Source organism: Platichthys flesus, chromosome 9, assembly GCF_949316205.1.
Source record: "Platichthys flesus chromosome 9, fPlaFle2.1, whole genome shotgun sequence".
Taxonomy (NCBI): domain Eukaryota; kingdom Metazoa; phylum Chordata; class Actinopteri; order Pleuronectiformes; family Pleuronectidae; genus Platichthys; species Platichthys flesus.
The window spans coordinates 5810996-5881829 of NC_084953.1; the positions used below are offsets into that span (position 1 = coordinate 5810996).

At 43.3% G+C, this 70834-nt stretch overlaps 5 protein-coding genes across 5 annotated transcripts in view; 4 read left to right on the forward strand and 1 right to left on the reverse strand.

Annotated features, from left to right (window-relative positions):
- Nucleotides 1-4395: 4395 nt before the first annotated feature.
- Nucleotides 4396-19848, forward strand: alg6 (ALG6 alpha-1,3-glucosyltransferase). Its single transcript, XM_062395804.1, has 14 exons — nt 4396-4564; nt 4761-4845; nt 5033-5122; nt 5302-5390; nt 5533-5615; nt 6056-6120; nt 6843-7028; nt 8330-8465; nt 11473-11558; nt 13111-13195; nt 13538-13608; nt 14672-14740; nt 16059-16251; nt 18787-19848. The coding sequence occupies exons 1-14, from the start codon at nt 4483-4485 to the stop codon at nt 18982-18984; spliced, it is 1518 nt and encodes a 505-aa protein (XP_062251788.1). The 5' UTR covers nt 4396-4482; the 3' UTR covers nt 18985-19848.
- A 2355-nt stretch (nt 19849-22203) lies between these two features.
- Nucleotides 22204-28947, reverse strand: itgb3bp (integrin subunit beta 3 binding protein). Its single transcript, XM_062395882.1, has 8 exons — nt 28857-28947; nt 28236-28272; nt 27982-28054; nt 27676-27730; nt 26663-26741; nt 26280-26367; nt 25999-26046; nt 22204-22287 (listed from the first exon to the last, which is right to left on the reverse strand). The coding sequence occupies exons 1-8, from the start codon at nt 28859-28861 to the stop codon at nt 22235-22237; spliced, it is 438 nt and encodes a 145-aa protein (XP_062251866.1). The 5' UTR covers nt 28862-28947; the 3' UTR covers nt 22204-22234.
- A 230-nt stretch (nt 28948-29177) lies between these two features.
- Nucleotides 29178-40057, forward strand: efcab7 (EF-hand calcium binding domain 7). The gene is made up of 13 exons (XM_062396409.1): nt 29178-29502; nt 30215-30426; nt 30686-30772; nt 31126-31327; nt 33132-33253; nt 35531-35672; nt 36548-36654; nt 36750-36913; nt 37122-37255; nt 37353-37501; nt 37589-37798; nt 38475-38582; nt 38729-40057. The coding sequence occupies exons 1-13, from the start codon at nt 29379-29381 to the stop codon at nt 38807-38809; spliced, it is 1842 nt and encodes a 613-aa protein (XP_062252393.1). The 5' UTR covers nt 29178-29378; the 3' UTR covers nt 38810-40057.
- Nucleotides 40058-41007: 950 nt separating this feature from the next.
- pgm1 (phosphoglucomutase 1) lies at nt 41008-49665 on the forward strand. The gene is made up of 11 exons (XM_062395522.1): nt 41008-41321; nt 43349-43511; nt 43617-43760; nt 44010-44135; nt 45175-45365; nt 45707-45861; nt 45982-46097; nt 46197-46332; nt 46959-47142; nt 47402-47536; nt 49174-49665. The coding sequence occupies exons 1-11, from the start codon at nt 41076-41078 to the stop codon at nt 49261-49263; spliced, it is 1686 nt and encodes a 561-aa protein (XP_062251506.1). The 5' UTR covers nt 41008-41075; the 3' UTR covers nt 49264-49665.
- A 5885-nt stretch (nt 49666-55550) lies between these two features.
- Nucleotides 55551-70834, forward strand: part of ror1 (receptor tyrosine kinase-like orphan receptor 1) — a 113639-nt gene continuing 98355 nt past the window's right edge. Inside the window, exon 1 of the mRNA XM_062394671.1 lies at nt 55551-55855. Coding sequence (XP_062250655.1) covers nt 55750-55855 — 106 coding nt within the window. The 5' untranslated portion in view covers nt 55551-55749. The remainder of the gene's footprint in view (nt 55856-70834) is intronic.

Genomic DNA, 70834 nt, shown 5'->3' on the forward strand with positions numbered 1-70834 from the left:
CTTACAGGATATTCTGCGGCTTGGCCACTATAAAGGTAACAGTTTCGCAGTTGTGTCTGGCTAATCACTTTTACACAAACAGCAAATGGTGTGTGTGAGTGTGTGCGCGGGGGGTGGCGGGTGTGTGGGTCTGTGTGTGTGTGTTATAGGCGCTATATTTATCTGATCCCCATGGGAAAGAAAAAGGGAAAGGAGCTCTCTCTCTCTCTCTCTCTCTCCCCCCCTCTCTCTCCCTCTCTCTGCCTCAATACTTCCAGACACCGAAGAAGGTGCTGATGATGCAAAAGGCTTCTCCAATGTCACCCTGATATTTCTACTGAACACATGTATTATAATAATAATAACGATGATTATTAATATAAAGCCATGATTGACATCATTATTACTAGTGGTCTATTGGTTCTGGAAGATTTTTGTTGTGTAAAATTGTTATCACAGCAATATCAAACCTTAAATAATAAGAAATACAAAATTAACGTAGATATAACAGTAAATAGGCCTAAATAATTTCTGTAATCATTGTTTTTAAGAATTACAATTTTCCAATAAATGTAATAGCCACACACTCACTCTGACAGACAGCTTAAATTGGGCACTGGATGGTATACACCAAGAGGTCAGTTTCAGGGGACATGTTTGGAAAATGTAAATGTTGTCAAATATTGTCCAGAGGGGTAAATAAATAAATTCCAATAGTCATAGTAACAATAAGCTAAACAGAACAATCGTATCTGTGGTTTCGATCTCAGATATTTTGAGTGTATATATGTGTGAGGCATGTTGCAAGTCCAGGATCAGCCTCCACAAATCAGACAAACTCTCAGTCATGTCTCACGGTGTCTCAGAGTGTGTTTGTGTTTGTGTGTTTGTGTGTGAGTGTGTGTGTGTGTCAGTCCGACTCTCACCTCGGAAGGGGAGACGAGACTCAAGCCGCTAGGGGGCGTTCAATGACACCTCTTGCTCTTCATTATAGAGAATCAAAAAACGAAATAAATATTTAGAATGACCTGAATTGATTGATGACAAACCATCTCATTAATGAACAGATAAGTCCTTTGCACATTGATCACACGTTCAGGCTGAATACATCCTTATAGTTAATATAAGTGGAGGTGCAGATTTAATTTAAAGAAGACGATGACACTGGAAATAAAGCGATTAACCATTGTACATTTCCATTCACAGCAGGAAACGTTTGAGTGGGAGGCTGCTGGTTATTTTCATCCACATATTCTGAATACAGAAAAATGTGGATGAAATGTGGTTTACATGTGGTGGGGTGTAGGCCTCATGTTAATCTATGAGAAGGTGGATATTGCTGATGTTGAGGTTTAAATTTGCGATTTCAGTGACAGATGGTGGGAAAATACAAAACTCTTATTAGACTGTTTCAAAAGCAAATACACTTCAAAATGTTAGAAAGAGGTGATAACGTCATTATAAAAATAAGTGCAGGCCTTATTAAATTTGTTGACACCTATAAATATGTATATTGATAATAATAATAATAACGAAAATGATATGAATAATTTCCTCATGATATCGCAGTATAAGATTATAATTTGTTCAATCTAATACAATATCGACCCTTTTACGTTATTATGACGTCAAATTGCTCAATGGACGCAGAAGAGAGACCCCCCCCCCCTCTCTCTCTCGCGCGCTCCAATAATGACCCTTACGCAGCTGCACGTGCTTGTGCACAGGTGGAGAAAAGGCTGCACTGGTTCCCACAGCTCCACCACACGCAGTCTGTATTAGTCACAAGAGACATTCTTCATAAAGTCTGAGTTTGACTGTTGATTTAGAACTACCATATATTAATATACCAGCATAGAAATTACAAGTTTATTCTTCAAATTGAGTCAGTTGAGCTTTTTAACAGGATATAAGAAAAATAATACGATTCTTTTATATGGAATTATTTGGGTGTTTACACCTCACCTATGAATGGGCCAGGAGTACAGACTCTATAAAAAACGATCGCCTTAGGTAGGTTTTTTTGTAATTTTGCCCATCAGTTCAATTGTATATATTCATTATTGACAACATATTTAATGTACCTGCCTTCAAATACATTTAAGGTAAATACGGCCAACGTTGTAGCTGAAAACACACAAGTTTTTACAAGTTCCATTGATTGTGGCAGTGCTGTGTTTTCAGAGAAAGTATACCAGGAGACAGGAAATCCAGGAGATAAAACATTTGTTTTAAAGAATACCATAAAAGAGCTACAAAACTTAGAGGATACGATTGATTACAATAGATGCGAAGGAGACAAATACAACATCACACAGGTTATCAGCGATACCCAAATAACTGCATTTGGGTATCGCTTCATAATTTTGTCTCACATCATCAAAACTCCACATCTAATGGGACACGCCATGAAGATGGATTCACTTGCTTTCACGCAGCAGTACTTCCTACTTCCCAAGCATGCAGGGTTTTAAACATCTGGCTAATAACATTTGTATTAAAGGGAAGGAATGCATGTACGACCTATGACCTTTAAATCAATGAGGCCATGTGTAGCGTCACAAAAAAAAAGCCTGTTTCTGAACCACATTCTGTTTTGATGAAAAACAAATGGCCCTAATGTTAAATATTAGTCATCGCATCCTTAAAATTTCGAAAGACAAAGCTTTTTATTATAAGTTTAACTTTATTTCCCCTTATTTTGACAGACATGTGATAGAATAGTAGAAAAGATCAACTTGGACTTGTTGGAGCCGACTCAACCGGAACTATGATAGACAACAATGACATTGGCAAGCAAGGCCCAGGCCTCCATAATAACTAGGTCATCCTCCACCACCAGCTATAGCCTTCATCTGGGCGGAGATCACAGACTGTAAATGTAGGTACAGCAGTTACTGAATATTTAAAAAGGCATAGAGATGAAGCAATAAATGACAGAGTAAAGCTGCTGTGGCCGGGCATTAATAACTAATGGGTACCAGTGAGTTATAGGCTACTGCCGTTGTAATGAAAGTGTCATTGCAAATCAGCAGTTGTCCGAGGTTATTATTATTTATGCATAATTGATGCCGGAACCACAAGGAACACGTCTCACCCAACAAATCCCAACACCTTGGGAACAAAGACGACGGTGTCAACAGAGGAAAAGGTCACAGAGGAGAAAATGCCCCTGGGCTGAGATTTACAATGTGAGGGGAGGGCGAAGCTGTTATAACCACACATACAGAAGGTTACGACACACTAGTTACACAACTGAGTCTCTGCAGGGGATGGTTGCTCCACCAGGGTTAGCGGCTGCAAAATGGACGACACGTGTAGTTGCACTTGCTACTGTGAGATCCTCATCTGTTTCCATAACTTGGGAAATATGAGATATGGGATAGATTTTCTTTTGCAGGATTCACAAGTGTCGTTAATTCAGTGATCTTCGTTTCTTTACTGGCCAGAGTTCCATGTGTACAAGTTATACTATCTGTCATTCAGTTACTCATTCATTCGTTTCCCTTAATACTAAGTGTGCCATATTAGTAGCCCCTAATTTCCAGAATAAGACAAGTTTTGGAACCCACACATTTTTTCTGGTCATTGGAAAATAATCCTGTCTTTGTTTTCTAAAATATTTCATTCATATTTACATTTATAACCATTTCTATAACTTATTTTTCATTTGTAGGTGTTTAAAAAGTAACCTGTGTACTGGAATCAAAGATAATGATGATGCACATTTCAGTTAATTTCAATGTTATTCTGTTTGTGTAGCGCCAAATCATAACATACATTATCTCAAAGCACATTCCGCACACATATGCCAACTTCATGATACAAATATTATAACTTAGTGTACATGAAAACAGATACATTTTCCTGCAGGCAAGAAAGAACAACGGAGATAAAGAAAGACATTATCCTGCAATCGAGTCATGTGTTCATTCAGTTTGTGGCTGTGTTGTGTTGTAAGTGAATTGTTGTAATGATATTATCAGCAATGGTTATGTTGTGACTAAGTGAGAAGCTTATTCATTTCACAATAAAACGCGATAACACTGATGAAATGTATCTTTGGTGCATGATATCCATCAACTTGCCATAAATCATTACAACAAATGATGCATTCACTGTACTTAGGGAATTTAGACTTTCCATATCCGAGTTGTACCTATGAATATAGAAAATGTACATTGAATTTCGGAAATTGAAGTCAGACTAACAGTACATCTAGTTATATCTACTATAGATCCATCAAACGATTTAGTGACGTTATTTTCGCGTCCGCAATGAAGCGTCTGCTGGACGAAGAGGAAATAACAATTTCCCCCTAGTGTTCGCAAACGCCTCCTAAGGCTCAGCACCTACGTCAACCTCCAGTGTCCAATGAGAGCGTGAAACGAAGCCTTGGCGGATGACGTATACAGGAAGTGTCAACTGTCTCAATGGGCAGATGAGTTTGTTTTCATCGTTTCTTTTCCTCCTCGATAAAACCGCTTCTGCCTCGTTTACGTGATGCCGACGTGGAGCCTTGTGTCCATCTGTGTTCTGCTCGGTGTGGCGGCGAGATGGGGAGTCTCGTTAAATCCGTACTCAGGTAGGAAGTCAGTGTTGTTTCACGTGAGCACGAGAGAATCACAACAAGTCCTCTTCTGTAGTTCAGCTGGACTCTCAGCAGGGTGCTACACGTTAGCATGTAGCCTACAGCCTGCAGTAGCTGTTGTTGTTTTGTGTTTTGTGTTGTATTCACCTGTGTGTGATCTCTGTCTCTCTCGTGCTTTCTCTCTCTACAGGGGCGGGGAAACCTCCCATGTTTGGAGACTACGAGGCTCAAAGGCACTGGCAGGAGGTGACCCACAACCTCCCAGTGCAGGAATGGTCAGTGTGAAGCTCTGAGGAGAAAGTTCAGGGGATACGGACTCATGTGCCTCATTTGGGGTTCGAGGGGCTGTGGTGATTTTCATAACATTGTGTAATGACTGGGCTGAACACACTGGTTTGCAGTGTAGAAGGGACACTTGTCTAATTTTCAGAATAAACATGTACAACATGTGTTGTCTCACAGGTACTTCAACACCACAGACAATGACTTGAACTACTGGGGTCTGGACTATCCTCCTCTTACTGCCTATCACAGCTGGATCTGTGCTTATATGTAAGTTTTATTAGATAACAGTTTATTAACTGTGAATTATATTCTGCATGGTGGGCACAGGTATTGCAGTTGCAGTACACCACACATCTGTGTTTCAGGATGTCCTTCAGACATTCGATGAACCAACAGCAATGTTAAAATGAAAATTCAAAATCTAACTCGTCCGTGGTTTCCTGCAGAGCCAAGATGATAAATCCCGAATGGGTGGAGCTCCACAAATCCAGAGGTTATGAAAGTCCAGCGCACAAGTTATTCATGAGAGCAACAGGTACAAGAATCACAGTAAATTAAATTAAAAAACCTACAACGATTCATGTCCACTCCAACCTTAAAATACCGATAATCGTTTTGGAGGATACCATGGTTTGGATTGAAAATTGAGTAAAATGTATGATTTCTTTCTGTTCCAGTCCTGGTGGCAGATTTGTTGATATACATCCCCGCTGTGGTTTTGTACTGTTTCTATCTGACGGATGGATCCTCTAGGAAAAAGGTAACGCTTGCATTTAGGAGTGTTTTTTAATCTTAAAGTATCTCTCTATTACCTAATAGTAATGATCCACATTTTTTTGTCTGGAAAACCACCCGTATTAAAGCAAACTACAGCACCAAATCTGAGAATTACGAGGTCATCAATATAATATTTTAATAGGATGTAATTACATTACATGTGCATGTTTTTACAGTATTTTACATGATCGCCAGTTGAAAAAGACTCTTACAATCTTTTTCTGCAAAAAAGGCAGAACTTGAACAGATTATCCCAGCATGCATTGCAGCACAGACTGCTGGTACCTAACTATCAATAAGGAAATACCGTCTAGGATTGACTTAATGAAAAAAGAAAACAGCTCAGTTATCAAACCGATAATCTGTCACTGCAAACTAACTAAATTCTGTCAGCTTGTAAATGTTTTCTTTCTGTGTCGCCAGGTCTCCACTCTGTTCTGCTTCTTGCTGTATCCAGGACTCATTCTCATTGACTACGGACATTTCCAGTATCCTTTATTTTTTTAATATTTGTAATCAATCAATCAATCAAACTTTATTTCTATAGGTTTATGCAGTTCTAAGTCACAAAAGACAGATGAGCCAAAACTAAGAAAAAAAAATGCAGTTAATGAAATAGTGTAAAAAGCAATTATTTTAAAAGCTATTACAAAAAATAGATTAAATAAATGGAGAGAGCCTACGTTTAAATATGTATTGATTTATTAAATATTACATATGTATTGTCAAATTTTACTATTGTGAAGTAAGAATTTAAAATAGTTTTACATCTAAAAACCTGACTCTGCTCAGTTGTTTAACACAGCATTCCTATGTTTTGAACCCAAACCCTGCAGCATGATTATTTAATGATGATGGTTATGAGTCTTTGTTCCACGTGGTAATGATCACTTACTTGAGATTAAATGAAAAGAAACAATAGCCAACTTCAGACATACTGTGGTTGTCTTGTTTCAGCCATTAACACTATCTTCTCACTCCGTCACATGATAAGTAAATGAAAGATCTGCAGAACAAACAGAGCAATAAAAAATGGAAAGTGACATAAGCCATGAAATTGATGGTTCTTCATATCTGTGTTTTAAGCCCTTGTTATTTAGTCACTAAAGAAATACAACAATGACATAGTTCAACACATCTGGACTGAACTGACCCTGGACCAGCTTCTGTGAATACACTTATATTCCAGTAATGACCTTAACGTTATCAGGTACAATGGAGTGAGCCAAGGCTTCGCTCTGTGGGGGGTTCTGGCCCTCGGTCTGGGCTGGGATGCTTTCGGCTCCATGGCCTTCTCCCTGGCTCTCAACTACAAACAGATGGAGCTGTACCACGCTCTGCCCTTCTTCTGCTACCTGCTGGGGAAGTGTGTCAAGTTGGGTCTGATGGGGAGAGGGTGAGTCTCTTGATTTATTTGCCTATTGTGTCCCTCTTGTAAATCATCTCTCACATTCTCTCTCTTTGTCTTTGGCAAATTAGCTGTGAGTCACCAACTTACTCCATATTGTCACCGTTTAAACTAGAGCTCAGTGGTGCATTTACCTCCACCTCCAACAGTTAATATAATAAAGCAACACCAAATTGCACAAACTCATAGACATCTGTCTAGTGAGCATGAAGAGATTTGATTTATCTAGGTTCATAAATCTCTGGGAAATTGGTGAGAACGTCCACAACTCTCTCTCAATTAAGTGGGTAAAAAAAATCCTGCGTAAAAATCTTAATGCGCTCTTGCCTTACCAATCATTCCACCAAACTTCCTGATAATCCATCGGGTAGTTTTTGTGTAATGCTACTAACTAAACACTCACTCAACCAAATGTCACTGAAAACACAACAATCCTTTGGTGGAGGCAACTTTTTTCAGCCCCAGTTCCTAGATGACCCACTTCTGAAACCACAGAAAGAGAAGAACCAGACCAGTTGATTTGTTTTCCTCCGTCTTTTAAATTACTTATTCTTTTTTATTTTGTATTCCTTCAATCAGTGATGATTTCAGCTCATGTCTACATAAAGCAAAGGTTGGTAAATAGTTCTTTAAAACCTCAGCAACCACAAACAAACCATAAAAAAAGATCGAGAACATAACTTTAAGATCCTTCAGTTCATTCGCTGGTGATGTCGTTTTGCTGGCTGCATCTCACAGCGTCAACTGAGCGCTGAAAGCAGATATGTAATGTCAGTCTATCAGAGAGCGTTGTCCTCAGGAGATGCCGCAGAATGACTGAGGTAATCACATTGGATGTTGTTACTAGTGTGTCCAGTGTCTGTTTGTCTAGTAACAATGTACCAAGGGCATTTAGTAGCAAATGGAAAGCTGGATTAGAAGAGCCAGGAGCAGGGGGGGGGGGGGGGGTGGTGATATGTCCAGATGACACTCTCGCCATGCCCAAACTCCTCAGCTATGTCTGTGTGTGCAACTTAACCAGCAGCTTGACGGTTACAGCTGACAAGATATCCTGACCTACACTAAAGACTTTCAGCTGATGCATGGCTTTCACTGCATTCCTCAACACGGGGGTCAAAGTCCAAATTTAGGACCTGCAGACAGTGTGTACTAATTGTTTGAAGAACACCAGCAGACATAGACGGAACCAAATGCTTAACGTCAACATGTGTATTTTTGGAAACTAAAGCGAGACCAGAACACCCTAATATTGTGGCCCTTGTCTCCGTGTGACCCTTTTTTCTATGCAGGCTTATGTTGTTGGTGAGAATTGCTGTCACCGTGCTGGTGAGTTTTGCCCTCTGCTGGCTGCCCTTCCTGTCTGACCCCGGCCAGGCCCTACAGGTGGCGAGGAGGATCTTTCCCGTGGCTCGCGGTCTGTTTGAGGTACAGTGGACTCTCTTGAATCAACACTCAACACTGAAAACCACAACTGAGAAGCCCTGTCTTCCAATGAGGCCAAGTCAGTAGTTGTACTTGGGAATCAATGAATAGCTGCTCTCTTCTCACAATCCCAATATGCCATTTAAAGAAAGGAGTGGGAGAATATACTATCTCCTGACAGATCATGAATATAAAAGGATAAATAGTGTTAGACCAGGATGGACTGGAGATCAGAGGAACTGGTCACATGTAGGTCTCCTGTTCCCGCTGAAGCCTGAGGGGAGGCAGAAGGATTTTAGTTGCAGGGTCAGTCGGAGGATTATATTCTGTTATCTGTTTTATACGACCCCTTCTTCAACATGTATCACCAGTTATTTCCCCAAAAATTTTAACGAATGAATTTGACCCCAATAACAAAAATCTAATATCCTGAGAATTCTGATATTATCAGTAGCATAAAATGAGAACGGAGAGATTTTGAACAAATATGGCAAAGGTATTTTTGTGTGGTTTTCAAGATGAAATATCCTTAATGCCATGTTTTGTTTAAGATAACAGACATTCCACTTTATCAGTTACTTCAAATCTTTTTTAATGGTTTTCTGACTTCAAGCTGGAAAATTTTATGAATAAAAAAGTGGTCCAAGAAGTCAGCATTTAACTCATCTGTCAAAGTTAAGATCTTTTAAAATATTGTAAAATATTAGTCTGAATTGAAAAGGGTAATTAAATTTCCCTTAAATTGAGATGTTCCACACTCTGAGCGTGCTCCACATGCTTCCCCCCCAAGTGCCGCGTAGCTCAGGACATGGATACCCCGCAGCATCAAAGAAAACAGTGGAATAAAATGGTGAAAGGTCAAGAGATCAATTTCACTCTAACTCGCAGGAGTTGGGGTTCAGGATGTACAGGAGGAGGAGGGTAAAGATAAATCGTACTAATTTATGGGCTGGGTATTTTCAGCACTTCTTAGTCAGTCATGTTTTAGCCATATGGACCAACGAGTGCGGCAAACTCTGCACTTGAAGGCGTATCAGAGCAGATCCGACAACTGTTGCCTGCTGCTGACTGCGTCTTTGGAAAGTGTATTAGTATTTTGGACTCTTCTAAAGCACGCACACACACACACACCCACACACACACACACAGATTTGTATGTTGTCGTCACTCTCATAACCTGAGAGGGATAACTAGGGACAGGAATCTGACATTAATTAAAAAGAAGGGTGGTAGTCGACAGGGAGAGAGAGAGAGACCTGAAAAAGCTCCAGTCGGCAGCGTTAAAAGCTGTCATGGGAGAAGCGGAGGTAAAGTAACTGTGTGGGACTGACAGCTCAGATGCCAAGGTTTGCAGTTCTCATTTCGGAAACCCTCTAACACCCCTCTTGTCCTAGTCCCCGAGGTGGCACCCACCACAAGGTGTCATAGATGTGAGAAGTAATTGAAAATTCTACCGGGGGAGCGGATGGCTGCGTGTCCCGCGGCAGTATTTGTTCAATGAAATGATGCAAACATAATACACAGGGTGTGAGAGACACTATCCTCCCCTGTGACGGCAGCATGAGAGGCTGCCCGGGCGGGTCGTCCTGAACTAATTGTGAAATCGTGCACGTAAGCAAAAGCTTACAGGAGGGGGGGGGGACATGGGGACCAAAGTGAGGAGGGGTGGTGGGGGGGGGGGGGGGGGGGGGCGAGGGCTGACGGGTGGTGGTCCTGGCGACTTCTGGGAGGGAGCAGTTGTAAGTTTACCCACTGAGCTGCATTCTGACGTCTCACGTTGCCGCCTGCTCACAAAAATGGCACCAAATGCTTCCCCCTGTGAAATTCCATGCTAGCTCATAGGTGAAGGAGCCGCGCCGCCCCTCCGCCCCCCTCGCACTTACATTTGCCAATTGGGCCCCCCCCCCCCCCCCCCCCCTCTCCATCGCTCATGTGTTGCCTTGAGGCGGTGTCCAGGAAAATTCCCATGGTGGTTATTTGGAGCGAGGAGGCAAAGAGGAGAGTGAGAGGGACGGGGGCTGAGACAACACAACGCTGGATGACCCAGTGCTGCTGACTGGGCTGCCACTAAGATCCACACAGCTGTGGCGCGAGCAGCTGTAGCACAGAGGGGAGAGAGAGGAGGACAGAAATAGATTCTCTAGACAGGGCCACGCTGAGAAACCACCTGCAGTGGCATCTTAAAGCTGATCTAGGCACCCCGTCTCTACGTTATGGGATGTCAGCTTCGATATCATCTGATTCCTGCACAACTGCTTTAGCCCTAAAATCAGCTGAAGGTCTCCCTCATCTGATCGCACAGCTTTTCTATCAGTCACAGTTTAACAGTGTGATTTTTGTGAACTCACACTTTCTTAACACGAGAGAAAAGTTGTGGGTCAATCAACAAAAAGTGTATCTTTTACATTACATTACATTACATTACATATCTAAGTTTTAATAACAGACTGATTGATTGTCATTTCAAATCAAGCGGAATATTCCGAAAATTTATTTCCCCCAAAAAGTTAGAAGTTGCTGCTTTTCTTTGAAATTGAATCGATTTGTGCTCCGTGATAAATACATTTTTCCGATATTTTGACATTTTATAAACAAACCGTTTATAGATTAATCCAGAAAATATTCATTTAATTATGATATTTTAATAAAAAAATTAAATTGTATTGCAGCCCTATTCATTCCTGGAATCAAAATTTCAAATTCAAAAACTGAATACATTTGAATATATATTGAAAGTGGGTGGTTAGCGGCGCTGCTCTGTGGTTGGTCTGACCCTTGACCTTGTGTCTCCAAGTTTACAAATAAGTCCCATGTTTTCTCTGACAAGGGAGTTACACACAAATGCCCCAAGGAATTTTTATTGAACTCTCACTGGGGGAATAACTACTCAAAGCAATGCCACTTAGATTCTTTCCCTTTGCAGAATAGAATTCGTTGAGTCTTGTAAAATGTTGTGTTTTCACCTGAGATCATTTCTTAATTAAGTGTGTGTGTGTGTGTGTGTGTAAAGGATAAGGTGGCCAACACGTGGTGCAGCCTGAACACCTTCATAAAGATCAGATCCATTCTGTCCACAGACTCTCAGCTCTACCTCAGGTAATCCCTTTATATTGCGTTTCTATCGCTCTTCTCCCTCCTCTAGCTTCCATCGTTCCTTTCTTTTGTTTTTACTCCTTTGTCATTGTTATTCTTCCCTCAACTCTTTTGCTCCCGTGTCCTGTTCTCACTCCTTTCATTTCCTGGGAAAGCAGAGTTTGCCCGAGGGAATAAAAACTGTGATCCAGCAGAGTGGAAATAAGATCATCCCTGAAGGAAACGTCTTGTGAGGACCTTCTGAATATAAAGTCACAACTGTTTCTGGAAATGTGGTGACAACTGCCCAAGGAACCACTGAAGCATGTGTCCTGCACAGATAGAGGCAGAGTTCTTTTCAAAATATTATGATGGATTGTGGGCGAGAGAAAGAGGAGGACAAATAATGGGTGCTATCAGTGGAGAACACGTAGTAAACTCATGTTATTTAACGTTCAGTGTCTCCGCCCGCTTGCCCACAGTTTATTCCATGAAGGCTTAAGATACATGTTATTTGGACCAAAAGCTGAAGACCTGGGTCACAGCGGAGGAAATAGTCAACACAGCAGTCGTGTCATGGTGGAGCCTGCTTAAATAACCCCACTCGCTAAATTTAGGAGTCCTGTGTTCGACGCATGGACACGTCCCTGCCAGACGGCTAAGTCCAGGGATCAAGTTGGACTTATTTGACCGTTGTGCATTTCAAACAAACGAAAAACACTCCTGTCTTTTTGGCACCGGCAAATGGGCTGTTAACTGCTCCAGTGTGGGTGTGCTGTGTACACAGAAAGAATCAGCTGTGAAAAGGGATCCGTGTCCTTCCGGACCGCAGAACCCCGCCCCACAGATAACGCACATACAACACACACACACTCATACTCACTGAACCCCCACTGAGTGCTCTTTTGTTCATTTGAATTGCCACTCGTTCTCTTTATTTGGCTATTTATACACATCGCTGTTCTCATAATGCGCTGGTATCACTTCTACAACTGGGAGAACAAACACATTGTTGCCCTCACACTTTGCACTGACTCGCTGCGGAGCCCATCAGCACGTTTGTTCACGTTTACACTGACACGTAGTCGGTGCCTCTGGCCCCCAGCAGGTGACAATTGAAGGGTTAAACCAATGCCTGCTTACCCTAACACGGGCCCAGTACTCGGTCCTTTCCCACACAGCCTGGGTCTTAACCAGAGCAGGATGAGTTCGACTCCAACATCAAAATCAGATCATTTAGAGCGACTGACATTAAATGTATCTGGCTTTGTCGTTTGTTAGCATTTGGTCGTACATGAAAAATGTTTTGACTTTTATTATCAATATTAGTTTTCACATGAATCCGTGTCAACACAGCAGAGAGACAGGCTTGAAAGCCTGGGATTATGTGCAAATACATTTAATTATATTCCTCCTAATTGATTTTCTGCTCCTCAACTCGTCCACCCCCCCACCCCTCCCTCTTTTTTTGTCATGCTCCATTGGATTTTCTGCTGCACAATCACTTCCTCTGTTGTTGACGGGGCTGATGTGCGATCATATGAACGTACTGAATGTGTCTGTTCTGTTTTCCCAGCTTTGCCTGCACCCTCCTGGCGGCCCTGCCCTCCTCCATCAGACTGCTGACCAGGCCCACCTTCTGGCAGTTTAAACTGGCCTTGGTGAGTGGTTTTGGGATTTCCCCTACACCTCTAATGTAACCAACACATCTGCAGCTGGAAACTATGAAGTGTGATTGTCTCCGTGAACGGTAAAAACTTTATGGACGATGGCACGAGCGAGAGGGGAGGAGATTGAAACTGTTGTGATCTACAGATATATTTATATATTTAATTTTAATTTCTCAAACACAGCATGATACATAGGTATATGATTTAGTAATGCCTGTGTTTATATATGTTTCTGTCTTTCATCGTATTTATTGAAAAGTATTCTATCAAGTATTTTTGTCCCACACCGGTAGTAGCTGTTATATTGATTATCTCATTGCCTTTTCTTTTTAGGCAAATTCCTCTTTGGCATTTTTCCTCTTCTCCTATCAAGTCCACGAGAAGTCCATCCTCTTGGCTGCCTTGTAAGTACACAGAAGAAAACTTTTTTGAGGTTTTTACTAAACACAGGATAACATGTAACATAAGGGACATCTCAAATATTCATGACCGCAGATTTAATTTCTACTCTCACGGGAGCTTTGTCTCCATCGTTCATCTTAAATGATGTTTTGCGGTTTGATATTAAGTTGAATACATGTGCACTTTGTTTGAGTGACGTCATTCCCCTGCCACAGCTGCTCTCAATTAAAGAACAGCCTTTGCAAACTGAACGGTTATTCACCTCGGTCATCACACCCTGTGCACTAACTACATCTCTTGCACACGTGGGTGGAGGATGTGTTCGTCGGCGGCTCATTACCATTCACCTCCATATGTGTAGAGCTGTGTTGCGGCTGTAGGTGGAGAGTGATGCCTGGGATAGATTCGGCAGCGAGGGATTTGGTTCCTAGATCTGGGCTCATCTATTAATCTAGATTAGGGTAGATTGTTGCTTTATTAACTATTGAGTTATATCTCCCACCTGTCCCCCGGAATCAATCAGTAATGCATGTCCAGGGATTAGGAAAGAATGGCAGGCGGCAGCTTGGGGCATTGTTTGCGCAGGATCAATTATTGGACTGTAACAGGATCGCCAAAGAGCACTGGCTGTAATTATGGTCTCAGGGACCGGTGGAAAGTGTCGGCTGCGGAGCCGGGGGTGCACAGAGCACCGAGCACCGACACAGACAAAGTTCAGTTAGCAACAGTCCTGCACCACAGACCCACAGCATTTGGTAACACATTCATCACAGCGAACAACTGCAAATATGCATACAGTGCAATTACAGTAATGAGGCGAACACTGACATAAAATAATGTGGAACAACAAACGCTGACTGCCTTGTGAGCAGCTGACAATAATCGATCACTCTGGAAGTCCCATTAGGTCAGTCGCTTTTTTTATTACACTCGCATGACAGCGATTCATATCCAGCTTCCACCTAACGTGACCTCACTTCCTGTCTCACTGTGAAAGTGATATTTAATGGTACTTTCCGCAGAGTGTGTTCAACAGTGACTATATCCAGTTTTGATCTTTTCTAGGCCGGTGTGTCTTCTGCTGAACGACCTGCCCCTGGTGGCTATCTGGTTCCTACAGGCCTCAACATTCAGGTAAGACTGTGAATATGGATGGTCGGTGAATCAAAGGTGGAGTTTATGTTTTCATCAGGGTTTATTTCTTAGCAGGATTATGCAAAAACTACTGAACTGATTCATATTAAATTTGGTGGAGAGGTGACACATGACCCAAAGAAGAACCTACTAAATTATTGGGTGGATCCGGATAAAGAGGCAAAACAGGGATTATCTTTCCTACTTTATTTAACATGGCGGGATAGGGCGATGGACTCGGCAGAGGTAGGTTCCTCCTGGGCGCCTTTCTAGAACATCCTCATACATATCAGTCCTTTAAATATGTCATGTCCATTAATTATTCACTGGGACAACAAAATATCAACAAAAAGAACAATATTGGAAAGATAAACAATGTGGAGAAAGAAAGCCTCTGAAAATGGAACTTGTAATTACGTCTGTAACGATAAAGTTGAGATAGAGCTCTCATGTCCTCTCCTCTTATCTTCACAGTCCACTCTGCCCCTCGCTCCAACCATCAAATACCGAGAAACAATCCCAAAAAAGCTAAATGGATCTGTGAGCAGGGTTGAGCTGAGGACCATGAATGGAAAAAGACGAGTAGTGCTGCAAACGCTGCGTCTAACTTTCACCAGCTGTTGTTAAATTCTTCCGGCAGCACTAATTGTTGTGCGTGTGGTTTAGTATAAGGATATCTGGGGATTACACGGCATAGTCTGCATGCCTGCCATCTAAGTGTGTGTGTGCTGTGTAGGGACAGGAGGTCATTCTGTGGCTGCTTCCCAGTACAGTCTGACTCGGACACATTATCTGCATCCTCTCCGGACTCGGCCATTTAAAACAGAAATCCATCTTTTGTGAGCCTAATTGGCCGAATAGCTGCTCGACACTGGCGATATTTCCGAGGACAGAATGCAGCCAGTCTGTTTTTAAATTGAAGAAGTATGTATTTCTCAAGTGTTAAACAGTTATCCTCTGAATGGAGCTTTATTGAGTCTGAATGAGTGGTCTATTGTGAGCGAGAGGTTTTTTTATAAAGTGGGGTGATGTGCGATTTACTATGAGTCAACTGTTGCTCTTGTCCATGCCCCTCCACTAAACTAAGATAAGCTTGGCACGAACGTCCGAGCCATCTCCCTCCAGGGGACGTGAAGCTTGTGCAGGCCTGTTGGATATAAAAGCCGTGTGGTGTAATGTTGCCCCATCTCTCAGCAAACATGATACCGACCCTAACAATGTGCTGTCAGACGTGTATGAAAATATTTTGATGTGTTGTCAATCAACGGTGGAATATAATGTCTTCCTCTCCCCTTTCTGTTCATGTCCCTGTGTGCAGCATGCTGCCTCTGTTCCTGAAGGACGGCCTGCTGGTGCCCTACGTCTCGACCTCGCTGGCCTTCCTCTTCTACAGCATCTATCTGCTGTCGGCCCTGGAGCGCTGCTCAGAGGACGAGCTGAGACTGGGCGCCTACCACAGGCTGTTTTTCATGCTGCCCAAAATGGACTTGGCCTGCGTAGTGAGATGGAAGGTCAGTATTTAAGCGCTGGTACAGAGAGTAACTTCACAACAGCCAGCACTGATCTGTGATCTGCGTGTTCCATCTGTGTCGATGTTACTGACAAGCGCAGTCTGCTCGTAAAGTCGAGGCGTTGGATGTTCAGTTTATATATTTACAACATTTTCAGTGGCATTTTAAAAGATGTAATTAGTCTCTAACAGGAAACAATGAATTGTTTATCGTTTGTGGAAGAATGGCTTAATTCAATCTATAGAAATACAAAAATCTTTCTCTCCAATGTTTTAGAATTTACCCTGTTTAGGATTCATAGATTTAAGGTCATGCAAGTTATTGAAAACCTTGACCACAGGCAGGACTTGGCCCGCTCCATGTGCTCATGTTGCAGACTTGCCTCAGATAAGACACACGTCCAATGAATTACAGTGAGCGCAGAGTTCCTGCTGCTCGCTAAGTTCACGAGTTCAGTAGTTCACCTCGGCTCGTGAACGTTGGGCGAGGGCGAGGCGGCTGTACAGCTGATGGGTTTGTAATAACTCGGCTGGTGATTCCAGGATCCCAGGTGGCGCTCGACCTAAACTGCAACTGTGCGAGAAAGATACACGCAACTGTATAAATAAAGATCATGTGCCGCTGTAAGCTGTGTAAGCTGTCCGGGGATGAAAGCCGCTGCCAGGCAAAGAATTATTTATCACTTATTTAAGTTTCCACAGCGTCTGGAGGGGGTGCAGCGGGAGCCCCTCAGCCACAGGGCCACCGATAGGGTGTCAGAGATTAAGAGAAGGTGTCTTTTTATAGCGCGCGTCATTAACACAGGTTTGCCTAGATATATTTATTTACACAAGCAGCATAAATAGCGAGCCCCGATGATGACGATAGGGTTTCATGAGTTTGGGGGGGGGGGGGGGGGGGGGGGTCTTACCCAAACACTAATCCCTGCGTCATATTTCCCAAATAGACACAGCAGTGATTTAACTTTCACCATCACCTCAGGATGGGGACAGGAGAAAGAAAAGTTTTATTGGCCAAAAAAAATCCCGACTGCCTGTCCTTTTGAATATGATATTTCAAGCCTCGGCCTTTTCTTTATAGCACTTCTCAAATGACCAATTTGATGTCCGTCATTCAAGGATAAATATTCAATGTCGTCTGAGAGCTCTTTTAAATTAAATCATTCATTGGTTTCGTGTTACGGTCGCAATTAAAATTAAGGGAAACGCTAACAGTTTGTTCATAGCCCGCGGTGCCCAGCCATTCCATTGTTTCACTAGCAGAAGTTCCTGATTCAGAATATAAATTCAGTGATTAAAATTACTTTGGCAAAGAGTTGGACATAAACGTCTGTGATCGGTCTCTGTAGCTGGCAGCAGCTTAGTATTCATACTCAGCTGGTCTTAAGCAGAATCATCCGATGGTATTGACTTAAGTATCTTTATTGTAACTTGAACAAACAAAACAAACCATAATATAATTTTATTATATACTTCAGCTGTTGTGACAAGGTTCACTTATTAGATTTAGAAGAAGCTTTCCACCGCTTCTAATTGTATTCATCAGTGGAATTCACTCATGGAGATGATGTGCTTGAAATCGTTGTTTGCTAAGGTTTGGGCATCCCTGGACAAATTAGATTGTTGACATGAAAACCAGTGAATAAAACCTTTCAGCCAGGAGACATTTAAAAACAACCTCTTTCCAGAAGCTGGGGAAAACACCAACTGTGTGAGCAAGAGTTTGTAAAACTTCTGAAGTTTGTTCTTGGTAACTTTCTCTTTGGAACGTACCACATCCAGGTCAGAGGGTTTCTGCAGATCACTTCAACTTCTGAGGTTTTCTTTGCTTTCGTGTTCTCACAGATTTACCCACAGATTTCCCCTGATGTTCAATTCGAGGATCTGAAGAACTAAACTTCAGCTTGTGTCACGTGGATTTAAGATTTGGATCAGTTTCCTGTTCCAAAGGCCAGATTCTAAATTTTGCAGATATTTAGTTGGATCCATTCTTTCCTCTATAATATTTTCACCACCAAGCGTAAGGTGTTCTGTCCATCAGATGCTGCTGCACAGTCCTTAGTTAGCTTCCCTTTCAGATCCTCAGTCAGTTAGAGGAGCCGGTGGTTGTGTTGTTACCGTGAGGTTTGACCAGTCAGAGAATTTATCAGCTCTGGAAATGTCACCGCCTTAATGACCTAATGAAGTATTAAAGGAAGTAAGTATTTAACAAGGAGAGTGGTGCCTAAACTTAATGCCTTTGCCACAATCCAATTTTTTTAAGTTACTTGAAATAAAATGGACCGATCCATTAGCATTTGGAAAAAAAGGAAATTTTTATGTGTTTTGCTGCAGGCGTTGTTTACTTCTGTTCACTTGAAATAATAAATCAACAAAATATGTTATTTGCCTATTGGTTTGAAAAATTCCAAACTTATGAGGACATGCTCTGATGTGACTGAAACACTGAGGTCACAAGATGACAGCTGAGCAAACTCCTCTTATTTGGAATTATATAACCTCACCCTCTCTCTCTCTCTCTCTCTCTCTGTTACAGTTCTACATCTGTGTCGCAGCCATGGTCGGGTTAAGCGTGGCAAGCGTAGCTGTGACCCCCCCGCCACACCTACCGGACCTGTTTCCTGTGTTGGTGTCCACTTTGGCTTTCCTGCACTTTTTGGGGACATTTGTATATTTCCACGTTGTGCAGTTCAGTGGCCCGCCCACCAGGAAGAGCCAGAAGAAGATGAGCTGAGTGATGCCAAACCTCGAGGCTATGAACTGGTTGTGCTTCATGTATAAGCCAGTGTTACATTCTGGGTTCGATTTCCTTGAAAGGGCACTAGGGGATTCCCCTCGTGCTGCCAGGAACCAAATAGAAATGGGACAAAGTTCTTATTCAGGCGTCTCTTTAGCCAGACTCTGACCGTACGTCCTCAGTGTTGTTGGCTGGTAAATGTACTGCACGACCAAATGCCAATTCAGAGATGCTGGGATATTGAATGAAAGGAATGGGTGTTGATATTTTGGACTTTGAGAAATTATAAAATTAACTACAACAGCAAACCTCCACCAAGGCCCAACAGTTGCCTTATGAAACCACATGTAAATTCACAAGATTCATATTTAGATTTGTACTAACTTCCCCCACACTCATAAATATCAGTCCCCTAAACAATTACCTTTTCCCCATCAAAATCCATGAATTATGTTCTGTGAAGGAAATTGAAGAAACACTTTAATGTGTTGTTTCCTGACCCAAACTTCATCCTTCCAAGTAGCTAACAATCTGACAAGAGATACACAACATCCTTGGCTGAGGTAACAAGATGAGTACATCCCACACATTTTAGTTTCAGCTACAGAAGGTGGTCACAATAATAGGAACACCTCCTGTAGTTTTAGGTTATATTTCAAAGAGGTGCTGGTTGAAGCTGTAGATACTATAATGGTATTGTGAGGTATTTGTGTTATTTTGTCCACCCTCTGTACTTTTTGTGAGGATTGTGATCTTAAGTCTGCTCGTTATGATCGTTAGTGATCTATTCATGTGAACTTTTTATAAATAATTTTCTACTTTTTTGTTATTCTGGTGAAAATAAAATAAAATTCTCGGCGATTCCGAAGTGAACACAAGTGTTATTCCCACAGCCTCACACACAGTAAACTGTCTACATTAACCAAGTCATCTGCTAAATCACCCGTCTAACAGTCTGCCCCAGACAGAGCCAATAATTGGAGAGAAATTATATCTTTCAACGCTTTTACTCAACAGCATTAAATTTTAATTACAAGTCCTGGGTACTGGAAGGGTCCTGTACAAGGGAGCTGCACATTTGTAGTGACGGCTGAGGCTTTAAAAAGAGATGATGGAAGGTGACATATCTGAACATAATGCTATAAAGTTGAAATACCACAGAAAAAAAAGGTGCAAAGCAATTTCTTTCTTCAATCTCTGAGAAAGTTAATGACCGGCATAAAAAAAATCCATTACAACTATAAATGTTATCAGGTCAGTGAGGGTAGCCTGTGCATCTGAGGCTCGGGGCCAATCGGCACTAATGGACCACAGGGACAAATAGGAGCCGGAGATCTGAGTTAACTGGTACGACACTGGGACACGGACACAAGGGAACCATTAGAGGTGACGTGGGGGCGTTCCGTCGATTTTTTTACAACATGTGTTTATATAGGCTAATGAAATGCCAATTCCTTTACAAAGATGCAAGAGAATGTGATAATGTCCTCACTTCTTAAAATGGAGAAAGTAATACAATGCAGGTGGATAGTTACAGCAAAATCTAAAGAGAAATCTTTTGAAAACAGAATGTATGGTCTGTTTAATTCAAATTAAAATAGGGCAGCAATGATTAGCTGAACTATCTATTCAAAGAACATTTGATTCCAGGACGACTGGGAAAGTAAATAAGCTGTGATTCATCTAAAAGCTGCAGAAAAGCCAATGAATGTGATGTTCTGTCACAGAAGGTTTATCAATTTATCAATTTTGATAACTGATTCATCATCAAGTCATTCATCAAGCAAAATGCCCCAGAGGTGCTTGTTCCAGCTTCCGACGTTTTGCTTCTTCTCCTGTTCCTTTTCTTACAATTTAGCAGAATATCTTTGGATTTCTGAGGATTTGTTAAACGAGATAAAGGCTTGAAAGAAAAACATGATGGGCTCCTGGTTCTTGTAATCATGCTGCTCAAAATTATTTAAAACAAGTGCTAATTAAGAAAACAAAAAGAAAAAGACTAAACTACTGAACCGCTAACCTTCAACTAAATGGTTCTGGCTGTGATCAAACTGCTCTGTTGAAACTGAAGGAGACAGATTAAGTTGATTCTGATGAACCCATTTCATGTTTACCACTTGAACTCAAGGTTCTCTTACTAAAGCCAAACAGTTACATATATTTACAGTTGCACGGTCGTATACTTGCACACCAGAGAGCGAGCATCTTCCATTTTCCAAGTCCTCCTCCACCAGCTTTTGTCCCAGGATGCACTGTGGCTCTCAACCTTTGAGATGATGAAGTCTCAGAACTAAAGCTGTGCTAAAGGGACCACAGATTATTACTCTTGAAATGAGAAGAGATATCACGGCATAGACCCCAATCGGTGCCGGTGAAGATGTGGATGTGGTGTAACAGGAGTGGGAACTGGGTATCAAACACACCAGGGGTCCTTCATTCAACCTCCTCAGGGGGCTTGTATCAAAACATTAGTTTTGTTTATGGGTGTACCGGCTTTGTCCTTCACGTGGCCTCTAAGGGTGATAAAGTGAGAGTTACACAATCCACCTTAGGCAGAAATAGGAAATGTTGCTGTGAACACCAGCTGTTGCTTAGGTCGACTTGGGCAGCGAGAGGCCTCAGCCTTCCCAGGCGCTGCCAAATAAAGAGACTACTGTGTTGTGCAAGACAGTTTCTCCCCCCCCCCCCTCCACCTTTACTTTCCAAAGGTGTTAAACTGCACGGGTGGGGAGCGTTGCATAGTTTTAGCCATAAAGGGGATGAGGGTTGCCATCTGAAAGAACATTATTTGCACAGCGTTGCAGCATTGTGGTTAATGTAGAATCAACATTTGTCAGCTGCCAGGCAGAGGCTCTGGGAGGGAGGGGGGGGGGGGGGGGGGGGGTCTAACGTGTCAGAGGAGCCGCTCCTACCGTTTCAGACACTTCTCCTGCAAATGAGTGACGGCCTCCGACACAACCCGGCCTCACGACTGACAGCCCGGATTCCACATTCGTCTCCTGCCTTATCTCCGTGGGATCATACGCACAAGAAAGTGAAGAGCAATTCCATTAGCTGTCAACAGCCAAGGTGCCTCGCTAACAGAAACCTGGGGAATATGGGAGAGGAAAAACATGATTGTAACCCCACTGGCACCCGGTGATATCACGCACACGCTGCAGTCACTGTCAAGAGTCTCACAGAGAACAGCGTAAACAGGAGGCATATTGATTCATAAACATGTACAGCAACTTTATTTGTAATTAATTTAACCCATAATGGACTTGAGAAACTGGTAGGAGCTGCCCATCTTCACAGGATCTACAGAGATAAATGATAAAAAAAAACAAAGTATAGTTTTTAAAGATATATGTGTAACTTTAAAAAAAACTAAATATAAAAATTGCATGAAAATAATCTGTAGGCAAATTCTTTGTCTTTTAAATAAATCCCCTCCAGGATTATATTTTCTAAATCTAATTCACTATGACCAACTGCTTATCATTTGCTGTATAGTATATTTTTTTGCACCCCCAAGATGAAACCCGGTGACGTTTCAGTAAATCAGAAATCACGCCTGAGAAGACTGCATACTCTGCAGCCAGCGCTGTGGATCGAACACCACCTGCTCCTGTTGGACCCAAACAGCCTAATATACAACTCCCCTGTTTAATTGCAGCTGTGTGGTCAATCAGAAAGCATAAAGCTCCCGGTGGGTAGGTGGCATCTGTCCGTGAGGCGTGAGGAGGATTGATGTGCCGGAGTCCGGGAGCTGCCTGGGCCGGCGGCCCGCAGCCGGAGCCACGCAGCCCCATCACTTTTATGACATCTTAAGGAATCTTCTTTTTTAATACAGCCCATTACTGCTGACATACAAATCTTCCCCAACGTGGTCCCATCTGTGGCCTGATCAATTTTTACACTGCTGAGCCGTCCCCTTTCCCCTCATTTTGTCATTTCAAAATTCATATTATATAGGATTGTCTTATGGGAAAAAGAGCAATAAAAATACGTTACCACCTGGAAGACGTGAGCAAGTCAGTGCTCGGCCGTCACTAAAAAGCCTCACAGAAAATAAAATTTGTTTCTGCAGTAAGCAGAACTGTTTAAATGTTATTTATTTTTATGTTCCTAAGAAAATATATTGTGAAGTGCAGCATTGATTCAGAACATAACCACGTCTCGATACGCGTTGAGGGGCTGAATTTATGAATCCTTTGCACAACTCCTTTAATTGAATTTTCCAAATCTCTCACCAGACACAAATAATCAATACCTACAGCTGAGGGAAACTTGCCTCAGAATTATTAGGGCCTTTCTTTTTCAATTTTGTAGTCATCAGCACATACAGGCGCTGTGGGTATTTGTGATGCCGCGACTATGCCCCAAGGATTTATGCTCGGCCGAAGCCTGATTGCTCACGAAAAGTGACTTTAGACTGCTTACTGAAACTTTTGTTAACCTTAAATGAGAGTAGACGGGAAAGAGAGAGAGAGGGGGGAGGCAGGAGGGAAGGAGACAAGGAGACAAAGTGTGATTGGAAGATTGAGCTTTAAAGGTTTAAAATGGATTTACTCCTCCGCTGAGGCTTGAGGGAGGTGACTGAGGTATCCCAGGTAACAGATGCTGGACATGGGGGAAGATTGTAATGGCTGCCACAGAAAGATTGTGTTAAAAATGACTGACATTTAAGTATATTAAGTATTAAAACAAACCTGTACACAATTCATTTTAAAGCATGACACATCCTGGTAGGAGCAGTAGCTTATTGGAGCTATGTGATACTGCCGTGTACAGTATGTGACCTTATTGAGTCAGTTTACAGTTGTGTGACTCGCCTCGTTGTACGGCTGTTACACAATGTTTTATCATTTAACGTTATCTCATTATTGTTACTTGTTTAAACAAGGATATGCAACAATCATGTGCTTCGGTTCTGCTGCACATTTGCCTCCAGGTTTCCCCGAGGACGAGATACAAATAGGTTTTTTTTGCAACAGACAATCAAGGTTTACATTGTGGTCGTTTTATGGAGAGCAAACCCGTCACCACAAATCAGTGCGTTTGATATAATCACAATCACACGGCATCTCAACGAGTGCCAATAATCATCAGCACAGATAGCTTTGTGTTTTTGACATCTTCATCTTTTTAAATGCTGTGATTTAATCGTGTGTCATGTTATCACGGCTCAGTGTTTTGCTCTGTTATTCTGAATCATGCTGGAGCCACAACTAAGAACACATTCAGAATGTTGACTATTATCTCATGTTACTACATTTGTTTAAATATATTTATTCAATGTGTTAGTATTGTCTCCTTGGCTGATTTATATTTCTCACCTATCTTAAACATACAAATACTGATGAATTGTAATTTTACCTCTGGTGTGAAGGGGAAATAAGATGTACTCAGTATTTAAACTTGAGCCCTTTTCAAAATGTTTATAAGGTAAATAATACCTTATAGTCGATATTCAATAATATATGTGCTGTTTATTATTGTATGTATATTATTGAACACGTACAACTGTACATAGTATGTTAAAAGCACCCTATTCTTATAATTTCCACTGCGTATATATTGATATATAATATGTTATCTCTCCCCCCTTGTAATCAGCACATGGACCCGAAGAGTTAAGGCCAAAGCAGCAAATCTAAACAAACATTTTACACAAGAGCAGAATCACGCTTCCAGATACCATCAACATCATCTGTCTGGATTTCACGCTCTCAGCAGATATAGGCCAGAGCTCTTCAGCGCCTTTGAATAACAGTTTGTTTTCTTAAAATGTGTGTCTCGCCCGCGCACAGAGGGCCGATTCTCTCCCACCGCTATCTGCCCTGACATCATGAAGTGTGTTGTTGTAAGGACGTTTATGCAAAACTGATACATTTCATGGATCCACCATGTGACAAAAATGTGACATTCCTGGGGTGTGGATCCACAATGCATCATGTATGTTTGGCTCCCTCACTGGAACTAATTAAAATAATTTCTAACAACCTTATCGGAAAACAAGCTTGCTTCCTGACAGTACCCCCTATTCATTTACCACAAGTCGCCATTGTGTGATTGGATCACAAGAATTGCTCTGCTGCAGGCATAACATGTGCCTAAAATAATCAAATTAATTCTTACCCTAGGAAATCTTCTCATTGACTTGTTTGTGCAACCATAACAAAATGTTGTTTTTCTCCGAAGGTCGCAGAGCACACGATTGTCTGAGCAACTACAACAAGCATCCATTGATGCTGTTACTGTTAAGGAGCGAGGAAGATGCAGGAAGAAGCGAATCAAATGCTGAAGTAGTGGCGGGTGGGGATGTCCTTGGGAATCAAACGTTCCCTCGTGACTACGTTAGTGTTCCTTCTCATCTTCAAATCAACCCAATTTTTTTTTTCATTTAGCTTAACAGATCGAGAGATAAAGAGACAAATACACGGGGTGAATGTCCTACGGCTGAGGGGGGGGCGAGTCACTCAGCTCTCATTACAAGCTTGTACACGTTCAATCTGACTGACTGTGCGTTACGTGTGAAGAGAACACCTCTTGTGGCGTATTCTGTTTCGGTAAATTGAAAGTTGCAAGTCAGCGCTGCCGGAGAAAACTGACATCAATTAGTGACTATAAACGTCTGTTTTGTTTATTAAATAGTGGAGATACCACTTTTCTGTCTTGAGTGGTGTAGAGAAATTATCATAAAACCCCTAAAAGCACATACAAGTTGTGAAAAGGATAAAATCATATGTAGATTATGTGAAAGTATGTGCCGAGCTTCACTCCTCTTAAAGACTGGCAGCGGCAGCTTTTATTTTTCAATAAATCTTGTGGTATTGTTCAACCCTCAGCTCCACTAAGCATGAGGCCGTAAAGCGTCTCAGTGTGATAAAACCCAACTGACGTGGATAGGTGAGTTTCTCTAGGTGGTGTAAAAAGCATAATGAATGAAGCACATGAATCTTAAACAATAGAGATTGTTTACTCTGTGTATTGTATGTTTGTTGTATTTATTAGCAGATACGTTACCTTGAGTGTGATTGACGGGGCCTTTGAAAGATGAAGCTGCTCTGGACGCTGTAAAGACAAAAAACATCATAACATTTCTTTACGATGAGGCAACAATTAAAGAGCCTAATAGAATGTTTGTGCCGCTGATCCCATAGACAAGTGAAAACTGATTTGACTGTAAATTGGGACTCATTACATTTTACATTCAGGTGAATACAGCAAATATCATGAAACCCCAGTTTTGATTTGGTTTTCTGAAACAATCAGGTGCAACCATGGAAGTCACTTCATGTACTCACTCAGTTCTCTGTGTCTCCTCAGCTCAGTCCTCAGGTCAACAGAAGATGCAGTGAGGGGACGTCCTTGTTCACTGCTGCCCTCTACTGGCTAACTCCAACACAGGGTTAAAAGGAAAGAATAAAGAAAACCACAAAACCATCAACACACAGGAAATAGAAGGAGAATAAAAAAAAGGTAGCCAGCTGTCTTGGAAACAAATGGACAAAGAGAGGAAAAAGGCAGTCGTGCAAGAAGCTATTCAGAATGGAAAAGTCATGTCAGAAGTGGATTTTCAGTGTGTGATAAAAAAAAAACCCACCATCTCTCAATCCGGAGATATGATGGAGACAAAGAAATTTCCGCCTATTCTAAAGATTTAAGACCAAAGGAAAAAGCCTCCCACCAATATTTCCTCCAGCTCTTTCCTGGCCCTGACGAATGCATCTACGGATTGTTCCAGTTTAGATCGTAGGGAGTCCAGTCTGAGTAAAGCCGAAGAGAGAGAGAGAGATAGAGAGGGGTGAAGATACAATCACACGTTCAGAAGTATCCAGATTATACAGACAGGGGAATGATACTAGAATAAATGGCTGGTTGACAGTAAATCACTAATACTGGTCATATATATAACGGCTGTTTTGGTATTTATCAGTGGTTTGAAGTATGGTAAATTGATGGAACTCGACATATACTACACAAAAGGGTACATTCAAGATAAACAAGCAAAATACCTTTATTTCAGTAGGTTTCTCTGGTTGGAAATACTGTTTATAACTAAACCATTAATTACCTGAACCACCTTTGCTGTAAAGTAGAGATTTATTCATTCACTCGTTCGTTTGTTTGTGTCTTTTGGTTCCGTTTGTACAACTCTGGCTCTTTTCAGTCCGGCGGTTTTGGATTCCCTCCAAATACAATTAATTTTAATATCGAGAGCGTCAATAAATTAGAAGCACTGCACCCAAGTGACCCTTATCTGACACGACCAAGTGAGTGTAATGAATGTACTGTAAACCGAGCCGATGTAACGTATTAGTGACAGCGCCATGAAATTAAAAACTAATGCTGGTCTTGATGGATGAGCCTGACACCAAATGTCTGCCTGGGCTAAGGAAATGGTTCTTGTGTTAAGTGACTCTTATACAACTATTTTTAGTGCTATGTAAATCACTGATAATTTGGCCAGTGATGGATCTCCATCATTTCATGTCTCCTGTCATTAAATTCTGATATGTCATTATGACCATCAGGAAAGCGTGGCAATTGCAGTACAGCAACTCAAAGGGGAGTTGACTTTAACCCTTTAACTCTGTGTTCCACTTGGACTCTTTTTGATTAATGGTGACAAAACTCAACAGCAAATAAATAAATAGCTCAATATGAAATAAATGCAAAATCTGTGACATAAACACTCACTTTTCCAATTCTGTCAGTGGGACCCCTTCTTTTGCAGGGACTTTGGTCTTACCGCCTGTTAATAAAGAACCACATCCTTAATAATATAATAAAGAGTAGACCAACTTATATAGAAATGATTGTTTCTCTGTGGTTTGACAACAAAACCATTAAATCCTTTATTCATCTGGCGGTACATAACTGCATTTATCTCTTATTTCTTAAAGGAGAAAGACTATTGGAGATATAAATATTACGCCTAAATCATAGCTTAAAATACACAGAATGAGGTCATCTCTTCAGGGATCTCGATGGGAATCCACCCACCTTCTTGAGAACTTGCAGTCGCAGGCAGGGTTTTGATGTTTCTTGCAGGCACTGGGATTTTAGAAGTCGGCTGCTGTTCATGGACATTGAAAAGACAAACTACACTCAACCATCTTGTAACTTTCAAACATTTTAAACACAGACAATCTTGATGTTAAATTTTAAAAATTTAAATCATTCTTTTAATATGAAATGAGAGAGAGGGGTGATTGACACCTCAATATATCAGTACCGCTTAAAGACTGTTTACTTACATTATGGGTTGTGCCCATGGGCAGAGGTTTACTCACCCTGTGGGAAAAAACACAAGATTTAATTTATTTAATACGGAAAAACTGGTTAATTGACAATCCAGTGACCCAAACAAATAAATAATAACACTGAAGTCCAGATTACTTAATAATTAACCCTTTGCAGAGAAGGGACTATCCCACTTGTCCCAGTTTGAGTACCTCATGTATTATAACATATTTCCCACCTCAGTTTAAAGGCAGAAAAGCCAAATATAGCAATTTCAGTAATTTAGTATATTACGACAAACGCAGTATTCACCCCATGTGAAAATAAAACAACCTTTATTAAGTTAGATATTAACTTGCAGAAATGAGGATAGACCTTTATAAAAGAAGCCATGTCGATACAACACAGTTAAAAACAATGACATTAGTTCAAGTTATGTTGAAATGAATTGATACGATGTGTAAAACCTTTGTTTACCTTCATGGCAGCTATGAACAAATCTGTATTGTTTGAGTATTTCTGAGGTAAACTGGAGTTAAAATCTCCTTCAGAGCGACACGGTTTGAATGAGACATTAATATTATATTAAAGTTCTAATATAACTTCAGATTTACAGGATACAGTTAAGTACTTACGGCATTTTCCAGTTTCAGTTCGTCTCAGTAAAAGTTTGTAACAAGTGATGAATCTGGCGCCTTTGCGTCACACAAATAGTTCGTGTGAAACATGAGCGATCAAATATATGTCCCAGCTCCCCCTGTTTTTTATATCTACAACTCTAAGTATTCAAAAAATTAAATAAACACTCTTATTATATAGTTTTCGGTGATATGAAGTGAAATAATAATTAAAAACAATCACTTTATGTGTCAATAGCAACGAGAACTGTGAGCGTTTGTTTCTTCAGGGACGTATTTTCATGAACACCTCTGACTTTTTTTGTTTACGTAGCAACAGGCAGGGCATAGCAACAGTGCTGGGCGTAGCGGCTCTGCTGGTTTTTACCAGTTCAATGAATCCTGCGTTCTACTGGTACCCAGTTAGCTTCAATAACATCGGTTAATAACCAGTGAGCCAGGGAGCTAGGGGACCAGGGATCCAGTGAGCCAGGGAGCTAGGAAGCTAGCTACCGGAGCTACATCCCAGTTCTCCCAGTGATGTCTCTCCCAGAGTCCCACCGTGACGAGGAGGAGGATTTCTACACCCAGTGCAGAGCCTCGTATCTCGCTGTGTTCAAGTCCAGTCTGTCGAACATCACGTCGAAGCAGCAGCTGTGTCGCGGTAAGCTAACGTTAGCTAGCTGGTAGCGTTTAAAAGGACCAGTACAGCTTTGACTGGTTTCACTGGTGTATGTGACGGTGGATGAGCTGCAGATGATGTCTGGAAACAGAGCTGCACAATCAATGCACGATAACAACGTGGACACCAGCAGTCACGGGGACATCTGTGGGATGTGACCAATACAACAAACTGGGTCTGATTTATATTTAGCTACTACTGTGTTTGTTTATGAACCTTTCTTTGTGTTCTCCTTCCCAGACCTTGGCTGTGTATTGAAATCACTTTCCAGTTATTTGAAGGAGGAAAGTTTTTAATTGTAGTTTTGTGTGGTTTCACTCTTTCAACCCCTAGCCCCACACTGACCTGCTGATCCATCGTCACTACAAACACATGACGTGCTGCTCAAGTTGAGTCAGTGTCAATGAGCCTGTTGTAGTGATCCCAGTTATCACAAATACCATGAAATGTATGAAAGAATGAATTTTGGGGGAAATGTGCATAAAGGACAGACTTGAGACTAGGAGTATTTAATCAGTTCAAGGTTTGTCAGAGACGTCCTTCTATAAAAAGTATAAAGTTTCAATAAAGAGCTGATAGATTATATACGTGACACTATAAAACACAAAGGTCTATCATAAAATAAACCTGTTGTTGTTTTTCTGCCTGTTTTACTTCTCTAGTCTAACGTTTCCCCCCCATTTATCTCATGTAGTTCTCCAGCAAGCAGGAAGAAATCCATCCCTAGCCACTCTCAGTAAATACTGGACCCCAAGAACGTCCAATCTGAACTTTGATGACTTCTGTGAGATTCTCAAGTGTGAGAAGAAAACCGAGGAAACGGAGCTGATGACAGCGTTCCAAAAGTTGGATGTTAACGGCGACGGCTTCATCTCACACAGCGAACTGGAAACGGCCCTGACCACTGTGAGCAGCTGAAAACATATTGTCTGAGGGAGATCTGCAACACATTGTCTCCTCCATTGTTTTAAATTAACGTTGCAGTTTGGGCTTCAGTTACATTGACTGATGTTGTGCAAGCAGCCAAATGAGAGACCCATTCATGTTTTATTACAGACTTGAGAAAACATAAAATGTTTAAAATCCCAGTTAACGGCTCAAACAGAACAGAATCATTTTTACTGTGGTGTTTTCATTACTGAAGAAAATATGTTGAATCTTTCAGAGTGGAGAAAAGATGACACATGAGGAGGTGAATACCATTTTCACATTAGCTGACATCAACAAGGACGGCAAACTAAACTATGCGGAAGTAAGTTTGGATAATGAAACGTGTTCTTTAAATATATATTGTCAGCTCGAAGTTATTTAAACTGATACACTGGTTGATCAGCTTAAGATAAATTATACCAACAGTAGCAATGTGATTGAATTTGTAATCTCCTGACCTTATTGTCACTACAGCTTCATTCATTCAAAGTTGTATTCTTTAAAGTTCAATTGATTCACATAAAGAAAACGTTATATTGTTCAAAAGAAAATAGTAGTGTATCCCTCCCCTAATTTGTCTTTATTCAATGTCATATTCTTACTTCTACTTGTGACACAACCTCCAGACTGTGCTCATGCATCATGTTCTGACTCGTGGTTTCCTGTCGCTGTCAGTTCTGCAGACTGCTGGTGTCGACAGTAGAACAGTGTCAGTTGGCAGCTATGGAGAGGCTGGAGGCCGATGCTAAGCTGAAGATACAGAACTTTGGCAGTCAGTCATACAGCCCTGCAAAGAGCGCCGTGTCATCAGCCTCCTCAGCAGCAGCAGCAGCTCAGCCTCAACCTCCAGAAACACCAGACGGGACACTCAGGAAAGGTACAAATCTGAGGCTGAAGATTTGTGTATGTTTTTATGATGAGCTCAGTGTCCAGACATCATTACATTATCATTCGATTCCAGAGCTACATGTCGTAGTATTCACCTGTCACAGATATACACTAGATAAACTCCACACTTTTCAAAGATGCACACCGGTCGCCCCGATACGCCTCACAGATTAGTTTGGCTGAATAAATAATAGCTCTGTTATCGATTGATTTTTCCCTCCCCCTATGACAAATGGCCTCATTAAGACAGACAATACATCACAATAACTCCACAACTAAAACAGTTTTCCTGGAGGGAGGAGACTGTGAAACGTTGTGATAATGGCCGATCGTTGCCCCCATTAAGAAACTGGCAAAATCTCTGTCTTCATGGATGAAAAATTATTCCTTTCAGCTCTGGATTTGGAGGAAAAATATGTGTTTTTGTCCCTAAAACAAGCAAAGACCTGTTACGTGTCCAGATGCAGCATTCTGCTCCCACAGACAACAAACAGGCAGGTTTTTCTGTAAAAGACGACACCTTCAGCCGTGTGAAGAGTGTAAAAATCTACTTCCTCACACTTTAACAGCAGCATTGTGAGGAGAGAGAGGCCCTGGAATCCTGGATGAGCGATCCAGGGACAGGCCCACAGTGGGAAGATAGATGGGGTTGATTTAAGTGGTCAGTCCATGTTCATGCTATTGATCTGGAGGATTCCACCACTTCTCACTGGGGAGATGATGAGGGATTAGATGGTGGTAGAGAGGAGGGCCCCGTCGACCACCGCTGCAAAAACAAATGAGCTCCCACATACTAGTCGGGATTATCACATTATTGTGCCTCTCCCAGGTATTGATTTATACCTCTTACATTTTAACAAGGCCCTGACACCGGGAGCTACGTGATCGCACATGTTGAACGGGTTTTTCTTGTTACTCCAAAACAGTTTTGACTGCATTTGTCAGTATAAACCAGTATTTCCCTGAGCACTACAGTATAACTGTATTTGACAGGGCCGATTCCGGCTGGTTCTTCACAAGGCATTGATGACATTAAATTATTTATTGGGTGTTTTGTGTGTAGCAGACAAATTGATGAACTGCCGTGGTGTTTTCTGATAATTGGTTTATTTAGTTCAGTTCTTGTAGTTTTCCAGCACCAGGGAACCACAAACAACTCTCACCTTCAATAGAAGCTCACAGTGCAGCTGTTGTTCGGCCACGTTCCAGTGCATCTTCGTCCATATTCACAAACAAGCTACGATTGGCTCCTCCAGATTAAAATACTCCCATCAATACAAAATAGATCAGTGACGAATACCATGACAGTGGGTCTATTTATGCCACGGTGATTTTCTTGTAAGCCCATCACATTACTTCGCATCTTGATTTCCCCGGCTTGGAAACAATCAGAGCCCTCATTAGCGAATTGATATTTTCTGGCTTCAATTAGTGTTTGAGATAAAAAAGAAGTTGTGCGAGATAATGGATTTGAGAGGGTCCTGTTATGCTATTTGTGATTTAATATGCCTCCATCATTAATTAAAATTTAACTTGAGATTCACACGTTTGTAGAACCCAAATGCAAAGTAGCCATGTGATCTTCTGGGAAGGCAGATTGCATTCTGGGCCACATCTCTCTTTTGAAAGTGTGTTTACTATGTGGAGAGGGGAGGGCTGTACTTCCTCTTTTAGTGAGCAACGTTTTGTATTAGTAGTAATTTTGTCATTTATAATAAAAAATCTATATTGAGTATATTTATCTGTGTAATTTCTCATCTTTCCATCCAATCTGTGTTTTGGTTTTTCTTCAGACAGCCGATCATCCTCGCGTCCTTCCTCGGCTCGCAGCCGACGGTCGTCTCTGGCGAACTCCATCAATATGACCTCCAGCAGCTCCAGGTCCAGCAAAGTGACCGAGCCTGCAGGCTTACAGGTAAACTACATGCGTCACATGTGGTACAGTCATAGTGATTTCGTTTTAGAGAGTTTTACATTATCGCCATGGAGGATTCTGCAAAAAACTGTTTCCATGACCTTTTGTGGCGGATTGGGGTTATGAGTTAAGGAAACATCTATTACATTTTGGAGGGGATCCGGAGAAAGAGGCAGATCCAGGATTTATCTCTTTAACTTCTCTTTTCTATCTTCTTTTTAACTTTTGTTTGCGTTTGCTTTAGCCTTGGCTGAGGTTAGCACAAGAGCCCTTCTACCTTTAATACCAAACCAGATGTAGAAGTATTAGCAACTTTAAGGTTTGATAATCAAAATGAAAACAATAATACGACAAGATTACCACAAAACTGAATGACAATGACAATTGACAACATAAAACTCTGTTAAAGATTTATAACTTACTCAACCAAAGTTTACAATTGTCATTTGATGACAGCAAATCAATTTCGACACTGAAACTTAAATTAATGAATGTTATTCGAAAAGGAAAATGTCACATTATTAATAATTTATAGCGTCAACAACAAACCCATGTGAGATGCCCCATGATAACAAAGCCCCTGCAGGGGGCGGATCTCCCCAGTGTCACTGTCACACACTATTTTTGATGGGCACATTTAGCCCTGGGTCAGTAGACACACACTGTATTGATCCATTGCTCTTTGTTTTCACTCTTTTTGGATTAACCTGGTCTGGTTTGCTTTACAGCAGAGGAAAAAAAAGTTAATAAATAAAAACATATTACAGCCTCCTTCCTCTCTGAGGTCCACACAAGGTGTAGAGATTGGAAAGGGACAGACATCGCCAAGGTAGAAGAATGTGAGTCAAGAGATTACCTCTGAGGGAAGTTCAGCTCTGTACTGGCTGCTATACTGCCACAGGCTGATAATTGGAAGGTAGTGGGTGGGGGGGGCGGGTTGTGTTTTTCTAGTGGTGTAAGTGTGTATTTGCGTGCGTAGGATTCAAATATGCACAGAAAGGATTCATCTGACTTGTCCTCAGTCTTTATGTAAAGGTTATAATTATAAGCCACAGCTGATTAAATGTGTGTGTGTGTTTGTTTGTGTGTGTGTGTGTCTGGCGTCCTGCGACCCTCTGCGTTGCCGTAACTCAGACCTTCGGCCCGAGCAGGTGACAGCAGCTGTATTAGTCTGCAGGCCGACCCTCTCTCTGCGGGGGCATTCATTCTGATGTCTTTAAGCAGGAGACAGGTGCCCATGGCAATTTCCCTCATTTAATATTGTCTGGACAAACCACTGAAGTGTTATGATTTGATCTTTTATGCCTCTCACAGCCCAAGATAAATACAACGAGAAAATAGCTTTCCTCCGAAGGAGTGACATGCGCCGTCTTTATGGCACTTTTCTTTGTTTAACTTGGTGATTTATTTGTCCACTAAAAGGATATATGGCCTATTCCAGACTCGCTCGACCCTCAATGTCCTCTTACCGCGTGTCCACACCAACTGTGTTTTCATTTAATGGGTCCCCGATGAGCGGAAGGAAAACTTGCCTTGTTTTGATGTTCCTGTTCAATTTGAAATTATTATGTCGTTTCAGTTGTGCTGCCAGACAAAGCAACAACAGGATTTCAAAATGAGAGAAATATTAGGATTCATAAATATCGCCAAAGTAGCCTCCTGATGGTTTTGAATGAGCCCTGGCCCAAGATTGAAAGGGCTGTATTTATCAAAGTTAAATGGACTCCTACTCGTAGTATCAGGAACTAGAGGGAGATTTAGTCCAGCCAGCAGCAGAAAGCCAGTGTAACACTCCTGCCCTCCTCTGGTCCAGCAGGAGAATAACAAGTGTTTACTGAGCCCAGACACAAGCTGTGGAGTAATGAATGTGCCCCGCTGAAGGTTGGAGTGGTAATTATCACAACGGCAGTTTCTTTTAATCAAGTGAGCAACCTCACTGCTATGATCGACTGCTTAATTCCCTCTGTCATGCCAAAATATACTTCCCCCGTCACAAGATCAATCCCCCTTTTAATAGGAACTGCAAATTAGTTTTGGTTTCTGTTGAATGAATAAATGCATTTTGTTGTCAAGTAGCAAAACTGTTTGTTGGGATTGTGTCAGGATTTTAACGGCGTCCACACATCATCAAATATATGAGGATATACAAAACGTAAAAAACAATATTTCTATTTCACTGTTTAGGAGATGATACTTTTTTCGGCTCTATTGTGAATGAAGGTTTGTATGAATATTGCAAGTCGGCTGGTGAAGCACAGATGTTGTCCATTGTTGCAGGAGTGGCACCACAGTCACATGAAAGGATGTTTCTTCTTGGAGGATGATGGGAGTGTCGGCTCTCTGCAGTACCAGCTCCACATCCCGCAGACAGCCAACGTCTACGTGACCGTCCAACCGCAAAGCCTCAGCCACAGACCTGGTAAATACGGCAAAACTACAGCTGCCATAGGGATGTTACATTTCTTCTTGATAGAACAGCACCTCTGGAGTTGTGGGAATTCAGTAGTTTGCTCCTCGGTTCTTCAGGATCCATATAGAAGCATGCTGGATTGTTTCAGTAGCGTTCAGGCTAGCTGCAATTTTAAATAGGATTTTTGTGACACCAAGACATAAATAACGTGTTGGCCCCTGTAATTATCAGATTATGAATCATAAACAAAAAAAAAAGACCACACAGAAGCCTGGCGTTGTTTATTGGCCCCTGCAGGGTGTTTCTGCATCGTGTGGCGGCAGATCGGGTTCTGTAGAAAACGTGCTAGATTGTGTTCCAGCCGAGTGGACGATATTTTATGACGAACATTAAGAAGAAAGGTGTTGTTCAGTTTATTAAATTGGAACGTGAGGTGGAAGATACTGAACTGATGTCGACGGTAGAAAGATAATCCTCCTGTTTATGTTGTTGAAAAGACACAGAGAATTTTTTTTCATCGAATACTCAAATGTGTTTGTAATGACAGGAGAAAACTGGAATGTTTTAACAATTCTGTATTTAAATCGGTAGTTTTCATTGAATGTGTATTTTTATTGTTGTTTAATCTGGTTAACTTGAATATAAAACAACAGAAGTTTATGGACAAACCACAAACAGATAGTATAATTATAATAGTGTTAATAATAAGCCACAGTAGCATTTTCAATTACAAAATATGCAAGTATTTATTTGCTTGTTAGATTCATCCTCTCCATTTTGGAAAGGTTTTGTCATAACCCACAGAAAAAACGCTCTTATGAGGCGACTGTTGGTTCAAAGTCTTATTTCATTTAAATATTCCTGTTTGTCGTGTGTCTTCTCAGACAAGTCTCCTCCCTGGATGACAGTGGATACGGCTCTTTTCATCATGTCGGCTGGTGAAGCCAAAGAAGACTCTGTAGTGCACTTCACTGAGTCGAGAGACAAAGAGGTATTATAATGAGATGTCCATTTACTCTTTATATTCACTGTTACATGTATTTGCACTGATGTGTTCTATTTTCCTGATCCACTCTGTCTCTGCAGAAATACATTTGGAAAGGTGAGCTGAACTCTGGGACGTACTTCCTGCTTCCCTTCACCAGCGGCTGCAGACTTAAGAAAAGGAGCAAGAATGATCTTCCTGACAAACCTGTGGAGCTCGTCTACAGGACCGACTCTGGAGAGCTCGACCTCACCAGGGAGCTCAGGTTTGTAGTTTGATGTATTCTAAAAGGTTCCACTTTAATCTAGAACTTTGTGGTTTATTCTGGAACATTAAGACTTTCTTTTCGAAATGCTTTTTTTTCCTCATGCCTGATCCTAATACTCATAGATATCTCTCGCTTGATTCCTTGCTACTGCAATGGTGAGAAGGTCCCTGCATGAAATGTCTGTGTCGCTCCCTTTGTGCCACAGGGAGGCACTGTCTGAAATCTTTGAGGTTATAGACCTGGATGGAAACGGTCTCCTCAGTCTGGAGGAGTACAATTTCTTTGAGCTCAGGACCAGTGGAGAGAGGTGTGACAAGGAGGCCTGGGCTGTCTGCAAAGGTAATTCTCATGGAAATATATAGAGAAACAGTATATAAAGGCATAAGCAGTCAACCAATGATTAATATTACTTGTGTTTTTTGGGGGGGGTGGACAGAAAACTTTGATATGAGAAGCAATCAATTGACCAAGCAGGGCTTCATGGAGCTGAACCTGATGGAGGCCACAGAGAAGGATGGAGACCCTGCAGACCTGTGGGTCATCCTGGAAGCCATGGGTTACAACCGCATGCTGGAGCTCGTAGAGGTCAGGCTGATTTCACTCTACACAACCATACAACAACCTTATACTACCATCAAACTGAATGAACTCCTCCTCCTCCCTCTCCATCAGGCTTGTCCATTCCAGATAGATGTACACTGTGAAGACACGCCGCTGTCCCTCCAGCCACTCAGTATGGACACAGGGCCCAAACTCCTGAACCAGGCCCTCCAGAAGTCCATCACGGCCAGGACGGGGGCCAAAGCACTGAGGGGACTAGATAATGTTTTCATCTACACCTACCGAGGAGAGCACAGGATCTCGTCACTCATAGCTAACAAGGTCAGCAGCCATTGTTGTATATCGGTGGGAAGGTGCTCACACAGTTCAGCAATACTGGAAATGGATTTTCCAGTTTCACTGTGATCGTACAGCTGCAGTGCATCTTCGTTGCCAGTAGAGGAATAATAGTCCAACTTTTATTGTGATAGAATTAATCGATTATCTACTTTGGTATAGATCCGGGCACAGAGCATCAGGGTTTTTTTATACTTCTCAAGGAAATGCTAAAGTTTGCACATTCTGTCTTATTACAGTCCACTGGTGTAAGAGTGTGGTTGCTGGAAACCATTCAACCCATATGTAATTGATATGCAGTGGTGGTATCTGTTCTCATAGCAACAGGAGCTACTCTAAGAGAATGACCCTGTGATACAAAAGAGCCTCTTGACATGAAAAGTTAACCTGGTTATCATGAGAGTGTCTTTATTCGTTTTATTTTGTATTAACGCAATGTCTTTCTACACAATCTCTTCTGCTTTAGAGAGCACTTGTCTTAGCTTTACTTAAATTAGAACAAGGCCCACTATCTTGTCGTTGTGTGTAGAAAAGAGGCTATTTGTGTTTTTACACCATAGATTCTCATTTATTTACCTTTCTTCTTTATGTTTAGCTGTTTAAAATGGTTTCTTCATATTCTCTGATCTCAAGAATGAAAGTTGAACCCTTTGTGTTGCAGACCAACCAGAAAGTGACGGTGCACATAAACAACGAGCAGAACAGGAACTGCAGCAGCAGCAGAGGCATGAGTGTGTTCGCTGTGGAGGTGCCGGCCCGGACCAAGATGGTACAACGTTTTCCCTTTTGCGCTTTCAAAATCTGAGAATTATCTTTAAAAATACTTTTAGATGTAACCATATGACGGTAGAAGGGGATAAAATGATTAAATGGTATTTTAGATGTTAATACAAACACGTGTTTCCTTTCTTCTAGGTTTGCCAACACATTCTACCCATCAGTGACAAACAGGACTGGACCTATAATTGTGTGGAGACGATACTCACCTGCACATGAAGATGTGCTGCAATGGAATATTTAATGCTCTTAGTGCAACTGGTACAGAAAAGGGATGGACTGAAAACCATTAATGAACCAGTGCTTTTAAATATATGATTCATAGATTGTTCTATATCCACTGGTGATATGAAAAACATTGTTAATGGTAGACCAAAGGATTGTGATGTGTAATTTTACAAAAGTAACTGCTTATAATTTCTTTTACAAACCCTATATTCACAGCCTAGAGATTTGTTTTGTAACGCTTCTCCTCTCAGATCCCATCACCAGGAGCGGAGACATTTGATCAGACCCACCTGTAGCTCAGTGCATCAGTTGTGTAACACTGATGGTCACAGCTCAAATAAGACTGATAGTGGTGACTGCTGCTTTTGTGCCCTTATTATGTTTGACATAATGTGTTAATGTAGAGAATTTCAAAATTCCCTTAAAATTGAAAAACAGTAAAGACCAAAGGTGAAAATGTCAACATGGCTCTTTTATTCATGATTTATCATTTAAAATACAAACTCAAATAATAAACTAAAATACGAGAAATATGGGATCTGGATCTCAGCTCTTTAAAATCACAACAAAGTTTTCTGACAACATTAGAAAAAAGAGAATCAAACATACAGTTGATGTTATAAGCTACAATGACAATGCATTGTGAGGAGGAGCCTCAAGCTGATAATAACATGAAGGTAACACAGCTTCACATTGAAATTTGAAGTAAATGGTTTGTGCACTAAGTCACTGTTACTCTGTAGATATCAGCCACCACCGTCCCTGCTCTTTACACAGTTTGGAGCTGTGAGGATTTAGTGTTGGCCATGAAATGCATTCCTCTGTATTGCAGTCAGGTCTAAACTTTATTCGCCCTTGGCCTTTGCAGCTGAGCGCAGTCTTGACCTCCTATTTATATCCAGCTGGTCATTATTTGCCCTTTGACTTTCTCTGCTGAAACAGTAGAGCCGGTGAACTAAATGTCACATGACACGTGAGAGGAACAGTATTTAATGTCCCGAGCCGCTGTCTGCTCTTCCTTTCCCAGCACAGAGGTTTAGTGACGCTCGACTGCTCGGGTCTAGCTGGCTCTGAGGAGCTGTGAGCCAAACTGGACATCTAGAGTACTGGACTCTTTTTATTTGTAGTTATAAGAAAATTAAAATTTTTAGAACTTCATTGTGATTTGTGTGACATGATTTTATTCAACATTTGAAATCATGCAATGCAGAACAGTTGATATGCTTCTAAGTCAATAGTTGCAGATAACCTGCCAACATGTAGGTTTAGCTCATTCTAAAGACACGTTATAAACATACACATGTTGTGTCTATCCTGGTCTCTGCACTCACTTCACACGCCCCCTCGTCACGATGGCAGGTCTGATGTTAAACTTTGTTCTGCTTTGATCAAACACGCTGTGGTGCAACAGGCAAACAGCAGCGGTCTGTTTCATAACATGCCTCCTGTGAAATAAACCTTTTCACACAACTTCTCTTTTAATATCTTTCTCTTTCTATAATTGTGAGGTGACAGATATTTGATAAACTGCACTGACCTATTAGAGAGTTAATTCATTTACTCTTTTCTTCACTGTGTTAAAGTTCGGGACAGAATCCTTGGAGTCATTGACCCATCTGTGCGTGTGTCTTGACCTAAAAGGTACAAAGGTCTGTTGAAGCAGGAATTAACCACCTGCATGTCTACATAGAGGACAAGGCTGTGATGTTGTTAACCACAGTTGGTTGTAAGGGCCTTGCTCAAGGGCACTTCAGCAGGGTGGATAAGATTCTAAACTGCCCTTGTTTAGCTAAATTAGAGGACCTCACATGCAACAGATTGGAATTTACAGATACTGGGCATTCACTATGGCTATAATAGTATTTATGGATTCAAAATTATACATTTTGGAGTTTCAGGGGTAAACAGCCTTCCAGCCCAATCTAGTACAATTGAAGTAACTGGAGACCATTTCTAGGGGGGGTCACTGGAGCCCCCAGTCCATCTAAATCCTGGCTACGGCCCTGTGCAGCATTAGGTCCCACAGTGCAGTATATATATTTCTTAAATACATTTCATGTGATCTTTATAATTAGAAGTTATTGCAATAGATATTATCAATACGAACCCATGTTGTGGTATGTTGATCCACCCTGTCTCCACTTGCCCTTTAAACCGAGGGGGCGGGTCCACCGGGGGGGGGTCGTCTGCTCCGTGTCGGGCCGGATCACCGCGGTTCACTCTGACCGACCAGAGGAGCTCACAGTGCGGGTCAAACATGGTGAAAATAACCACGGTGAAGACCAAGCCGTACGCGGACCAGAAGCCCGGCACCAGCGGCCTGAGGAAGCGGGTGACCGTGTTCCAGCAGAACCAGCACTATGCGGAGAACTTCATCCAGAGCACCATCTCCGTCGTGGAGCCCTCCGAGCGGCAGACGGCCGCCCTGGTGGTGGGAGGGGACGGCCGCTTCTTCATGAAGGAGGCGATCCAGCTCATCGTGCAGATCGCCGCCGCCAACGGGGTCAGTCTACCCGGGGGGGAACACCGTCCACCTCCGGCTTACGTGCGAGTTAGCTTAGACAAACACAACCAGCTAGCTAGCAGGTTAACATCAAGCTAGCCGTCCCATTCATTCATGTCAGAGCCTCACTGAGCATTAAAAAGGATAATTAAACGTTTTTATAACTTCAAAAAATATCTTAATCCACACTTTGATGCTGATGACGTTACAGTAAAGTTAGCTTCTAATATGACACGTTATTAGCATGCTTTTACTTTGCAGAGGTAATAACTTGTAGCTAACTGGACATCAAGCTAACTGACAGGTTTGCTCTCTTAACGTTATATTTGAATACTCGAGCAGCTTCCGGTCTATAAGCCTCCAAATGGGTTGTTTCCAGTGTAATTTCCCAGTTTAGCTTGATGTTCACTGGGTGGATGGAAGTTAATGGCTCTGTAAAGTCATGTCTGGTCACCAATGCTAACGTCAATGTGGCGAAAACACGCAAATAACTCAACAATAATGTGTCTTAAAAGACGCTAACATTACTGGGACGTTATCAGTGTTCAAGCTTGTGTTGTTCCAAGTGTTGTCAAAGCTATAAACATGTGTATTTATTATTTTAACATTAAAAGTGATGCGGTGCATTAAAGTGAAGCTTCCCCTCATTCCTGTGGTTTCGTGGAGAATCAGTGCTGGAGCAAACAGGTCCTTCCTGCCGCTACATGTCTTCATTTGATATTAGAGATATTGTGCAAGATCTCAGCTTGTGCACGTGGAAGGAGACTCGATGGTTGTCGTGAGGGGTTTGCAGCAGTTACAGTGTTTTAGATGACATGTTATCATCACATGTCTGGGTGCTCCTGCACAGTCTCCAGTCTCAGATTGACCTCAGTGACCTTTTGGATAAAGTGCATGAAGAGGAGGAGGGGGGGGGGGTGTCATGTCAAACCTTTACCTTTGACATTTAAACACTGGCCAATGACACAACCTCATCTTTGCATCTTTGATACAGCATTCAAGATTTAGCACCCTTTTCTGGATTGGCTTTGAATGTAAAAAAGACCAAACCTGTGTTTGAGTCGTGCATGAAGGGGAAGCAGGGTTGTGTTGTTTCGTAATAGCTGCAGTGAGATGCCACTGGCTGCTCAGAGGACTCCAGAGGGGAGGGGGGGGGATGTGCAGCCAGTCACGTAGCTCTGCATATGTCTGTAGCAGAAGCTGCACGGGTCAAAAGCATGAATGGGACATACAGTACGTTTCTTAAATATGAAATCCTCCGATGGTGTAATCCCAAAATGCTGCATGCACAATTGCTGCATCTGTGACCCTGTGTCTTGTTCACAGTTACGGCACAGGCAGCAGCTAATGGTTTAGCAGGGGTTCCTCACCGGTGTCACTGGGTTCAAGCTGCTCAAAGCTTTTGGATATTTCTTGCAGTGAGGAAACCGTTTCATTGCCACACGTCCACGTACAGAGGCGTCTCTGTTCATGTTTGCACAGAGCAAACCGCTGCATGTTTAAAAAGGATGGTTCCTGGACTGAGATAGATGTAACATGAAGATACAGTGTGTGTGTGGCGTGTTCTGCAGCAGTGTAAAGGACTAGCATCACGTCCAAAGTGCAGTGACCAGAAAGATGTTTTAATTAAATTGATATTTGGTGTGTGCAGGATTTTCGAAATTGTCTCAAAGTTGTTCCAAAGCATCTCTGACAACTTGCCACAGTTTTAGTTTCTCGCTTCTGATCTGTGTGTCCTCTGTCTCTTCACGTTGTCTCAGACTGACTCAGACATTATGTTTGTTGCAGTGTTGTAACCAAACGATTTGTTGTTGTTGTCATAGCATAGATCTTTCGGAGTCTGGCTGTATAGTTTTTTTTTTTGTCATTATCATGCTTCAGAATACATTTTGAACAAATCCTGGTACCTTCCCAGAGATACATCATGATGGCAGTGCCTGTATCTCAGCTGCCTGTCTCCCACCCTACGTATTTCACTGTGTTGTGGATTAACCCGTTCTCCTGTCTCCCCCATTTCCAACCTGCAGATTAATCGTCTGGTGATCGGTCAGAATGGCATCATGTCCACGCCTGCAGTCTCCTGCGTGATCCGTAAGATCAAGGCAGTCGGGGGCATCATCCTCACGGCCAGCCACAACCCAGGTGGCCCCAATGGAGACTTTGGCATCAAGTACAACATCGCCAGTGGAGGTGAGCGGCGACTACGTTATACTCCCAGTGTTCACAGAAGCTCACAGACCTAAGGTTCCTACTTGAGCACACTATCGCACTCTAACCATCCACCTTTGTCCCCAGGACCTGCTCCAGAGGCCATCACCAACAAAATATTTGAGGTCAGCAAAAGCCTGCAGGAGTATCACATCTGCCCCGAGCTGAAAGTGGATCTGGCTACAATTGGCAAGCAGACATTTGAAGTGGACACTTTCAAACCTTTCACAGGTACACGAGCATGAGAAGCACAGCCCTATCCTTAAATAAAAGATAAACAGTATAATGGCAGTTTACTTATTGTTTTGTTTAAGGTTAAAGCAGGTAGTTGCAAAGTGGTTGCAACATTTCGTCTTCTTTGATAATGAGGGAATAGCATTGTTTTGTGAAAGCTATTAATCGACTGAGTGGTGTGTAATGAAAGTCACTTCACTTCTTCAGATGTCTTGACTGTGTTGTGTTTCCTCTCACTCGTCTCAGTGGAGATCGTGGACTCAGTGGACGCCTATGCTGAGATGCTGAGGGGCATCTTTGACTTTGCCGCACTGAAGGAGCTTCTCTCTGGAGCAAATCACATTAACGTGCGACTGGATGCCATGCATGGAGGTAGGAGCCAGCACGACACAGGCTTTTGATTGTTACAGTGTGAAGGAGTTTTGATAGTTTTGTAATTAAGTACTCTGTAAGATTGTAAGATAGTGTGCAGTCCCTCTAAATCAATTTTTATAAATGTAGTTAGTGTAGTTAGTCTTAATATCCCAGTGGGAAAATAGGTTGAATAATAATATTAATTAAAATAAATACACAAAAGATTAGAGTTAAGAGTTCTTAAAAGTTTTTCGTCTGGACCTTCAGATACAATCAACATCAGATTCATGTCACAATCTTCAACATCAACAGCAGGAGAGCACCAGCACCATGTCTGAATTTCTGTAAGTAGTGCTGGATAACACTTTTTACAACACTATAAAAATGATATCTCTATAGCTTTGTTAGTAAAATAATTATTGTGGCAATAGCTGAACACTATCCAAACAAATTTCTGAAAATGGCAATGCTGAAATGTACTGATGAATGAACTGTTCAAAACTTTATCAGGTTACAATTTCCTTTTTTTTCTACCCAAAAGAAATTGCATTAAAACCTTTAAAAGAATAAAATAACACCTGAGAGGACGGTGACAAAGACAACTGCATATTTATTTTTAAGAAACAGGGAATTCAGAATATATTCAACATAATTATCGAGCTTAAACCAATGATGAAAGAAAAAAAATGTATCTTATATAAATCTATTATTCTATATACTTATAATCTTTGTGGAGTAACGTTATGTTTGTAAATGTAAATATATCAGTTTTGCTATTTGTTTATGGAATGTTGGGAGTTTGAGGTGAATTTTACCGACATTAACTAAATACCAACATTAAACTGAGAACCAGTCGAGGAGGAGACAGGATTGGAAATAAAATTCCATAAGGAGGTTGGACACTTGGATTAATGTCTGATCCAACTGGTATTAAGGTAAAGTTTAATGTGGTGAACTCCAGACGCTGCCGGTCACAGTTAACGTCCTCACTCAGAGTTCCTTTATATCCGTGTGAGGGCGTAACGACTCCTTTTAATGACGCGCTGTCCCCCTCTAGTGGTCGGTCCTTACGTGAAGAAGATCATCTGTGAGGAGCTGGGTTCTCCTGCCAACTCCGCCGTCAACTGCGTCCCCAAGGAGGACTTCGGGGGCCACCACCCCGACCCCAACCTGACCTACGCTGCCGACCTGGTCAACACCATGAAGGGCGGAGAATATGACTTTGGAGCCGCTTTCGATGGTGATGGTGTAAGTCAGCGTCTTCCAGAGGGCGAGATTCTTTATAGCCTGGATTGCAATCTATGATGTCAGCTCATTCGAAATGAATTCAATACGTAAGGGTTACAACAATGTCCTCATTTTGGAAAAATAATCGGCCAACTTTTAATATATAAAAAAATTATACCCGATGTGTCATATCTTTAGAATTCATAATCTAAGAAGAACATTTATGATTTATGAATCTTTTCTAAAATATATCCCATTAACCTTCTGAACTTTTCAGAACTTTTCAGGAGGTTAATTACTGTTCATTTATATAAAATAAATCATGTCTTCTATTTGCGATTGTTCCCCCCCCCCATCTTCAGGACCGTAACATGGTGCTGGGTAAACATGGCTTCTTCGTGAACCCCTCAGACTCGGTGGCTGTCATCGCTGCCAACTTCGCCAGTATCCCTTACTTCCAGAAGACTGGTATCAAAGGACTGGCCCGCAGTATGCCCACCAGTGGAGCCTTGGACAAGTAAAAACCATTAAACATAACAGCTACTCTGAAGTTTGACCTGTCAGATCACTGATGTCCACTTGGTCACAGATGCAAGGTTTTCTTTTGTGGTTTATTTTGTGTGCCAATCTGTTCCAGTGTGGCCAAAGCTCTTAAGATGCAGCTGTACGAGACTCCAACTGGATGGAAGTTCTTTGGGAACCTGATGGATGCCGGCAAACTCTCCCTGTGCGGAGAGGAGAGCTTCGGCACCGGTGAATAAAAGTCATCACATTAGTAAACATGGAACTGTAGTAAGAGAAGGAAGTTCCCCTCACTCACCCCCTTCTCCTCTCTTTCCTCTAACCAACCAGGCTCAGATCATATCCGTGAGAAGGACGGCCTGTGGGCGGTGCTCGCATGGCTGTCGATCTTAGCCACCAGGAAACAGAGCGTGGAAGACATCATGAAGGATCACTGGCAGAAGTTTGGCAGGAACTTCTTCACCAGGTCAGCACTGGTCTATGTAGGATTGTTTATGGAAACTGGGCCTGAGTCCATGAAGAAAAATATTTCAGGTTGCCAGAGATGAAAAGATATTTAATATTTGACTAAGATGATGCAGGGATGCACAGTAGTTTGGTTAAATGGCACTCTGCCATCTAGTGGAAAATAAAAGAAGTACAACTCAGTTGTTCAGGTCGGTTTGAGATGCGGTTGAATTGATTTGCGTTAGCTTGTATTAGTTACAGACATTTCTATTAATAAAGATATAGTGATAAACCTCTCTGTATAATGCAGTACAGTTAGACTGCACCAGAAACTACAGCAAACCAACTTTATCATTTCAAATTTCAATAAAAACAGAAAATGAAGAGAGAATCAGTTGAATTATTTTCCACATTACACCACTTTAGTTTGAGCTAGGTGTACCTAATAAACTGTCCACTAAGTGTAATTGTTTTAAGACTGGCTTGTAGAAGTTTGAAGTTTTCACAGAACAAAAGTTTTTATCTTTTCAAATAAAACTCACAAACTCAAAATCATCCCTCCTACACTTTCAGATTAAACTCAACTTGATTACGTTCTGAGAAAATATGTTTTTGCTTAAACCTGATTTCCACTTCCCATCGCAGGTACGACTACGAGGAGGTCGACTCAGACTCCGCCAACAAGATGATCACGGATCTGGAGACGGCGATGTTCGACCCGTCCTTCGTAGGAAAGAAGTTGTCCTCGGGCGATAAGACTTACGAAGTGGCTGTGTCGGACAACTTCTCCTACACGGACCCTGTCGATGGAAGCGTTTCCAAAAACCAGGTAAGGAACCGACAAGGCAGATTTCATTACCTCAGTTTTCCATCTATCTTTGGATGTAGTCCATAGTCTTCCTCCTGCAGTCGGCCCTCCATAACCCAAACAGTGACTTCATGTTAGAATTGACTCAATACATAATAAAGTCATGTTACCCAGCATGCAGCGGTGTGGCTTACCGTACTTCTTGCACTCCACATGTTTTCCTTTTACTCTGCATTTTTCATTCATCATCGTCTCTCATCCGTCTCTCGCTCTCTCTCAGGGCCTCAGGATCATCTTCTCCGACGGCTCCAGGATTATTTTCCGTCTCAGCGGTACAGGCAGCGCGGGAGCAACCATCAGGCTCTACATTGACAGCTATGAGAAGGACCCCCAGAAGATTTACCAGGACCCACAGGTCAGACCGCTAGTGGAGCGATTCCAGCCAGCTAGATCCAGAGCGAAGGAAAGACTAGACAATGAAGTCATCAGATAGGAAAATAAACATCCACAGGACCAGGAACAGATTTTTCTTTTCTCGTGGAATATTTTCATATGTAGAAAAAAGAAAAGATAACCACCGAGGCACCATCTTTTACAAAACTGGTCAAAGGTCAACTGCTCGTGTCAAAACCGGAATGAGCTTTGAGTGCTCGTTGGCACGAGGCCCCCGAAACCTCCACGCTGAGTGGAATGATCTGTAATGTACCGGACAGCCAGCTTGTGTTGAGTGGAGCGCTCCAGAAACAAGTTCCAGAGGTGGTATTAAACATGAGAGGCGATGGGTTGTTTGGCCAAGTCTTGAGTTATTGCAGCTTATCAGGGCCAGTATGAAGAGAGAGGGGAAAGTTAGCATCAGGGGGAAATACAGAGCGCTAGTTCCAACTAGACACTTCATAAAGTTATCCTGACTGGTGTGGACAGGGAGGGGATGTAGAACAAGAAAGTGAGACAAACTCGGGAAAAAAATGAACAAGAATTCTACTCCAGCCCTTTATCCTCTTCAGAGCTTTAACTCCATGAAGATAAGCAGAAACATATTGTTCCGGGGTCTTAACTTGACAGATAAATGGCTGCAGGGTGAAGGGTTCAGTTGGCCGACTCTGACTTAGTTTGATTTACACTCCCACAGGGTTTTATTTTGATTAGAGCAGGTTTCAGAGGAGAAGGACTGCACAACAACCAAAAGTTATTTTCTGAGTTTATTTTGGTTTGCTCATCTCAGGCTGAGGATCACCACCGGGAAATGATTTCATTCTGGCAGCTCTCTGCTTAGACCAGGACAGTTTATGTTTCTGCTCCACCTCAAGGGAGGTTCCTGATCTGCTCCTTCACGTGATGAAGGGTTTCATTGAAACTATTAATCAGGAGAGATTTTTACTTTAAGTGTAATTGGTTGAGTGTCAAAAATGCTCCCGAAAGGCCACACAACTGACTGGGGTGTGTTAACGGTCACCTGAGCTGCATTAACAATTAGAAAGAGAAATGAACTCAGTGAAGTTGTTTATGTTCCAGCAGTTCTGAGCTTTATTTATTATCTCAGCCACTAAGATAGATTGAAGATTCAGATATTTATTTTGTTCTTTCTATCCATTTATATGTTTTTTTTATCTTATCTCTATCCGTCCCTCTGTGTTTTATTCCTCTGCCTCCTCTACACATATGAAGACTTTGGTCTCATGTAGTTTATAAAAGTCCAAACTGACAAACTAAACCAACAGATGGGCAAAAACATAACCTCCTTTTAAATATACGTATTAATCGTTTGGTTATTTAATCATAACAAATGAATCATTCCTCATTTATCGAAGTTTAGACGAACAGACTTTCTCAAATCACGTTAGATCGAGGGAAGGTGAACTTCTCCTGTCCCTTTAAAATATGTTTCTAGCAATAATATTTTATCTCTGATTACTCTGCATTAAATAATTTGCTCCTGTTGCTGCATGTAGCTCATACTTGGCTGTATTATAATGTTTGGTTATGGAAGATTTGCGAGGACAACCTGAACAGGAAGTGATATTTTGTGTGTGTCTGTGTTATCTCATCGTCCAGGTCATGCTGGCTCCACTCGTAGACATCGCCCTGAAGGTTTCTCAGCTCCGGGAGCGGACTGGACGTACCGGCCCGACTGTGATCACATGATTCCTCAGCAACTGGAGACCTCCACCTTCTTAGGGCGGCGGGGATGAAGCTGTCTTGTCTGAAACTCAAACATCCCGTATTCCAGTATCCTCTGCCATCTTCTAGTGTTAATGTGCGTTCAGACAAGTTCCTAAAAAAAAGGTTTGAGATTAATAACAAATTTAAGGAACATTTTAAGGGGATTTAAAGACTCAAATTTAATCTGTGTTTGTCCCATTGTGTTCATATCTGTCTCTGAACTCTCATACATCAGCAAGTTGGGGCGGTATCACCCCTCTGTCCATACATTTCCCCCGACCGACCCAGTGCCTTCCCTCTCCCTCTGTTCTCCACCACCACCACAACTAAAGCCTTGAGAACTAACTCATCCACCATTAATTAAAGATATTTACGTCAAAATAAGACCTGGGATCATGTTTTAAATCTGCTTTTGCCTCTTTTTGAATGCATGTAAGTAATATTTGGATGTGTGTCACAGGCACACAAAATGCACAGCACACCCGGGTCTCTACCTTTCCTTCAAGAATCCAGCTGGTGCTTGAGTAAGTGTCGGGGGTCTGCAGCCGTAATTGCCTTAGCAGAACCTGGGTTCAGGAAACCGAGCGCTCACAAGAGAGACTGAAACGAGAGAGAGTGGGGTGGTATTAATAATAGCTTCTTTTTCACTTGGGGAAATGACTCTAGATAAATGCAGAGATCCTGGGCCGCGGCGAAGGAGCCAAGTGGCCGTGCGAGCTTCCAGGAGAATAAAGAGCAAAAGCCCAAAGCCTCGCCAAAGACATTCCTGAGGCAAGCGGAGAGGCATAAACCGTTAATTCTCTCACTCCCTCGTAAGTTATCTTGCGTAATTAGAGAGTCGGTATAAGCTTGATTAACGATAAGCATTTAAAAGTGTCAGGAGGTCGGAGGATCCCACTGGCAAGCGGACAGGGAGCTGAACCAGATTTAGATTTGGGGTTTCTTTCGGAAAGGGAACGAGTGAATGGTGTTTTGAGGCAGATTGAACCACTTGAGGCTCCACAGGTGCTGGATCGGTGTCAACTCTCTCCTCATATCTGTGTTTAAATTGGCTACGAATAGGCTAATAGGAGCGTGTGGGTGAAATGAATCAGGTGCACGCTGCGTGTTTCCCTCTGAACTCCAAAAGAGGTGGAAAATTGGGCCTCAATCACAGATGGCACATTTTCCGCCAATTTCCGTCACGCAGGTCGGTGTCATTCCCTCTGACCGCCACAAGCGCCTCGACCTGTTTGCAGGAAGCACGGAAAACACATGGCGAATAGTTGAAGTTCCCCGGACTGGAACTAATTGGCCAATCAAGTTGTATTTTCTCGGCTGATTCTGGAAGCGTTTGATGTGTGACGACGTTGTGTTACAGCTGTCTATTACTGCTATTCTCCGTTTCCTGCGATTAACTCACACAAGTTTTGAGACACGTCATACACACACACACACACACACACACCTGAACCCAAGTACCAGCTAGATCTGGATAAATGGTCCCATTCCTTTTGTCTGTGTTGACTTTAACACGTTGGATCGGGCTTTTAAGGCCCATTTCTCAGCCTTCAAATTCCCAGTCAGCACTATGCAGGATTCATAACGGCCCCAAACAGGTCCCCTCTATTCTCCTGAGATTCACAAAACATTTGTTTCAGGCCCTGTCGGGGTAACACAGTGCAACTCATAATGTGTTCCTCTTGCTGGGCCTGTAATGGCTCCCAGGCTGTATTTGGATTGGCTGTCAGTATGTCAGGTAATCACAATAAGGCTTACATTAAGCCGGCCTGGTCCGCAGCTATTAGATGTCCAAATGGCTTTTTCTCTGGAGCTGGCGCGGAGCCGCGGTTCTTGAGAGCGTCCTGTTCGTGGCTCGCTCGCCAGTCGAGGGCAATGTGGCAGACAAAGACATCATTCTCCAAAGTGCTCGGGAAAAAAAAGGAGCCGGGAAAGCACAAGTGGGTTTCAATCCCCCTCCGGTTCTTATGGTCCCTTCTGTGAACTCGCTCTCGTGCTCAGGAACAATTTTCTGTGTCAATGAAACAGAATTAGAGTCAGAAGAAGTGGATTAAATAATGTTATGCCTTTCTCCATCTCATCCAAAGTGAACAATTCAGTTCCTGCTTTAATTTCACCTCTCAAATGTAAGTGCAGTATCAACACTCCTGTATCTCGTAGCGTCACGTGCACGTGGGAGAAATGTGCACGTCTCAGACTCTGAAACCTCCCTGCTGGAAAAGTTCCTACAAAACTCAAGTGCCAAACATTTTTCGTCCACCAGAACCGATTCATTAACTGGATCTGCACCAACTTGTAGACATTTAAAATTCTCAACACAAAATCCGTGTCTATCTTTTTGCATCAAGATCCCAGAAATTTGAAAAACTTTTGATTAAGATAAAATAAATAAAGTTATGGGAATTTTGTCGATTTAACTTGAACAGGTGGTAAAACCTGCAGTGGGCTCGTGGACTGCTGCACCTCCGTCTACTGAGCTGGCTGCGGGGTCTTCAGCTGGGGACCACCATGCTTGTTTCATCCCTTCATCCCAGAACATGTACTGGTAGCGGGGGTGTGAACACTGACGACAGCTCGTAGCTAACTTATCTCAGCCACAGCCAAAAGCTGGGTACCTCAGCTTCTTCTCTGTAGTATCAGGGTATTTCTTTACTAAAGTAAAACATCTGAATACTTTGTTTACCACATTCACATATTAGTACCTGTAGTATAAGTAGTGGGTTTGAAATTACAATCTCCTACCTGCTCCTTACTTGAGGTTAAGTGACTGTTCTAAGACATCGATGTTTCCTGCACACAAAGACGACTCCCCTTTCTTTTAATGCAGCAGCACCAAAAAGTTGGCGTGACAAGTTGCCTCCACCCTTGTATTTGCTGTACATTAGCACTGACTGTTCCAGTAGACACCTCACAGCATCTCAAAGGTGACCCCATGAAAACACGTAGCATGTAGCACTGAGTTAAAATGATTTCCCCAGGGTGGAAGGATGTGTAGGTGGATAAAGAGGATGGACCACGACCAATACTGTGTGTCAGCCATTAAACGATGCCTCAACTGGGATGGAAACTGTCTGCAGTTATCTGCTGATTGAAGAATGTGTAAAGTGGTTGCACATTTTCTGGCAGGATGAAGCGCAAAATCCAGCTGAAGCACCGGCTTAGAATCATCTGAGGATGACACGGAAAAAGGGACAGAGGCAGTTTCTGGAGAAAACAAGAGGAAATACTGAGGTGACGTGTTCACACACTGTGTAACAAAGAGATGCCAGTGTGGGTGCTGCAGGAAGCCTCTAAGATCTGTAAAGACACCTTCAGGACCCGAATCCACTCCCCTGTGAAAGTTAGAATACTTTCATCAAGCATGGTTGCAATTTTAATAATCATATCCTAATTTGGGCCAAATGAAAACTACTGACATCAAGGTGGAAAACAACAGAAGTCACAAGCAGAGTTCGTCCTTCTCCTAAAACCTCCTCCACTGCTCCGAGTGTCTTTAATACAGAGGAATCCGAAGCTTAGTTTGAATTCATTTGGCTGCTTGAGCATATCCTTTTAAAGAACATGACAAATGAGGTATATCCTCTCACACGTTTCTCCAAACCCTAATCAGTCGCGCCCAATGTCCTCCAGTGTGACCAGTTGTTGTGTTTGCTCCCCTCGTCGTCTCCCCACAGCACAAACAGTCCATTGTTGTGTTCATTAAAGTGTCATGTAAAATCAGGGCACACGCTGACACACACTTTTTGCTGTGCCGTTCCAGAAGAAGCTCAGGCCCACAAGGAGAAGACACTGAAGTCTGTTAAACTGTTTTCAGTTTCAAAGGAGACACATTCAGCTTGTTTTTTGGTTCATAATTTAAGTTTGTGTTATCACTTGAAAAAGCTTTTCATGATTTAATGATCAGAAAAACACATCTTTCCTCAGACTGTCCGTTGCTGCAGCTCCTCTTTTCAGCCTCTGTCTGAAGCACTTGGTTTTAGCTCCTGTCTCTTTAAGCCTGATTAAGCCCAGTCTGCTCTGATTGGCCGGCCGACCCACTCGGTTCTGATTGGTCAACCACTTCCAACGTGTGTAGTTTATTTTGACTTCTGACTGGCTGCTAGATATATGTGGAGAATAGTGATGTCACAATGATGACACAGAAGTACAGGCCGGACTGATGAGGTGTTTCCATTTTCTTTGCTTGACTTTTGGCTTTTTAACTTTGCAGAACTTTTTCATCCACAAAAAATGCCCTTGTACTTACAATCTAGTTTAATCAAGAAGAATAATAATCAAACACCACTTCTTCGAAAATAACCTAATTTATTAAAGTGTGATCACACAATCACTAATAGCAAATGAGCCTCAGTCTCTGTTTACGTGTTGAACAGCTGGATTTGACCGCAGCCCTTCGTATGATCAGACGTTTGGCGGCTGCAGACGTTCCTCAACCCTCAATCAGCGTTTTCTTAATTTCCACAGCCAATCAAGGAGCAGGGGAGCAGTGGACGCTGTAAAGATGACGTACAATAAACACAAATACGGGGAATTCCACACAGAAGCCAAATGAATGAAAATTGAAGCTTGTCTTTCCTCTGACACACACTGGGACCCACCCTGGTGCTATCTGGAGGTTCTCAGGAAGCAGTGTTATCTCCCGGTTTAGCCGTGTCTCTCGGGGGGGGGGGGGGGGAGGTTTTGATTAGGAGCTCTCAGGAGGCCGCTTCAGACGACCAGGACCTGGACGCCTCGGCCTGATGGGGAGCAGAGATATCCGAGGTGAAGCCCCCGACACATGTGATCCACCCAGTGCAGATCTCAGATCTCCAGTCCAAAGCATTATTGATTCATACGTCTCCTCTGTGACCGTTAAATCAAAACAGGCTTCTGCAAGGATGACGTTTTCATCTAATGAGCAGGGGGGCAGGTCACAATATGGAAGAACCGGAGATTCCATTCTCTTCCCTCCGCGTGCAGAACGCTGGTTCTTTCAAAGTGGCCTGTGTGAGCTGAGTAAAATGAAACAAGGTGCGGAGCTGGAGAGAAGGTGAGCTGGGTTAGTATTACTGTAAGGCTCTGGGATTAATAACTGTAAAGGTGTGTGTGTGTGTCTGTATGTGTGTAGTTGTGTTTAACATGTCTTCAGATGTGATTTTTTTAGGCTCAAGAAGCCCCATTTTCTTCTCTTTACACCCCCCCCCCCCTCCCCCTTCATCCACGTGTCTTTATGGAAATCACATGAAGTTCATTCAGAGGATTTGAATGTGGTTTTAATGTGGAAAGGTAATTCCTGTCGTTGTTATAACAAGCTGCTTTTTGAACAACGTCTTTGTTTTTTTCATTATGCACACAACAGCAATAGAATAGATGAAAATAATACATGTATTGTTGTAAGGTTAACTTATTCTATTAGGAAGAAAGTTCTGTTTATACATACAATTGAGGTGCTGTTATTGGTCTGTATATATGTATGTGTTGAGTTCACATGACAGTTTTGCCATTCACACACATTCACACACATTTAAACAGTACATCTTTGTGCAGCACTTTCTCGACCATGTGATGTATAATGAAATATCATATTCATCCTTTCTTCATGTTCCCTGATTTCACGAGTTGTTTATTCGGTATCACACCCAGAGGCTGAACAGACCAATGTTGCTGTAGGATGCTCATCACGTTAAGCTCATTGTCTTAGTAAAAGAAAATACTCTCCCTGATTTCATCTCCGTGCCAAGAGCAACACCTCATCCCACATAACAAGCTGTGGGGTTATAACCAGTAAAGTTTATGGCTGCAGTGGTAAGTATCACATGTTACTTATTAGTACTCACTGGTACCTATTTGTGACTCCTGCTGCTTGGGACTAAGAGAGGACCGTCTCATCTTATCTGAAACCAGGTAGGATGAACACAACGTTTTCTACCTTCACTCTGAACCATAGAAAAAGTGACAGGTCATTGTTTGAGGAGGATTCACTAATGACGAAGAATAATTATGAAGTACATTCCAGAGATCAGTCCAATCCAAACGTGCAGGTTTTGATCAGGCACTGCTGTAGCTCATTGAAGTGTCCCCCCCCCCCCCCCCCCACCGACAGTTCCTGTAATGAACACGTGGTGGCGACACGCGGCTAATGAGAGCCATGTGGCTCCTGTGGAAACGAGTCTCTCCTCAGTGGAAGTGAAGGATTCAGAGAGAGAGAGAGGGAGGGAGGGAGAGAGAGAGAGAGAGACGAGGGGGAAAGTGAGCTGGGCTCCAGTGAGGAGGGAAGAGACAACCGAGGACAGACGGAGACAACTTTCCTCTCCACACTCCCGCAGTGTTTTCTACACGGAGTGTGCGTCTTTTTTTATCTGGACGCACGCGTTCCCCCTGCTCAGACTCGTAGGGATTTGTTTGAATCTTGGAGGAGCTCGACAACTTGAATCAGGTCAAGCTGTGGATGTGAAGAGCGGCTGGAGGTTTTAACACAGAGCCGGAGGAATGTACCCGACTCGGGCAGCGGCGTGCCAGCGTCTGGGGAGATGTCCCGGCTGCGCGCTCTGGATAGCCCTGCTCCTCCACTGCGTCCTGGACCTGAGCGCGTCTGGTGAGTCTCACTTCTTCTCTTCCTCTTTCCTCCACCTCAGAAACCCATTCCTCTCTCTCCCCCCAACCCCCTTGCTCCTCTCCTCACTTTCTGCCCTTCATCTCCTCGTGCGTAAATCCACTGCGGGGACTTTTACGCACCATAAAGAAAGTTTGAGTCATCCATCACCGCGCTCATGGAGGATCTGTGTTTTAAGGCTGCGACCTCCTATTTGTTTTTACGCTGCTGGAAGCGTCTCATAATTGTCCTCCATCGATGTAAAGCTGCGCTGTTTGCCATCAGCCACTCTCCTCTCTCATGTTAATGCTCTTTGGTTTTTAGATTAACGTCCCATTGTCATTCTGAGACCTCTGCACGAGGGAAGACTCGACTCCGTTGGCAGACAATGGGGGGGCTCTTAGGCAGTCAGCTGGAGATCCATTGTGGCCCCCATCACATTTAGAGATAAGGGCCCTGGAGGGGTTTGGCTGCTTTAGTGCCTGTTTGGAGCCAATGACAAGAGAATTAAGATGTTTGACCTCTGAGAAAGATCACTCCGCTGCCTGGCTTCTTCCACGAATCCTGACTTTATTATCTGAAGCTAAAAAGTTTCCTCATTTCAACAAACTACTGAACTACACCCCCACCCTTACATGTCCTGAGTGTCTGCCTCAACATCTGAGGGAGCGAGCGGCCTGCTGCTGAATGGAACTCGGCTTTTTACACAAGTATGATTGAATCCAGTTTGGATGAGTTGTTTATGGAGAAGAAACGTTCTCTCCCGTCGTGCCGTGGCTTCTGAACGAGGATGAAACGATCCCCTCGTCCCAGATGATGAATCGTCCTTGCAGGGTTTTTCTCGGGTTTGTTTGGATTCTCTCTGTCCTCCCTAAAATGCTTTTCAGTGTGTTATTTACAGCAGTGGGGCGCAATATATATGCTGCACTGAACTTAAAGCACTTCTCCGATCGCCATCTCTTCCTTCCCTCTATCTCCAGGCCTCTCTTTTTTTTTTCACAGTGAGGCCGAGGAATGTTAATCCACGTTGCTTAACAGGATGAATTTGCTATAACTTCTTCAAATGGACTTTCATGATTAAATACGGAGCGGAGTAGAGTTAAGCCCCAGCTTCTGCAGCCAATTCATATCTGGAAATATTAAAGTGGGCCGAATCTACCCTGAAAATTCTTTTTCATGTGCTAATACTGATATAAAGTAAAACTGATTTGCTTTGCACTGAAACTGTAAATCTGCTGAGAAGTCTCAGTCTCTTTCTCTCTGAGATAATCCGCAAGTGTTGTTCGGGACTTTGTCTCAAAGTCGGAACAATCGTAGCTTCATCCTCAAACGTTAAAGGACAAGAACATCACTTCCATCAGGTCGCTCTTCAGTCGGATCCACAAAGGTTAACAGGTATTCACTGCTAACGACGCAGCTCCAGGATCTGTTTGCAGAGGACGACAGTGGGAGTCCTGCGTGTCTCCTGGGTGGGAGTGCTGCACCCTGTGATCAGTGGATGTAGCCGGGCTCTGCTGAGGAGGCCGCTGAGCAAACGCAGCGAGGAAGAAACAGAAAGGCGCGGCCGTCTCGTCTGTTGGTTTTACTGGTCTGTCTGTGAGCGGACACTCAGGAGGTCAGAGGTCACCGAGCCGTGGCTGCAGCGTTTCTAGGAACAGTCGGGGCTTCCCCCTGCACGGCCACAGCAGGGGAATTGGCTTTACCTGGCAGATCTGAGGTTAAAGGGAATTCAGGGAACTGCATGTTAGTCACTTACCAGACCCTGAAACTGGACTTGCTCACTAAAGTGAAGTGAGGGCCAGTCTAGTTTAAGGAAGTGATCAGATCAAGGCAGAGGGTCAGGTGATCTAAACAAGGATATGGAATCGTGATCATGAGATTTTACTTTCTCCCACTAGCAGAAATCTACCTTATTGTGTTTCTTCTTAATCAGTTAAACTCACAGTTAATCCAGTCTTGCATTGTGGAAATCGGATTTTGAATGATCACATCATCAGATTACCAAGTTAACGCACCTTTTTAAATGAGATGGAAGCTGCTCGAGTGTTTTTTTTTAAACAGTCCCTGTCAGTCCATCTAATAACGTTTCGCTCTTGAGCTGCAAACTAATAGTCCGTGACATGTCCGTTAAAATAATTTGACAACACTGTTTTCCCGCTACATAAACTGTGGATGTTCCCTGAATGTGGAGCATTCACCTCTGCACATAAAAGGCCCTGTGCAGGGCAGCGGCTACGTGAAATGTGTTTAGAGTTGCGTTTAGCCTTTTAATAACACTCAGCGAGGCTATAAATCACGTAGGGTGGAACTGCCTCGGTGTAGCTTTCAGCAGGACACACTGTTGACACTGCAGGCACTTCACCCCTGGAAAGAAAACTGCTCTCCTCCGTCCGACGGGCCGAGTGTGTAGGAGCCTGTCCTGCTCCGCCCGGCTCCTGAGATGTCTATCTGTGCTGTTATACGTCTTCTGGCATTTTACTCCGACTCGTATTAAGGGAGCAGTTTACAAGGAGGTGAGAGAGATGTCAGAGGTAATGGCTGCCTGTCTGTGTGTGCGTTTATTCAAATCGGCCACGCCCTCTCCGGGAGTCTGCTCTAGTCTCTCCTTTTTTTTATGTGCGTCTATATTGGGTTTTATTGATAGTTTGTCCAGATGCTGTGGGAAACGCTGGTGCTCCGTCATGGTCTGAGTGGTGCATCCCGTTCAGATGGACGAGTGTCTAAGACTCAACCCCCCCGGCCCCCCCCGGCCGTGCAGCCAGATCAGCCGTCGAGTGCTGTGCATCACGTAAAGCTCCTGGCATGACGCAGAAGAATGTGGCAGGAAGTGGATGTGTGAAACAGATGTATGGTCTTTTCCTTTCTAGGAGAGGGGGGGGGGCTGATTTTGTTGAATTTTTTGTTGTCTTTTGGAAACCGTTTGCCTCCATTTTGAGTTTGTGGAATGAGGAGAAAGTCACAGGCATTCATTTAATCAGGGAGCGCTCATCAATCATACGCCCCCCCGTCTGTTTTATGTCACTAATTTAAAACATTGGTGCGTAAACCACGTTGTGCTCCAGCAATTACCTACTTCCCATTTTGTTATTAAGCACACGTGGAGGCCGAGGCTCAGGCTGCCTCAGTGCTGCCAAAGGGCAAAAAACTGTTGGATGAGTACTACACACTAATTGTTTAACTGATGTAGAGTCAGGGGCTTGTTTGCTTTTAAATGATGATAATTATCAATTAACTGATTTTCAGTACTATAAAAAAATGGGACTTCTGTAGATAACATCTGCCAGGGAGGGCTGTGTTTCTTGGTTGGTTTGTAAAAAAGATTAAGTGGCAATTATAGACAGATTTCTACGTTACTTGTTGAACAGATGCATTATGGGTCACCGGAGAACTCACGAAATGTTGCTGTGGATCCAGGAATTCATTTTCACTTCATTTGGTGGAGTTTTGTTTAACATTTGAAGCGTTTGCCTAGGGAATAATTCCTGGATCTTGATGAAACCAATCAGCTATATTTAGGGGGCCTGATAGAGTGTGTGAAAGCTGGTGCAGCTCGATTGAACTGTTGGGCCTTGACGGGGGGGGGGGGGTGTATGATGCCATTCTAGTTGGAATTCATGAACCTCGATTTTAAAAAGTCATATTTTTAGTGGATTGATATCTGTGAATGTGGGCAAATTGGCGCATATCTGGCTTCCATTCAGTTGTTTCATCTCCTCCCATGATTCTAGTTTCATCTGCTTCTCTGATGACGACAGAATCTGAAGTTTACTCATGATGTGAGATGACAGTAAAGGCTGCAGCTCTTTTCCATTGAGCCGCTGACCGGAATGTCTTGATAACATGTTGTCGACGCTCGGTCGACGGAAGAATTTAGGAAGAAGCTTGATTTCGGTTTTCCTTCTCTGCGGGCCGACTCTCTGCCAAGTCACAGAACGTCTTTCTCTGAATGGCGAGGAGTGTAAAGTTCCTGCCTTTTTGCGAGAATAAAAAGAATTGCTCTTATTTCTACAAACCCGTCTCTGAGGGGAACGCTTGTTTCCTCGCGGTCAGAGTTCCTGGGAGAGGCAGCGTTTAATCAAAAGCTAAACACAGTCCGCCCAGTCGCAGACGTTTGATAAAGTTTCTGCCACTACGAGCTGCAGCCGAGCGTGAAACCCCTTTTCCTGCAATTTACTGTCTGCACAGGAGGTCGGGGGGGTTAGGGGGAGAGAAACCTCTACAGGGTTCAGGGAAGTGGATTAGGAGACAAAACAGAAAACCTTGGTTCAGGTCTGAGAGAAGCAGCGTGTGTAGATGACACTGTGTCTGGAGTGAGTCAGGAAACAAGCTGTGGCAAGGCAGCAATAATTTCATTTTACAAGCGTACTCTACAAAAATAGCCTCGAATTATATTTGCCCCCTTTCCGTCAGTTGACCCGCGATGTGTGTGTCCCACCACAGATGAAATGTCTCACTCTACCTTTTCTTTTTTATTCAGTACGTTCTGTGTCCACGTCTTTCAACTGCTGCCTGGAAGACAAATTACTCCTGCCACACACAAACTGTTCTCCTCTGTACTTTACACACGCAACACAATGCCTCCTTTGCTGCAGTGGTCCGGCGGCCCTGTGAGTGCAACAGTGTGCTGATGACAAAGTGACACTTTAATGAGTCTAATGGAATAAGCCACACATACTGCGTATCAGTTTCCCATGTGGACTTGGCACGGTTCACTGTCGGGGACCGGGGGGGGGGGAATAGCAGGGGCTTAAAGAGCTCTACATTTTTATTGAGACCACTCTTCATTGCAGTTTTATCAAATTACTGGTTTCCTAACGTCCTCCACGCCACCGCGCTCCGCTCCGGCCTAACAAGTGGAGATCAAACTACATTTGGTTTAACAGGAGGCAGGATGAAACATGGCTTTTTCAATTCCCATGTATGTGTCAGAGTAAATCTTTTAAAACCCTGTTTGCGTAGCATTAAGGACTTGAGACCCCCCCCCCCACACACACACACACACACAGACACACTGCAAACAGACGGGCTGATCTCCGTCCGCCCACAATTAGCTCTTTGTGAGACGCCGCACTCGCTCCGAGGTTTTTACATACCTCCGAACTTATGGGCTCCACTGCCAGAGAAATACTAGTATTTATTTACCCACCGAATAATGTGTGACGCTTATCAGTCGGCCTTGATGCTCGTGGGTCCAAACTCTGCCTGTAGAGAATCTGTGTTTGTTTTCATGTCTTCAGCGTGTTCATCCTTTTATCACTAATTCAGCGTCTGTTCTAAACCAGCCTGTTTGCAATGGGCTGGTCGTTGAGTCTGTGGTGATGCTGGTTGCAGCTTTTCTCTCTGAAGCTTTAAAAAGTGAGCTGCAGTGAGTGAGCAAGTGAAGACCTGCTGCTGGAGTCAGGCCCACCGAACCCGGGAGCGGCACAAAGAGCTGCTCACCGGTTGGTTTCGGTTTCGGAGTTCAGTGAAGCTCGGTACACGCTGAACCACGACCTGGAGAATGAACTGATGTGAATGAGCTGATCCACAATGTCCCTTATGTTGACGAGAGCAGAAAAGAGGATCAAAAGGACATGAGACTGTGGAACAATGCAAATGTAAAGTTCAGAATGTGTAACTCGATATTTGTTTTCCCCAAAAAATGGCCCTCGAAGTTTTTTTTTGATGGTGAATAATCTCCTTGTTTTGATTTGTCTTGATGACGAACTGGAAAGACAGTTATGTAGGACAGAAGATACTCCTCCAAATCACAGTAAGGTCAACCCTGAACTTCAATGGGCCCCACACAAAGAAGTTAAAGATTTGAGTCGTTGGCCAAAACCGCTGAGTCTGAGGAGCTGATAGATGTCTTCACTCCGACGTAGAGAGGAGAAACTCTCAGAGCACCAGAAGCGGTGAGACAGTGAGGTTCACGCTGTTTGTGGATACCAATCGCCTTTATTTTGTATTTTCTTTGGAAAACTTTTTTGCCACATATTCATCCCTCAAAGTGTGTTTCCAGTCCAACACACAGACCCACTCTATTCCCACTGGAAAGCAGTGACCTCACCACCACCACCACCACCAGCATGACATCAAGACCCTTTGGCATTCCTCTTATCTGGCGGGCACCAGATGAACGCTGGCACTCGCTGCCCGTTTTCTCATTTTCTTGGCTGGAATCTCTCACTCTCAGACACACACACACACACACACACACACACACACACACACACACACACACACACACACACACACACACACACACACACACACACACACACACACACACACACACACTCTCTTGCCTCTTGTAGTTCTCTCCTTGCCTGGCTGAGACTGACATGCTGCTCTTGGCCTCACTTTGTGTGTTTACTCAACAATAAGTGCGAGCGGCGGTGGCACCACACCAGCTCCTGCCGTCTTTTTACAGACACAATCCCAACGACTCCCACTGGTAACTTTTTTTTTTTCTAACAGTATTCAGCGTTTTTCGGTTGGAACAAGTGATGCGAGCTGACACAGAAACTCTTACTTCATCCTCCCAGTCCTGTGCTGGTCCTGACGGGGGCGTGTATGAAGGGCGCTGTTTAATCACGCTTCTCACTATCGGACCCCCCCCCCCCGCAGAGTTCATTTATAGGAACTTATCGCGCCGCTGTTATTAATAGAACTTCATCACGTGTTGGTTTTTTTACACAGTTTCAGGTTTCTAAAAAAATTATTCTTGGCATCTTCACCTTCACCAGATCGCTCCCTGTTTTTCTGCCTGTCTTTCAGTTTTCACTCCAACACACACAACTGGTGTAAATAACACAATTCCCTTGTGTGTGTTTGGTTTTAGTGCAAACTCAAAACTCTTTCTCGTAGTTAAACTGGAGATGTGTGAACTGCAGGAAATTACATTTTATGGGGCTTCTTAGGATTTGTCTTCACTTTAAATTAATTCAGTGTTTCCCCTTTGGAGTGTGTGTGTGTCGAGTGTGAAGCCAAACCGTCTTGATCGCCCCCTGGTGGCTGATTGCTGCATAGGTCATAAACTCCCTCCATGTTGGTGGATGGAACATGAACCAAACAAAAGAAATCTTAGGACATGTAAAATATATTTAAATAAGTTTCTGTCATCGTTTGTGGTTGTCAGTTGTCCAGTCAGTTTTAAAGATTGTGTAACACAAAGACTTACGTGTGTCTTTTCCATCATTTTGTCTTTTATTGCTTGGTCATCACAATCAGTAACACTAGAGACTTTAATCCTGTTTCAGCCTGAAGTTGAAGAATTCTGTCTTTTTGAAGATTAGTTTCCTCTAAATGGGTTTTATTTTCTTAAGCTGCCAGTTTAACAAGGCCGGTTTGGCCCCGAAATAGAATTTTTGGGATCTGCTGAAGTAATAACAACACGATTTTCCATGTTTAAGCCTTTTTCCCTTTCATAGTTGTCAACGGGTCGGGGGGGGGGGGGGGGGGGGGGGGGTCAAAGTGGAGATGTTTCATGAGACTGGATGATTCTGGTTGAAGCCTGTGGGACTTGTAGACCATCATCCTTTTCAACAACTCACTGTGTGTATGATGATGATGTCCGTCCAGAGATGATTGAGTTTGATTCTTGGTTGATCCAGCTGTGGGACGTCCGCTCGCCGTGCTGCAGCAGATGTTGAATTTATTGTTGCCTTCACATTTATTGTTGCCTCCATCGGAGTGATTGGTTTGCTGTGGGTACTGACCAGTACTTTGAGCAATGTGTTATTCGACTGACTAGTCTTGGCAGGCTTGTGTGAGGTGTTGTTTTACTCTGAAATGATATTTATGGTTAACTTTTCGTTTGGCTTCTTTCTCGTCTGTTTGCTTCTTTCTCTTCCCCATTTTGATTTTTTCAAATGACCTCCTATCCACAGAAAGTCCCATGGCATCAATACTTTCAAATCAAATCTTTTCCTTCAAGTGCTTGTGTTTGTTTGTAATTGAGGGAAATGAAGTAACCATGATTGAATTAAATTGGCATATGACTTAAATTATGAATCAACTGAAACTGAACTATATTTCCCATGCTGCACCACTGCAAGCATTGATCGGATTTGACAGATACAGATTAATTACAACAACATTTTTATTTATCATAATTCTTGGTCTGTATATATTTGTTGTTTGGAGCGTCTGTATTTCTGATCCAATCAAAATACACAAATCTTAGTTGTGAGAACCGAGTCTGGACACGAGGCCGTAAAAGGAGAGGAAATGATGCCTTTTAAAAACCTTGTTCTCTTTGTGTAGACACTTGGTCTGAAGTGGTGTTTTTAAATCCGTCGGCGTGAGAGTGGACACAGACTTAGTGTGTTTGTTTAACCAAAGGCTTTGTCAGCTTGTTGTGTAAGGGAGCCCACTGAACCAGCAGCCCGTGTTTAACCAGCCACTTGATTCCCACACAAAAGACTCAAGAGGAGCTGCCTCCGACTGGCGGCTCCGCGGCCGGAGGATCTCAGACTCTCACGTGAACCAGGGCCAGAACAAAACCAGTGCTGCACGGTACCAGCAAACTGTGACCATGATATTCAGAGACATACATGTCAGGGACAAGGAGCCTTAAATAAAACAGTGATGTAGCATGAATAGAAAAATGGCTCCAGAAACCATGAAGAAATTTGACTTAAATGGAAATTCCCTTTGGATCCGTTCTAATCCCGAGTCGACCACACTGACCGAGGAATCTGGAGTTAAAGGTCTCACTGGCTTTGATTCTGAGGTACTGTTAAATGGCCATCCTGCAAACCACTGCTGGCCAGGAACCTGTCTCGTTCAGGACCGACCCAGTGAGACAGAACCACCGTCCATGTGGCATTAACAGAATGTTGATTGGCCATAAGGGAAAATCATTGATCGGGGTAATGCTTTGGTCAAAGTCGGCATAACTTCCTTCCTCCGTTTTTTAAAGTTTGTTCCAGGAACTATAGCCGGTAGCGTGAGGGTGAGCAGATGATGGCGCAGCCGACGCTAAGAGCTCTGGCAAACCCTCAAAGCTTCCTTCAGTCGCGGGGAAAAGCTGTGACTGTGCCCACACGCTCTTTGGTAGCCTCGTAAATCCATTGTGGCTTGATGGCCTTGCCATACGGAGTTTCTTGCAACTTCTTTCAAGGCCGGCTTCTATTAACCCAACTATACAGATTATCAAGTTTGAAATGGAAACGTGGGTGAGAAGGAACGCAGGATGGACGGGTATGGTGGATTCAAGCAGGAGCACGGAGGAACTGGAGTGATAACGGGATGGTGCAAAGAAATCAAAGGGAAGGAATCAGTTTTTCTCTCATTGCGACGTTGTGTTATCTTCTCCACTTCTGTCTCCTTCTCATCCAGGCAGAGAGTTCAGCTCATGTAGAGGGGAACTCTATGTTTAACCCAGGGCGGGGGGGGGGGAAACCATCTCATTGACGGGGGGGACGCTTCCAACTAGGAACTCATACATTTATCCTGCGGGATGCCGAATGCCCTCTGCAGAATCTCTCTCTCTCTCTGGGAGCAGGTTACCCCCCCCCCCCCCTCTCCCTCTTCTATTTTTCCACTTCAAGCTGTTATTTAACTTCCAGGTGGATGTTTATCGAGGGTGACACACCTGCTGGAACAACCCAGGTTAAAGTTTATTTACTCGCGTCCTGGATGCCTCTCACACCTCACTCTCTCTTCTCTCTCTCTCTCTCTCTCTCTCTCTCTTCCCCCCCCCCCCCCTTCACCCGGAGAGCATTGATTTCAGCAGGGCAGGAAATGAAACTGCAATGCCCTGCGACTCCCAGCAGGAGAGGGGGGAGGGACCGGGGGAGTGAGAGAGGAAGAGGCTCACTGAGTTAAAGAAGTTTGAATAGGGATGAAAAGACCTGACGGTGCCGGGGCCGTGAGCAAGGGGCCGCGATGGGCCCCGGAGAAAGCTGAGAGGGCCCCGAGAGCGATTGAGGAGATTGGGAAAATATTTTCATAAAGGCGTTTGACTGACAGCAGGCTTAAATTAACTCTCAGCTGGTTGTATCGGGGGGGGAAAAGAAAAATCTGAAACATTTGGCTCGTTGGGAAAGAAATGTGACTGAAGGGCTCAGAGACATAAACAGCAGACGAGCAAAGGAGGAGAAGAAGAAGAAAGTGGGTCTGGATACAGTCGACGTCTGGTGGCCCCCTTTATCTCTGACAACTCCTGACCCTCATCCCTCTATCAGAAGTCAATGATCTTCTCTTCAGAGGGGCCTGTATAAGAGGCTTAGACCCGCGTGATCCCCCCCCCCCCCCGCCTGTTTGTTTAACCTCTGCGTGGCCGCCTCACCAGTGCTAAGCTTTGCCCACAAGAGCTCATTACGTCTCTCTCAGAGTTTCATCCAGCCGTCGAACATGGGGCTTCGAGGGCCTCAGAGTAAATACGCTGTTAAAGTAAAAAGGGGTCAACTCAACACTCGTGCTTAGAAAACGGCAACAACTTCTGGATTAAATCTGGAAATAAGTGCACGTACATGACAGGTAACGTTGTTTCCTTGAAGAAAATCCGGTTTTCCAGCTTCTCCCTCCACTTTAATGGAACATGAAAAAGCCGTCACGTCGTTAGAACCATAATTGGAGCAAAGGAGAGGCGGCCCAGCGTCAGCAGCTTCGCAGATGTGTTTCTCCAGAGTCCCACTGCATTTAAGGAGAATATTTATTGTGCTTTATGAATGTGTGTTTATACTGCTTGCATGCATTGTGTAATGATGTTTTGGAACAAGTCCGGTGTCCTGCCCCGTGGATGTGTGCTGCCTTCAGGGTCCCTGCTGCAGTGAGAGTGGACAAACAAAACAAACAAAACAAAACGTGGAATCCCAGCTACGGGCACCGGGGCTTATTATTCCTGACATGCTCCGTTGAGAGACGCTGAATCCAAACGGGCTGATGATTCAGAGGAGGACAGGCCGCTGCGGGGGTGATTCATGGCTTGTTTGAGTCGGAGCTCAAACAATCGTGGAGTCGAAAGGTTGGAAGTTTCCCCCGTGGTAGAGTTTTCACTCGACTGAGACTTAAAGGTTCAGTTTGTCTCAGCTTCGTTCTCCTTCTTCCATCCTGTGTTTGAGCTCGAGCCTGTTCACTGGATACTTGGGGCAGATAACGACATCAGGGAGGAAGTAATGTACAATACGGATTCAGCAGGTCGACATGTCTATATACAAACAGATGTATTTATCCAAACCATATGGCAAAGTAATGTAATTGAAGCCAGATATTTATACTTTAAATATCATTATTCATCATTAGTATGCGTCTTCTTCCGGCCTATTCGACAGGACAGAGGGTTATAAGTGAAAGGGGGACAGAGAGGGGGGGGGGGGTGAAAAGAGCCACAAGGCGGAATCGAACCCGGGCCGCTTCAGGTGAGCTGTACGCCGCCCACGTGTTATTTTTCTCTAATTGGCCAGCCGGTTCCTGATTGGAGCTCTTGTCCTTTCTCTTGTCCTGTCTTGTCCCTTGATTCCTGCAGCCTGTTCTCTCTCCACCTTATTGGTGCTTCAGTTGTCTGTGTCCACGGCCGGGCGGCAGTGACCCCCCCCCCCCCCCCCCCCCCCCCCCCCGCTGCCCTTGCTCTGCACCCCGGGCGCTGTTAGTCCCATTTGCTCTTTAATTTAAACTTGATTAAACTTTAGCCAGCTGGCCGCCTTAACCTCGGCCCAGGACAGGCCCGGACAGGGGGGGACATTGTCTCTGTGTGTTTGTGAGTACAAAGACGTGCCTCCTCCGAACATGTGTCCCTAACCGACATTAACACATCTCCAAGGCCGGCTTTTTGTAATCACTTGAAAACAGCCCATGCAGATTTCCTTATGGGGGTCGAGTGATCGCTCTGGGATCCGACTCGTAACATCTGCTGTTTATTGTCCTGTAGCACTGTGACTACTGTAGTGAATGTATCTTCTAATAAGTAAAATGTCCAACTCTGCACATCTTCATAGAGAATGATGTGGGACAACATGTGAGTGGAAAACTAGGCTGTGAATCCTGGTTCATTCTTATCAGGTTTGTATCAGTAGATGTGGCCAAGAATCTTTTTTTAGGCGTTGCTGTGAAATTTAGCTAATTTGAGGGGAGAAACATTTGACTTCCTTTTAGAGAAACCTCTTTTATCCTGAAACGAGCAGGAATAGGCAGAGTTCCTCTCCCAGTTCCTTTCTGTTGGTTTCCACCGCTGAGTCATGTTCAGTATCGTGAACACACTTTAAACCTCACTTATCTTACCAGGGTTGCATCTTGTGCTACACGATTGAATTCATGTCTGTCTCCTGTTGTTCCCAAGATATAATAATCACACCAAATACACAATAATTACACAAAGAATCCTGAGTATTTTCGTGCCGATACCCAGTTCAATGTGCGTCATAACATGTTGCTGGAAAAGATACAGCGTCCGTGTCTAGACTGTGAAGAAGAAGAAGAAGAAGTTGTTAGCGTGTTCACCTGGCTTCATGTTTCCATCCTTGCCGATCAGAACCTGATTAACCCCGGCGTCTCCAGCGGAGTCACTTGAACCGGGAGTGAATTCCGATTGTATCCGTTCTCATCGCAGACAGAAGCCAGATGTCGGTTGGTGTTAGTGGTTTTTTTTTCTGACGAGTGGAAAAGGGGAATTCAGACAGACACAGAAAGAGAGAAAGATGCTATCACTGCCGGCGAGTGCCTCCATGTCGGCTGGAGCCTACTTTAGGAAATCCCACATCCCTCTATTTATACAAATACCCCCACACTTAATGAGTGTACAGTACTGCAATAGGTCCAGGAAGAAACCCAGGCCCTGGATGAGTTACATCACTCGGTTAAGTTTAATGTGCCGCTCGTGCCCCCTTGTTTCCTCAGGTTACTCCGGCTCCACGGCCCTCGCGGTAATAAAAAAACCTAAAGAAAAACAGAAGTAACGAAAGTCCCAGACAATGGCAGAGAAGTGTTTCACTGCCGGTTGCACAGCAGATAGCGGCCCTCCATGTTTTCCTTCGGCCTGCGATTACACAAGTGATGCAGCCGGAGCGTGATTGGTGGTGTGCAGTGCACGCCCCCCCCCCGTCCCTGGCCTGGTGGTCTTGGAAAGCCACCAAGATCACTCTGCTGCTCTGTAATGTGAAAGCAATTAGCAGCCAGTGGTTTTTTACGCAGTGCCAATATGTGTGGGATAACAAAGGGGAATGTGGGTCAGCCATGAGCCAAAGGTAGATGATGTGGCCGTGGCATTTTCAAACACCAGGACACTGAAGAAGTCATGATGTAGATTTGCAGGAAGCTTAGGGACACATTGTGAAGTGATTGTGGTCTTTTGTGTACGGCTTCATGTAGAAGTATTAAACAGGAAGTGTGCATCGACACAAATCCAACACAAGGGCGCGTTTCCTCCTTTCCAGCTTCCCAGGAAAGCGATATTTTGATGTTTTTGCAGAGTTCAGAGTCGAATTCCTGACGTAAACGGGTTTATTTCAAGTTTAAACCCAGATTTATGGAGCTCCCCGCGGACCCCTTTGATGTCTTCACCCTCCGTTTACTTCATCTGACATTCATTTTAATGAGACGGACATTCTCCCCGATAGAGATCTGCCTGCGACTTATGCGGGAATACAGTCAAATCTGTGCCACACACATATTCAAGTAGGGTTAGATCGAGTTCCCCTTGTGAGTCAGATTGTGTGTGTGTTTACAGTGTGTGAGCGGGGTGTGTGCCCTCTGTCACATCTGGCAGCTTGTGGTTTTTTTTCATGAACTGCTAAATGAGGGGAAAAATACTCCCAGCTGTCCTCATGAAAACTCACCTGGTGCAGAGAAGTTGGAAGTTCCTTGTTTTCTCTCTCGCACATTCTGTTGCCCAGAACACAAACACACACACACACACAAACACACACACACAGACACACACTCACGCCTGTTTAAACCATGCACGTGACCTGGCCTGTAATCCTCAGTAGAATGTTCTGCACTAGTGTCCTGGCGTAACCTCAAGTCAGATTAAGACGCTACAAGATGGACGGTTTTGGTCAGGGCCACATGCATCGCAACCGCCGCCTCCTCCTCCTCCTCTTCCTCGCATGGTAATGTCATTTTCACCTCGGCCGCTGCGGGACGAGGAGGAGGCCAGGAGCAACATCCAGCCGCTCCCCGCCACCTCACCTCAAAGCTCCAGCCCATCGGAGGGGGGGCAGAGCTGGGAGATATCGGGCCCCGAGAGTTGAAAAGCAGCTTTTGTCCCAGGCGACCTTCCGGGACCTCTGACTGACTGCTCTATCAGCAAATCATAAACCATGCAGCTACAACTGGAAACATAGGAGCACATGGCGGGAGGGTGAAATAAAAAAAAAAGACAAGGGGGGGGGGGGGGGGGACAGAGAGAAAAATCCATGTGATGAAAGAGTTGAAACACAGAGTAAACAACACAGAAGACGCCAGCTGTAGATTAAAAGTCATAAATACGTCTGTGTGCTTTCTTTGCACTGTAGATTGATGATGACCTTGAGGGACGACACTTTACCAGTTGTTTAAATCAGAGCAATCCTTCACACTTCACATTCTGAATGGAGATGTAAGACGTGCCTCCAAACAGGAGACGTGATGCACTATCAGCTTCCTGTCAGCTTCCTGTCTCCAGTCTGGACTGAACCATTTAACACTGCGGCTCCGTCAGTATCTGTCCACAGCTTTCACTGGTTTCTGTCGCTCCTCCACTCTCTTTGCATCACTCCTCTTTTCAATGGCTTGACAGCTTCTTGTTTTCATTTCCTCTCTCGTCTTCCTCTCCTCTGTTTCTCACCCCCAGACAGAGAGACAGCCCCTCTGGCCCGCGGAGCAGCGGCGGGCACCGCGTCTATCAAAGCGAGGCTCCCAGCTGAGATTTAGTGGGATTAACACCTTTCAATCTCAACCCGTCATTTCAGGATTTCCAGGTTTCACGCCAGCTGTGTGTTGGATAAACAAGGAGGCCGAGCGGCTGCCAGCACACTGCTGCTATTGTTGGGTTTGACACGATTTAGCCTTCGTGTA

Coding starts and splice junctions, on each gene's coding strand:
- alg6 (XM_062395804.1), top strand. CDS start 4,483: ATGCCGACGTGGAGCCTTGTGTCCATCTGTGTTCTGCTCGGTGTGGCG. Junction 4,565..4,760: donor CTCGTTAAATCCGTACTCAG/GTAGGAAGTCAG, acceptor CTCTCTCTACAG/GGGCGGGGAAACCTCCCATG. Junction 14,741..16,058: donor CTACAGGCCTCAACATTCAG/GTAAGACTGTGA, acceptor CCCTGTGTGCAG/CATGCTGCCTCTGTTCCTGA.
- itgb3bp (XM_062395882.1), bottom strand. Junction 26,742..27,675: donor CCACTGACAGAATTGGAAAA/GTGAGTGTTTAT, acceptor GGCTTTACTCAG/ACTGGACTCCCTACGATCTA. Junction 26,368..26,662: donor AAGAGCTGGAGGAAATATTG/GTGGGAGGCTTT, acceptor TGTTGGAGTTAG/CCAGTAGAGGGCAGCAGTGA.
- efcab7 (XM_062396409.1), top strand. CDS start 29,379: ATGTCTCTCCCAGAGTCCCACCGTGACGAGGAGGAGGATTTCTACACC. Junction 37,256..37,352: donor GGCCTGGGCTGTCTGCAAAG/GTAATTCTCATG, acceptor GGGGGTGGACAG/AAAACTTTGATATGAGAAGC. Junction 37,502..37,588: donor GCATGCTGGAGCTCGTAGAG/GTCAGGCTGATT, acceptor CCTCTCCATCAG/GCTTGTCCATTCCAGATAGA.
- pgm1 (XM_062395522.1), top strand. CDS start 41,076: ATGGTGAAAATAACCACGGTGAAGACCAAGCCGTACGCGGACCAGAAG. Junction 44,136..45,174: donor ACTGGATGCCATGCATGGAG/GTAGGAGCCAGC, acceptor GTCCCCCTCTAG/TGGTCGGTCCTTACGTGAAG. Junction 47,537..49,173: donor AGATTTACCAGGACCCACAG/GTCAGACCGCTA, acceptor CTCATCGTCCAG/GTCATGCTGGCTCCACTCGT.